The 69,854-nt window shown below is 40.5% G+C and overlaps 5 protein-coding genes across 5 annotated transcripts; 2 read left to right on the forward strand and 3 right to left on the reverse strand.

The window, feature by feature from the left end:
- On the reverse strand, positions 3,024–4,848 carry LOC110434525 (hydroquinone glucosyltransferase-like). The gene has a single exon (XM_021458686.1). The coding sequence runs from the start codon at positions 4,646–4,648 to the stop codon at positions 3,131–3,133; it is 1,518 nt and encodes a 505-aa protein (XP_021314361.1). The 5' UTR covers positions 4,649–4,848; the 3' UTR covers positions 3,024–3,130.
- On the forward strand, positions 11,403–13,358 carry LOC8085582 (peroxisome biogenesis protein 7). Its single transcript, XM_002451809.2, has 2 exons — positions 11,403–12,518; positions 12,821–13,358. Exon 1 carries the CDS (start codon positions 11,526–11,528, stop codon positions 12,489–12,491), a length of 966 nt encoding a protein of 321 aa, XP_002451854.1. The 5' UTR covers positions 11,403–11,525; the 3' UTR covers positions 12,492–12,518; positions 12,821–13,358.
- Positions 26,480–33,317, forward strand: LOC8078313 (phosphoenolpyruvate carboxylase 1). The gene is made up of 10 exons (XM_002451810.2): positions 26,480–26,839; positions 26,945–27,336; positions 27,471–27,555; positions 28,651–28,873; positions 29,159–29,262; positions 29,352–29,439; positions 30,524–30,678; positions 30,760–31,758; positions 32,219–32,605; positions 32,798–33,317. Exons 1-10 carry the CDS (start codon positions 26,684–26,686, stop codon positions 33,089–33,091), a joined length of 2,883 nt encoding a protein of 960 aa, XP_002451855.1. The 5' UTR covers positions 26,480–26,683; the 3' UTR covers positions 33,092–33,317.
- Positions 33,883–38,299, reverse strand: LOC8078314 (meiotic recombination protein DMC1 homolog). Its single transcript, XM_021458607.1, has 15 exons — positions 38,161–38,299; positions 37,916–38,042; positions 37,081–37,172; positions 36,834–36,905; positions 36,689–36,727; positions 36,428–36,485; positions 36,304–36,349; positions 35,634–35,679; positions 35,451–35,512; positions 35,283–35,349; positions 35,091–35,183; positions 34,942–35,010; positions 34,725–34,803; positions 34,468–34,634; positions 33,883–34,279 (listed from the first exon to the last, which is right to left on the reverse strand). Exons 2-15 carry the CDS (start codon positions 38,013–38,015, stop codon positions 34,235–34,237), a joined length of 1,035 nt encoding a protein of 344 aa, XP_021314282.1. The 5' UTR covers positions 38,016–38,042; positions 38,161–38,299; the 3' UTR covers positions 33,883–34,234.
- Positions 40,570–45,003, reverse strand: LOC110434929 (polyadenylate-binding protein-interacting protein 8-like). Its single transcript, XM_021459961.1, has 10 exons — positions 44,223–45,003; positions 43,457–43,567; positions 43,336–43,380; positions 43,070–43,142; positions 42,874–42,986; positions 42,714–42,773; positions 42,322–42,369; positions 42,167–42,235; positions 41,063–41,124; positions 40,570–40,965 (listed from the first exon to the last, which is right to left on the reverse strand). The coding sequence occupies exons 1-10, from the start codon at positions 44,688–44,690 to the stop codon at positions 40,908–40,910; spliced, it is 1,107 nt and encodes a 368-aa protein (XP_021315636.1). The 5' UTR covers positions 44,691–45,003; the 3' UTR covers positions 40,570–40,907.

Genomic DNA, 69,854 nt, shown 5'->3' on the forward strand with positions numbered 1-69,854 from the left:
GCCCGTGCTCGAGCCCTCTCGTTCATGCTCGTGCCTTATCCGCTGCACCCAAGCCCTCTCGTGTCGTGCCCTCCACCTCGATCCAGTAAATGGGATTTCAGAGGTTTGTCGTGTGGAGCAGTAAAACGGCTTCGAATGCGGTTTAAGGAGCGGTACTAAACAAGGACTTAATAAGCATAATATAAGGCCTTGTTTAGTTCGCTAAAACAAACATTTTGAGTGTCACATCGAATATGTCGAAAGAATATTGAGAGTGGTTTTTTGGATACTAATAAAAAAAAACAAATTATACAGCTTGACTGAAAACTACGAGACAAATTTATTAAGCCTAATTAATCCAGCATTAGCACATGGGTTACTATAGTAATTATGGCTAATCATGAACTAATTAGTCTTAAAAGATTAACGCGATTTACAATCAAACTGTGCAATTTTTTTATCTATATTTAATGTTCTATACATGTGTCCAAAAATTCGATGTGATATGTGAAAAGTTTTTAGATGGGGAACTAAATAAAGTTTTTATGTGGAGAATTAAACAGACCTGATGGAATCAGATTCGTGCTTAATATGCACTGCACCTCAAGTAGAATACGCGAACATAAAAGAATCCAAAAGAAAGCCAAATCCTGATTCCTGACATATAAAACTTGGGCGAGATGGAACTATTCTATCAGATATATTATATATTTCCATAAAAGATGCCATGGGCTGATGGGCATCACAGAAAAGCAAATAATTACCCGCAAACAAAACGAAGAAAAGCAAATGGTTCCAGAAATTTAAGCCATTTGCACCATTGAGAATGTTTACAGTTATTAAGCTATAGGGCTCGTGATTTTTAATGCATTTTCCCGCCAAAATTTTGAACTCCAGTATCATGCAAAAAGAAAAGAAAAGAAAAGAAAAGAAAAGGAAAGGAGTAGAACGGAACGGTAAGGAGAGGATGGAGTTCGAGTCATGTTGGTTGGGCCACGTGAGCCCAACATAAATGGGCCAGATCAGGGCCTAGTTTGTGGCCCAGTTGAAAACTGTCAATTCCCGCTTGGGCGGCCCAGATGTCGCCCGTCTCCGGCTGATGGAGACAATCGAGCGCACGAGCGCACCTGCTGAAAATTTTAAATTTCCGTTTGAGGTTGTCAGATTTTGACTTTTTTTTATTTTACAAACGATTTCGAACATGGACATGGTTTATTTTTTAAGTTTTCGTATTATGATAAGTCTATCAGCGGTCCCTAAACTTATTTGGATGTGTCATTCTGCAAAACGACGGTTTAAATAGCTAAACTTGTTCGGTTGTGTCATCTTAGTCTCTAAATTTAAAAATCTCCCATATAGGTTTTCAAATTTGTTCATTTGTGTCATCTCGATCTCTAAACTTGTTTTTAAGTCTCATCTAGGTCAAAACAAGACGAATCTAAAAACTCTATATTGAAAAGTAACTCATAACTCTTTCATATGAACTCAAATGAAGATAAACTTTATATCAAAATTGTAGACAACAACGTGATATACAAATTTGCAGTTGAAAAGTTTTTAAATTGAAATCATTTAGGGTCCTAAATTTTTTTATAAGTTTATAGATTTTGAAATTTAAAATTAAATTTTATAACACTAAATGACTTCAAATAAAAAAACTTTTTAACTACAAAGTTGTAGATTGTGTTGAGGACTATAACTTTGGTACAAAGTTTATCTTCATTCGAGTTCATATGAAAAAGTTATGAATTATTTTTTGATATAGAGTTTTTAGATCACTTTGTTTTTACCCGGATGAGATTCAAAACCAAGTTTAGGGACTGGGATGACACAGCTGAACAAATTTGAGGACCTAAACGGGTGATTTCTAAGTTTAGAGACCGGGATGATATAACTGAACAAGTTTAGGGACCAAAATAACACAGACGAACAAGTTCGAGGACCTAAATGATCGATTTATGAGTTTAGGGACCAGAATAACACGATAGTGCAAGTTTAGAGACCGGTGGTGCACTTTACTTTAAAAAATAAATAAGTTCTCAACGAGATCTAGATCTTTCTGTTTCGAAATGTTTTTATGTAAGATTATGGCCATGTTTAGTTCCTCAATCAAAACATTTCGTTACACTGTAGCTTTTTTCGTTTGTTTGTGGTAATTATTGTCCAACCATGGACTAACTAGGCTCAAAAGATTCCTCTTGTCGATTTCGACTAAACTGTGTAATTAGTCTTTATTTTTATCTATATTTAATACTCTATGCATACGTCTAAAGATTCAATGTGACGGGAAATCTTGAAAAGTTTTGGGTTTTTGGGAGGAAGTAAACAAGGCCTATGTAAAAGCCCAAATATTCCATAAACAATAACATGGCTAAAAAGAAGAAATGTGGGACCCACATGTCACATATGTGGTACATTCAATAAAAAACACCTTCCATTGTGGACTATTTTAGCTAAGTAACGGTGGTAATTTGTCTGGTTTGAAAATTGAGGGTCTATTTAGTGTGAAGGAATAGAAAAATAAAGAAATGGAAAAAATGAAATAAAAGGAGCGCGTAATAAAAAACAGAGGATTGAAAACTACAAACAAATTGGTGGAAAGGGGTGTTTGTAATACATCACAGGAGTAAAAAAAAAACATACAAGTTATAAAAAGACATCAGTGCTTAATAATACACTCCAATCGACATTAAGCACTCAACGTTACCTTCGAATTCATGTTACTCAACTGCAAAGCAGCCAAAGAACTAGGCTTCAGATGCAATGAGAAAGTAGCAAATGGACACAAGAAAGTTTTCTTTTTTCTTTTTTGGAGAATGGCCACAAGAAAGTTTCTCTCGGCTCAAAGCTCATTTTCAGATTCCTCCAAAATTGCAACTTTGAAGCTTCTCCTTTGACAAGTTTTGTATCACTACCTACGTTCGAAACGGTGAGAGAGAAAGCCTTTCCAATGGAATACAATTTCTGTACTTTTTTCTCTTTACTTTTCCTTCAACCCAAACACGGCTGAAGAATGTTAATTATATTATCTAGTTCAATGATACTTTTAGATTCAAGGTTAAAGGGCAAATGGGATTTTGTCCTTTTATTTGTATGTACCATAGAAATTCCAACAACAAACCACGACAACAGACATGAACATCATCACGATTCACGACGACGAAACGACAAACCCAGTTTTGCCAACCGCACCCGCCTTCCACCTGCCGACGACCTCCCCCAACGCCCGGCGCGACGAGCCATCGGGCGCCCACGCCATGTCCGCCGCCTGCTGCAGGTCCCCAGTCCGGCGCCGCATGGCGCGCCCGTGCTCCCCCTCCATGAGCTCCCTCACCGCCGCTGCGATCTCCTCGCGCCCGACCAGCCCGCCGTCGTCCGGGCGGACGCGCAGCCGCAGCGCCACGCCCACGTTCTCCGACAGGACCACGGCGTTCATCCGCTGCTCCGCGTACAGCGGCCACGCCACCATCGGCACGCCGGACGTGACGCTCTCCAGCGCCGAGTTCCACCCGCAGTGGGACACGAAGGCGGCCGTCGCCGGGTGCGACAGCACGCGCACCTGCGGCGCCCACGACGCCACGGCGAGGCCGCGTCCGCGAGTCCTCTCCAAGAACCCATCTGGAAGCCATGCCAGGGGATCGTTCTCGTCGCCACCGCCGCCACGGGATTTCCGGCCCATGTCGTCGGAGTGCTCGCCGTCCAGGCTTGGCATGCGCACGATCCAGAGGAACCTGTGCCCGCTGTCCTCCAGCCCGGCGGCGAGCTCGGCCGTCTGCTCCACGGACAGAGTGCCGGCGCTCCCGAAGGAAACGTACACCACGGATCCCGTCGGCTGCCGATCCAGCCACTCGATGCACGGCGACGACGCGCCGCCTTCATCGGAGCTTGACCGGACGAACGGGCCCACCGGGTAAGCCGGCGGGAACCTGATTTGCTCGGCCGCCTTCTTAAACTCCTCCACGGTCGCCGGATCCATTCCGTGGAAAGTGTTCGCCAAGAAGCCGGCAGCGGCACGGTACCGGCGGCCCTCGCCGACGAGGTGCGCGTAGACCGGTTCCTTGCCGTCCCGGAACCCATCCGGCAAGTCCTCGCGGCGTAGAGACACGCCCCCGGGAAGCTGGAGAGGGTCAGGGAGGTCGCGATACTCGCCGGCGCCGGCGCCGTCGTTGACCTCCACGGCGCTTCGCATGACGGAGAGCACGGTGAGGTTGCTGGGGAAGAAGATGTACCCCGGGACGCCGAGCTCGGAGGCGAGGGGCAGCGCCGCTGTGCAGAAGAAGTCAGGCACCAGCGCGGCCAGCGGCGCGGTGGAGTCAACGTCGCGGAGAAGGGCGCGGAGGTGCGGGATGGAGCGGCCGATCACCTCGAGGAGCACGGTCTCGATGCGCGCGTCGGCGGGGAGGTCGTCGTGCGGGACTGCGGGGAGCGTGGCGGTGGAAACGTTCGCCGCGCGGAGGGAGGAAAGAACGGCGGCGGAGTGCGCGTCAGAGTCCGCGGAGAGGTCGGCGAAGGTGACGAGCGTGGCCGCGACGGCGTGGTGCGCCACGAGGCGCCGCGCCAGCTCGGCCATCGGCATGAGGTGGCCTGCGCCGGGGCTTGACACAAGCACGACGTGCGGCCGGTCGGGGCGTGGACCGGTGGCGGCTGCGCTGGTGGTCACCGACGCCATGGATGGAGATGGATCGCGGCAGGCTTCGGCAGCAGGCTGCAGCGCTGTGACGCCCGTGACGCTGTTGCTGCTTGTATCTGAGAGAGAGAACGGGCAGTCTGTTCACTGCAGACGCTATAGGACAGGATGGTGACGCTGAGTCGGAAATATGTATCGATCGGTTCTCATAGAAATTTCATAAATAATATAATATTGGGAAATAGGCACTTCGGTTGCTTCAAAAACTCGGTACCCAAATTCGGTTTCGGTATTTAGTGAAAAATACTAAATTGATCTCATGAACATGTAATAGCATGTTCAAAAACTAATTTTGATATAATTTAGAAATAATTTTATAGAGAATAGTAGTGTCAAATATATACTCCCTTCGTATAGGATTTAGGAGTTGTTTAGGACAGCGATATGGTCTCTAAAACACAAATTTGACCTCTATTTTTGTAATATTTAGAAAAAAATGATATATATATATATACACTTACTTTTATAAAAGTATTTTTCAAGACAAATCTATGTATATATTTTTCACATTTTCAAATTTAAATGTTACTGGTGATTTATATTCTCAATATTTGACACAAACCTTGTCCAAAACGACTTCTAAATCTTATACGGAGGGAGTACATATACAAGTCCACAAGATTATATGAGTAGAGTACCACATATACAAAATGTAATAAACTAAAGTAGTGCTATTAATAATATAACTACACTCAAATTCAGCATATTTCAATAAATTTAGTGAATTCGGTTCTTCAAGATAAAGTACCGAGGTTCTTGAAAATTAGGAACCGAATAAGGTACTAAAAAATTAGTTTCGGTATTTTCAATTCGGTTCTTGATATTTTTAGTTTACTTTTTTGTTCTTAGTATTTTATCCGCGGGTGTGGCAGCGGAGCTTTAGCAAAATCCTACCACGCCGCGGTGGGACAAGATGCGAAGAAAAAAAGTCAAGTGTTTCCGGCCTCCAAAACACCCGAGTGCCCTGTAGATAGACATTTTACTCTAGAAAATCAGTGATGGGTTAATGGAGTCAAAAATTTTGATATTTCGGGTTATTTAGTATTGAGTAAAATACAGTGACAGTGCCTAAACTTAAGTCAGTATGTCATATATATAGGTATATATAAGTACTAAACTTTCGTTTTAAAATTTCTACTAGGTCCTTAAACTTGTCTTGGGACTTGCTCCCTTTGTCACGTTAAAAGTGACATTTTTTGACTTTTAAGTATCATATTTGACTATTCATTTTATTCAAACAAAAATTAAAAATTATAAAATAGATAGAATCATATAAGTCATACAAAATAGATAATATTTATATAACATTTTTTTAATAAAAAGACCGGTCAAACAAGATGGTATGAAGTTTAAAACGTTACTTTCAACGAGACGAAGGGAGTGGATAACATATCGGCTCAAGTTTAGGGGCCACTAGCTGATCCATTTTTACTCTTAATTATTGTTGTCACAGTACCCACGTTGCATTTTTTACTCTTCGATGGAAACGGGAGGAGACGGTACTGGATTTGGTCATTTGTGGAGCACAGCCAGATGAAACAAAAAGATGGTTGCACTGCTACCGTGCTACGGCGGCTGCCGCTGTATTTCATTGTGAGAATAAAATACTCCCGCGAAAGGTTTATATTAGAAAAACGACAAGGACGTACGGATGCATCGTTTGTGGAGCTAACAATAACTAGAAACTAAATATCACCTCTAAACTTTCATCATAAACTTGAGCTAGTATAGCTATACAATCATCATATATTACATCCTCTTTTATTATTGTTAACTATAACCAAAAATATCCGTCCCAGGTACACAAGTAGCAGCAGCTGTCATCTTTAGTGCGATGGAGAGACATTTGCCTCAACCAGCAAGAAAAAAAGGGACGGTCGATGGAGTGCGATGGGGTTTACGTCATGTTTAGTTTCGAAATTTTTGATAAAATGAGTATCTAGTATTTTTGTTTGTATTTAATAAATATTGTTTAATTATTATAGACTAACTATGTTTAAAAAATTTGTCTCACAAATTATAGATAGACTATGTAACTAGTTATTGTTTTTATCTATATTTAATACTTTATGTATGTACTATAAAATTTGATATAATAGAAAAATCTAAAAAAAAAAATTATAAAATCTTTTAGAACTAAACAAGCCCCTTACTACCTACACTCTACAGTCTACACCCGCCGACCGCGAGGCCGGACAGCGACCGGCGACAGCGCAACACGGACCGCGGTGCGCACCTTGTTAGCAGGCGTCGAGGATGGGTGGGCAGCGTGTTACCAACTCAACCGAACCAACCCACCGATCCATCCCAATCCCAGTCCACGGAAAGATCACTAGACCTCGTTTCCCAAACTTAAAATAAATACAAGTGCGCCAAAAACTTCATTCAACTTCCATCGGATTGAGTCCTTGGTTATAGATTAGATTAAGCTTGGTGATTAGATTAGATTAGATTAGGTTATTAGATCTCTAGATTTCATATATCATCCCACTTTAACACATATCACTGTGAATTCGCAAAGACGGAGCGTTCACTTCACTGCATATTGGGACCATTGTCGTTGATTCTCGAGTGATAACCTATGGTAGAAAGTATTGTTAGCTGATTTATTATGAGAGAAAAATACTAATGAATAACTGATGGATTTAATGATAAACCCAAACAAATAAAACATCCTTAGAGTAGAAGCTTAGTGTTGTTGTTTGCATGTTTCTCGACGTGAACCCACCATAACTTCATGTGTTGGCATCCAGTCCATATGTAATCTGGTGCACGTATGAGTCACTCTGCACGTACGCAACAGTGCTGGCACCGATGTGCCGTGCCACCGCCTTGTTTAGTTCCAAAATATTTTGGAAAATAGGTACAGTAGTATTTTCGTTTGTACATGATAAATATTTTTCAATCATAGACTAAATAGACTCAAAAGATTCGTTTCACAAATTACAGACAAACTGTGTAATTAATTATTTTTTAATCTATATTTAATGTTTCATGTCTGTGTCGCAAGATTCGATGTGACGAGGAATATGAAAAGTTTTGCAAAATTTTCTGGAAAGTTCCTAAAAAGTTTTGCCAAAAATTATAGGTTCTCTGTCACATCCAATCTTACGGCACATGCATGAAGTATTAAATATAGACAAAAACAAAAACTCTATAATTTGCTAGACAAATCTTTTGAGCCTAATTAGTTTATAATTAGACAATATTTGTCAAATATAAATGAAAGTGCTACGGTACCTGAAATTTCAAAATTTTGATAACTGAATAAGACCTTATTTGTTCCTCTTGTTGTCTTTAGCCGCAGCTGCACTACAAGAAAGCCAAGCCAAACCTTGTTTAGTTTTAAAAAAATTTTGCAAAATTTTTTAGATTCGTTGTCACATCGAATCTTATGGCGTATGCATGGAGCATTAAATATAGATAAAAAATAAATAATTACACAGTTTACTTGTAATTTGCAAGACAAATCTTTTGAACCTAATTAGTCCATAATTGGATAATATTTGTCAAATATAAACGAAAGTGCTACAGTACCCAAAATTCCAAAATTTTGGCAACTGAATAAGGCCTTATTCGTTCCTCTTGTTGTCTTTAGCCGCAGCTGCACTACAAGAAAGCCAAGCGTGACCCTGTTTAGTTTTTAAAAAATTTTGCAAAATTTTTCAAATTCTCTGTCATATCGAATCTTATGGCACATGCATGGAGCATTAAATATAGATAAAAAATAACTAATTACACAGTTACCTGTAATTTGCGAGACAAATCTTTTGAGCCTAATTAGTCTATAATTGGACAATATTTGTCAAATACAAACGAAAGTGCTATAGTGTTCATTTTATAATTTTTTTGCAAAATGAGCACAATAGTTGTTTGGTTTGTATTTGATAAATATTGTCCAATTATAGACTAACTAAGCTCAAAAGATTCGTATCGTAAATTACAAACAAATTGTGCAATTAGTTATTTTTTTAATCTATATTTAATGCTCTATGCATGTACCGTAAGATTCGATGTGGATAGAAGACTTTTGCTTTTTTCTAGTTGAGCGTCACTTTGCGTCAGAACCAAGAGTTACTCTCAATGCTAAGAACTACATGTAGTTTCTATATCTATTAATTTATATAGATACCATATATAGAAACTATGGTCCCAATAGATAGTTTCTATAAAATATTTTTTGATCCAATCACATTCATTCTCTCTCCATTCTCAACCAATCATATCACTTTTTGTCTTGGATCTCGTGTAGACATGATTTCTAACTTAGACCCGATTTCTATGATTTTTCTCTCTCTTCAATAACTACATTGCCACATCAGCAAAATGCTTAGATGGCACTATAATTAATATCAATAAAAACTATGATAGTTTGGGAGTGCCCTTAATCCACCATCGCCACCCATCATAAACTTAGCTAATTGATTCATCTAATCACATGTGGATTAATAATCCATCTAAATCTGTCTAAACCTACCAAAGCATAGGCCTAATCGACATCCAAGGTTGTTGTCACCGTTTCGTCCCATTGAAGTTGTACTTGTCACACACTAAATAGCCGGGGAGCTCCAATCGTGAAAACAGGTTTAGCCGGGTTTCAGCGAGGAACGTCACGGAGACCTACTTACGCCTCCCAAAAATGTTCATGGAAGCGAAGGGCCTAGAGCTATTTTAGGATTGACAATACCACTTAGAACGTCCATAAATAACATCAAGATAAGTGCAAGATAACAAGGTATCATGTTGAAAGAGATTAGAGTTTAGTGATGTATATAAAGTACCCCTTTATTCTAAATTAATTATAAATCATTTTGGATTATCTAGATACATAGCTTTTGCAACACATCTAGATACACATTATGTCTAGATAAACAGTGAAAGCTATGTATTTAGAAAAGACAAAATGACTTACAATTTAAAATAAAGAGAGTAGATTAGTTTGCTTTTAATGGTTTTGATACCCTCAATCAATCATACCCCTCCTATTTCTATAGGGTGGGTAGTCTTATCCAATTAGAGCATCCCCAACTATTTTGCATAGTTCGTTTGGCAAATAAGAAACTTTGTCAAGTCCTAAATAAATATAGCAAAGGTAAAAAGAGGCAATCTTCAATGGTTTGGCATTAGCCACTTGGCAAAAAAGAAAATCTGGTGGCAAGAGGAGGGAGTAGTCGCGTGAGCACGCGTGGGGGCGACAGATTTCATGCGAGAGACATGATGCCAAGCGTGGAGGGGTTTGGTATATATGGGAGTCATTCCCCTCTATTTGCCAAATTAACAAAACTGCAAAGCTCAGTTACCAAACCGTTGGATAGGTGTTTTTAGATTTTTTTTGCAAATACATGAATGCAAAGCCTATTTACCAAACGGTTGGGGTGCTCTTAGAAATGTTTACAACTCTAGAATCTACATGTGTTTCCAAAGTTGGACCCGGACTCTGCTAAAACTATCTAGCTAGTTTTCCTATTGTTAGTCCCGATACATTGGAAAACTTAGCTAGCTAGGTTTGGCAGATGGGCCTGACTAATATTGTCATCTTCGACCCAAATTGGTCATCAATATATGCTCTAAGTTTTTAAGGTAAGACTTGTGAATCTAAAAACACATTATAGCCATATTCATTTTGAGGGCGATGATTAACAATAGTAGATTGTTTGTTCTAAAGGCTATGCACAAGAAGGGGCGGAGGTAGCGCACTCGTCGAAATGTAGGGTAGGGCGTCCGGGGTGCACATGCTTTGCCGACAAGCCACATGAGCGCCTAGCCGCCAAGTTGTAGGGCCACCTAAGCATTTTGCGGGGCGGGGCGGACTGAGCCAAAAAAAGCCAGTGACTCGGGCTAAAAAAAGTCTCATTTATGTTGAAATGTAGGGCGGGGCGTCCGAGGTGCACATGCTCTGTCGACAAGCCACATGAGCCCCTAGCCGCCAAGTTGTAGGGCCACCTGAGCATTTTGCGGGGCGGGCTTGGTTCGGACCAGGCCAAAAAAAACTCAATTATTTGGGCTAAGAAAGTCTCATCTATAACCGTCCCACTGGATAGATCAGGCCTAACTTTTCAGGCTGGGCCTATGCTTGGGCAAGCCGCCTACGCATATTATAGTGTAAAATAGCGAGAAATAGCATTTTATGCTAGGTCGGGCCAAGAAAAAAATTCTGGGCAGTGGGTTCTGTGTCTAGGCCATAAGATTTATGGGTGGACTAAAATTTATCGAGCTTAAACCAGGTTTAATTTGCTCATGTATACACGTGGACGAGTTTGTTGACGTGTGTTGCCATTGCGGTAAGGTGGATGGATGAGAGATGGGGAAGTGAGGAGGAAGAAGAGATCGACACAACGAGAAGTGACAAATAGAGAGAAGAAGAAGAATGAGAAAGAAAAGGTAGTACGGATATTTGCTTTTTTCGACAATCTAGACAAATTATTTTAGCAAACATAGTGTAAACAAACTAGAACTTTTTAAAAAGTTATAAATATTTATCTACCAAATCTACAAATTATTCAACAGTTTTTTTCTTTAAAATCTGGGAACAATATTTTTAATCATAGCTTTTCATCCGAGAAACAAGCAAGTACTCTCTTCATTCTAAAAGTTTTTTTTTTGACAAGATCTTCATTCTAAAAGTTGAGTTGATTTTTTTTAAAGTAGGCCAGCAGTGCATCGCAGTGGTACAATTTTTACAGGAAGATTTCACTGTTGATGACGTCATTTAGATCCGGGATCAGGACTGAACTCCCCGCAGAGGCACAGCCATATCCTCACAATCAAAAAAAGAAATTAAAAAGGAAAAAATAAATTAAAATCCAAGTCTTACCCGAGTCCCCTTCCCGATCCGCCGGCCGATCCACCCACCGCCGCCATGCCGGCGTTCAAGGCCCCGGCGCCGGGCTTCGCCGTGCGCTTCAGCCCCTTCCACGAGAACCGCCTCCTCGCCGCCACGTCCCAGCACTTCGGCCTCGTGGGCAACGGCCACCTCATCGTCCTCGACCTCGCCGCCGCCGGGCCCGGGCCCGGGGCCGCCCCGGTGCCGGTCTTCTCCTTCCCGACCTCCGACGCGCTCTTCGACTGCGCGTGGTCCGAGTCCCACGACTCCCTCTGCGCCGCCGCGTCTGGGGACGGCTCCGTGCGCCTCTTCGACGCCGCGCTCCCGCCGGCGCAGAACCCGGTACGCCTCCTCCGCGAGCACGCGCGGGAGGTGCACGGCCTCGACTGGAACCCCGTCCGCCGGGACGCCTTCATCTCCGCCTCATGGGACGACACGCTCAAGCTCTGGTCCCCCGACCGCCCGGCCTCCGTCCGCACCTTCCGGGGCCACGAGTACTGCGTCTACGCCGCCGCCTGGTCCGCGCGCCACCCGGACGTCTTCGCCTCCGCCTCCGGGGACCGGACCGCGCGCGTCTGGGACGTCCGGGACCCCGCGCCCACGCTCATCCTGCCCGCGCACGACCACGAGGTGCTCTCGCTCGACTGGGACAAGTACGACCCCTCCATCCTCGCCACCGCCTCCGTCGACAAGTCCATCCGCGTCTGGGACGTGCGCGCGCCGCGGGCGCCCATCGCGCAGCTCGCTGGACACGGCTACGCCGTCAAGCGGGTCCGCTTCTCGCCGCACCGCCAGGGCATGCTCATGTCCTGCTCCTACGACATGACCGTCTGCATGTGGGACTACCGCGCCGAGGATGCTCTGCTCGCCAGGTACAACCACCACACCGAGTTCGTCGCCGGCATTGACATGAGTGTCCTCGTCGACGGCCTGCTCGCCAGCACCGGATGGGACGAGATGGTCTACGTCTGGCCGTTTGGGACCGATCCAAGAGCCATGTAGCACGCAGAGGCAGATGCAATAGACCAGGTGATTTGTACTATTTGTTGTCATCTTTACATTGAGCGGTGTTGATACAAATACATACTCTACATGTCAATTGCTATCTCCTCGTCAAATGAGTTGAAGAAGAAGGAATAATGTCAGAAAAACAAAAATTGTTGCCAAATTGACATTGCTTCTGCCTTTCTCATTGAGCTCTAGCCTCTCTTATAATAGTAAGAAGGAAATGGTTCACAAGCTCATAACACCTGATGGTAACCATAGGCCACGATAACTTGCCCTTTTAGTCCAATAATAACATAATAATCAGTTCCACTTTACATATGCAGAGAACCTACCAATAACAAGAGGGTTTCTAGCTAATCTTGCAAAAGCTGGTGGAATGCTTCCGTTGGCCATAGGCCATACACCTCTTTTGAAGGATGCCACCTGTTAAGATTTTGTTACAAAACAACAACAGAGCAAAAAGATTGCATTTCTCTTCACTGTTGGTCATCCACATCAAATTTTCCTTCAACTATTATCAGTTCCAGTGATTTGGATACCTTACAGGTTTGTTCACCATTGACAACTGTTCCCATGAATTGAGGTCCGGTGTGTTTTGGTGTAGTTGGACATTCTGTAACAGGGTCCGTAGAAGAATGAAGTTGCCTTACCTGTCTACTATTTTGATCTCGGTTTTGTGCCCAGTGTCAGTGGTATCATCATGTATTGTACTGCTTTATATATCGTCATCCTTTTCCAGCCACTAAACAGTAGACCTATGGCGCTATGACATCAGGGGTTTACCTATGCGCCGTCTGTTCTCCCAGAAAATAATCTTGGTACCATGGCATGGCATAATTTATGTAGGCATATTAAAAAATATATCATTTGTTTTGCCACTGGAGCAGCCACACGCAACTCATTCTTGCTTAGTGATTTGACCAAACAGTCGTAGCGTAACTAGTTACTGTGCTGCTGTTATAATTGTGGGGTGAACATTCATGATGTTAAGGAAGCATTCTCTGTGGTACCAACTTGTTACAAGTTTGAGCTTTACTGGTTTAAACCAAATATAGATTGCTGAAGTTGCCATGAATTCCAGGCCATGCCATGTTGAATACTCCCTCCGTTCCCAAATTATAAGTCGCTTTGACTTTTTTGGTACATTCATTTTGCTATGCATCTAAATAAATATGTTTAGGTAGATAGCAAAATGGATGTACTAGAAAAGTCAAAGCGACTTATAATTTGGAACTGAGGGGGTAAATTAGGAAAAGGGCTAGTAAACTTTGAAAGGCATGAGAAAGGGAAACTGGAGAAGTGCTTTGGGGGAAAGATGATATGGTCGACAGATTGGCGAGAGAAGATGACATGGTGCCTAACAGTTTTCGCCCAACAATATGAAAACCTAGCAGTCATACTTAAGCTTCTTACTTAAGCAGTCCAATCACAGGGAAGTAAGGTTGTGCTTGAAATGCAAAACTTCTCTATATCTGGAGGAATCATGTTTCCTGTGAAATTCTGTAGAGATTAGTATTGTCGAATTCCTGTGTTTCTCAATTCTAAACCAAAACTGGTCACCTATTGAACATACCATGGGGACTGGGGACAGCAAGTGCACAGCTGCAGTGTTTATACACAATACACCTGACAGAGAATTAGCTTTTGTCAAAAATGGTATATAATGTTTTATGGTCCAGTTGTCCAAACATAAGAACTATGTGTCGTGTATTAGCCCTTTTCGACGAAGTAAAACGAGTTGAACATTAGCGTCATTTCTGGGCATGAATCATTAAGGAGATCAGGTCTCTCTTGAATTTTTTTGATTTAGTCCTGCATTGACAGTTTGGCTCGCTCTGGAATGTTATTCTTGTGCTGGTGTCCATCCATCAGTCCGTGCATCGGTGCATGCAAGATAGTCACCTTTTCTGCGCCAGCCAGGTGAATTCCTATTGCTCTGCTTCTGCTCCGGCCGCCGCGGCGGCCAAGATGAAGCGGCATCAGATCTGGCCGACAGTGTCAGCCGATGTATACTGGTGCCTTCGTCGACGCAACAGAGGAAACTTATTTTTTAAGAAGCAACAGAGGAGTGTTGCATACTTTTTTCGTCCCAAAAAAGAATGCAATATTGTTGGATACTCTGTTTGTCTTAAAAAAAATTAAAAAAGACAATCATAGGTATCTGGACAAATGCGAAGGTATTTGCATGGGTTGCTTACCTGAATTTGTAGAAGCACTTCTGTCCTACACTCCTGCTTCAGTGCTACAGAGGATTAATGCCGACTGTCCTAAGTATTGTTCGCTGATTTATTGTAAGTGAAAAACAATGGCAAACGAAAAGCTCGCACTGAGGACACAAAACAGGGTAGAGTTGGACGCCGTCCGGACTTCTGGTTGCACAATGTTTTTTTTAAGAGCGCCCAGAGGTACTGAACTTGTTGACACAATGATGATAGCGCCTAGAGCTACAGAATAAGTTCATCAGTTACATGGGCTCCTTGTCTTTGTGATCTTGTCCTGTCCGGGCTCGTTCTCAAACCTGTATACTGTACATGTCTACAGGCCTGGCGGAAGAGGACTCTAATAAGATTTGTTACACTGTTTTTATCATCTCACTCATGATCATGAGATCTTGAATTGGTTACATAAGTGTCCCTGCCTTTCTGGCGAGTCACACTCGTCAAGTTAAGAACCTCAATTCTACCTGCGTTTACATGTACAACGTACTTGTTTTTAACCGTCTTCCACTATTTTTTTTCTCTTAAAGATTTGGATTGGTTATCAGCATATATTAATAAGCAGAGATTAGACAAGCGCAAGCTTCGCCAACGCTTCCTTTAAGATGCTGTTTGGTTGCTCATTTTGTGGCGTGATCTGATCATACCGCTGAAAAGAAAAAAAAACTACCTATAACATATTATTATTACTTGAAATTACTACCTCTACTTGTGGTGCTATTAGTTTCACCTTCCACTATGACCACTACATATACATATATCGCGAGTATTGATACACACTCATGACATACACATTACAAATCTGACTTAAGTATTTAGACCTCAGATATGGTACATATATTATTAAAGTCTAGATTGATATATAGAATATATATCAACATGTGTTGGGGGTGGATTAGAGTGAAATTTGATACGAATCCGACCACATCCAAATAAGACCTTAATATATGAACCTAGCTGTCCTGTTTTAGGTCTAGTGCTCTACTTATCACTCAGTGTTTGTCACTTGTATCTTCAATCTCTGCCTCTCTGGGCAATGGGCTTTCCCCTTACTGCTCATCCTCGTCAGCTGCGGCAACCTCCTTGTTTGGTGAGGGCCGTTGGGTCACCCCTGCCTCTCTACTTCCGAACATTGCTTATAGCTTATTTACTAGCACTATCTCTATGTATGTCTTCTCGCAGATTGGCATTACAAGAAGACGGAGAAAAGATGTTGCAGTGTTAACTGTCGGTATGGAAATAGAACCTATTATGAAGCTTGTACCAGCTAGTATGTTCACTTGTCTAAAAAATACTGTTCGCTAATTTGTTACGAAAGAACAATACTAATGAGCAAATTCAGCATAAGCTCAACCTGCTTTCGCTCCCTTTTTGCATACTTTTGCCCACGAAAATCCAAAGCGCATTGTGATGGCTTCAGAAAATGCAAAGGCTGTGTGGGACGGCCCAATCAAGCTTTCCATTAGTGGCCCATGGCTGAATCTGATCCCCATCATATCAAGCGGTACTACCACACGCGCTGTGTTTTGTTGGGTACCGGTACCGTTGCGCTTTCAATCATGACGGCATGCAGAATTGCAGACGAAGGGCAGCTTCTTTGTATACAGAAAGCCTGTGCAACAGCCATCACTTTGTTTTCTGAGGAATCCATCCTTTGAACCATCAAACCGGCGGAAAGCAAATTCGGTCATCACAACTCACCACATGCCCTCTGCTGTCCATCCTTTTCTGCATCTTTCATGGACACCGCTTACTAGTGATCTGTTGTAGAGATTTATTTGTGTCCTACCTACGTGTACTGTGCAGTATCAGAGTTTGTTTTATGCCTTCCATCGCACTATTTAAGAATGTTTGCTAACAACTGATGAGAGAGAGAAAGAGAGGATGATTATGGGAGTGTTTAGATCTAAGGGCCTAGTTAGCTGCTAGAATTAGTTCTAGTACATCTAAACAGCCCAATTAACAGCTCGGAATGGATTATTTAGCTAATAAAAAGTTATTAGCTAGTTTTTTTTTCCTAGGTAGCCACTAACATTTAGCTACACAAGGTTCAAATAGGTCAATTATCTCCAACAATGGGAACCTAAAATATAAGATTCATTTCACTTCCCGTTTGGGTAACACTACAGGTAAATGTTTCAATACTAATTTTTTATCTTCTTCAACAATAAAAATCAAAAGAGAACACTTTCTGCAAATGGATCTCCAGAAGAGATGATACTTAGATTTAGGTTGTGTCTCTCTTGGCATCTAAAATAGGTCTAGTACTCTGTTGGAGGCCAATACAGTACTATCGGAGACCCATTTTGTGTTTACATGCCTTTATGGGCCACCTGTTGGAGATAGTCCATACGTAAAAATGCCAATGAGCCAACACTGTAATTGGATCTCTTAGCTACTAATTGTCCGCTAGCTAGCTGATAGGTAATATTAGCTAGCTAACTATTAACCGATTTGACTTAACTAGTGAGATAATTGCCAGTTGATATTTCTCTTCTCTCTCTTTCAAATTGTAAGTTATTTTGGCTTTTCTAGATTCATAAGTTTGATTATGTGTCTAGACACAAGTGTATATCTAGATGCATAGAAAGGCTATGCACCTAGAAAAGGCAAAACGACTTATAATTTGGAATGGAGAAAGTAACAATTAGAACTGTAATTCCATTCCAGTTATTAGTAGTACTCCCTCTATCCCAAAATAAAAAGTCATTTTCGCTTCCCAAGAAGTCAATCTTTTTTAACTTTGACCAATTATATATAAAAGAATATTAATATAATAATACATAATTAGTATCATCATATAGATCATTAAATATTCATTTGAGCTTATCTGCCAAATCTATCAATCATTCAGTACTGTTTTTATCTCACAACAATCAGCGAACAGTGCTTTCACCATGACTTTTTAGCCAAGCGAACATAGCCAAACTTATTTGGAGATATATAAATGTTGCGTGCATTTTCAACAAACCTAGTTAAAGTTAAGAAAGTATGATATGCGCGTATCCTATAATATCTTTTTTTTTTTGGACAGAGGGAGTAGCTAATATGAATTCAAACAGTGCACACTTATGAGAGGGACACTAACTATTCCTCTTCTTTCCCAAATCCATTGTACCTAGAAAAGTGCGATGGAAGGCATATGACGGAGACGATGAGAAGAGAGCTATTTCGAGCAAAGATGGTGATTGGTGGGAGAGGCATATCCATCACCTGTCCTGTTCAGTTAACCACTTGGGCTGCTTTCTTGTGAGGGTGTGACAGGGAAAGCAAGGCCGTGACGCGTACAAGCACGCCTCCTCGCAACTGATGACAGCCGCAATTCCAGCTCACCTCCCCATTTTCCATTTTTCCTCCTAAGCTTTATTTATTTATTTATTTATCTATGCGAGGCCACAGGAAAAGAAAGAAGAACAAGGCTGTCTCCATCTGTGTGCCTGCAAGCATGTCCGTCCGAGCAACCGGGGGGAATTGAAAGTGACGTGTGCATTGCATGTCCTCTCCCCTTCTTCTTTTAGCCTTGTTTAGATCCGAAAAGTGAAAAGTTTTCGGAACTAAACAAGGTCGTTTGGCAATTCTTTTCCTTCTCTTCCCCAAACCGGCTTTGGCAAAAAAGAAATGGTGGTCTCTTCGACGCACGCACTCCCACTACGTGCTTTCAACAATCAACATAGAGAGGGAATTTTGCGGCTCCAAACGAACGGGACCGGAGAACGCAAGGTCAAGGTCTATGCTATGCGCTGATGTTACAATATACTTCGTCTATTCTTAATTATAAGTTATTTTGATTTTTTATATAAATTTTGTCTGCACACATACCAAATTTGACGTAAAAAAAATAAAATCTATACCTATCTATAAAGAGCTAAAATTTCAGTCTGCCTTTTTTTTCTGCCAATCTACAGTCCGTATAGGTTTTTTCTACCCCCGAAAGCCCCACGTCCAATGACTCCCTTTCGAAATCCAATAGAACAAATCGAATACAAATCAGATCAAAACCAAATAGAATACAATACAAAATCAAGACCACAGTTTTTTCTACCCCTGAAAGCCCCACGTCCGATGACTCCCTTCCGAAATCCAATAGAACAAATCGAATACAATTCAGATCAAATTGAGATCAAAACCAAATAGAATACAATACTTATATCTATCCCTAATAATAAAGAGGCAAAATTTCAGCCTCTTTCTTGGTCTGGATTTTTTTTGGTCTGGCTATTTATATTGATGGTGAAGATCGAATAAAAAATTGCTTTGGACGCAACATAGATGAGAAAGAAAACTCTCCAAAATCAGACTTGAACTCACAGCCAACCAATCCAATTCAAGTCCAAATCCAAATCAAATCAAAGGAAAAAGACATCTAACCAAATCGAATCCACCATGGACAACTAGATGGACTTGGCAAATTTTCTAGCTAAATTTTCGTCGGGATCTTTTGATCCTCTTCTTTTTCCCTTTCACGACTCCCTCCGTGATGGACTCAAACATTGCCTTTCCAATCCAAACTCTCCACGGGTCACAAGATAAAAAGTCAGGTACAATATAATAAACCAATTAAAGATGTCATGAAGCAACAAAATAACTTGCAAGGTAGCAAAGATCATAAGAGGAAGGATTCAAGATAAAAGAAAATCAAGATGAAAAAGAACTCTAAAAAGTTCCCCTACAAAGCAGATCACACCCACCCTTACAAGTCCTGAACACGGGTCATCGACGAGGTGGAGGAAGGTTTGTGGACGGCGCCATGCAGATTCGGCACGTAGCAATGTCATGGGGCATGTCGATGCGGCGGCGGAGATCGGCTCGCTCGCAGCTACCCCGTGTGAAGCAGCAAGCCACGCACCTAATGGACGGCACCGCTGGACGCACGCCGCTGCCGTCGCGTGCACTAGGGAAGCTGGCACGCATGCGTTCAGGCAACCGCGCGCAAAGCTTGCACCCTGGCATGAGAGCCATCATGGCCATGCATTTTCTCCCTAGATGCTATGGTGGTGCGTCGCTTTCCTGTGTAGAGTGAGTAGCACGAGAGGCGGCTGGAGCAAGGGAGATAGAAGTGAGACAGTGAGAACCGAGATGGGATTAGGTTTTCATCCCTTTTATATGATCCTCTTTTGGCCTACCAAGATCCTAGCCGTTCATCATGTATCAACGACTGAAATCACTTGGTAGATTTCGCAACTGGGCCTTCAAGTGGACAAAGGCATGGGCTGGACGCAGGCCTGCATGCATGCTGGTAATAAGCTTTTGGCTCTATAAATATTCATTAGCGTTGGCTTAAAATATATTTATTTTATCAAAAAAAATCCCCAGCATCTCAGTTTTCAGATTTAAGTGACCGCTAACTATTTATTTCAATTAAATTTGACAATTTATTTAATTATAAGATATAGTCATTAATTAACAAGACGTCTACAGCAATTTATTTATTTGATTCAAGCCAATATTAACATAAAATTAAAGGATCAGCTATATTTCATGTGTGAGTTTATTTGCTTTAAGCCACACTAGCATGTAGCCACAGACACGACATGGCCACGAGGTCCCTAATATAGATTTAAAGAATCTGCTATATTTCAGGTGTTTGAAATATAGTAATTGTATAGAACTTGGAGAAGGATCATGGAATCACATGTCGCTTGCACAAAAGAAGAATTTCAACATGATCTGAATTGTATTCGATTTGTTCTATTGGATTTCGGAAGGGAGTCATCGGACGTGGGGCTTTCAGGGGTAGAAAAAACCTATACGGACTGTGGTCTTGATTTTGTATTGTATTCTATTTGGTTTTGATCTCAATTTGATCTGAATTGTATTCGATTTGTTCTATTGGATTTCGAAAGGGAGTCATTGGACGTGGGGCTTTCGGGGGTAGAAAAAACCTATACGACTGTAGATTGGCAGAAAAAAAGGGCAGACTGAAATTTTGACTCTTTATAGATAGGTATAGATAGGAAAGGTGTAGAATTAAACACACGATTAATACATGTTCAACTACGATATGGAAAAAATTATACAACTAACTAAAATGTATGATATTGTCGTTAAATCTCTGAGCTAAAAATTACTTTTAGAGCCTGTTTAGATTTGAATTTTTTTCGCCGAAAGAGAAAATTTTTTGTGAAATTGGGGCCTAGGAACTAAAAGGGGCCAAAAAATTTTGGGGGCCAAAATTTTGGGCTGCAACTATGCACGCACTCCCATGGAAGCCTACCAATAACAACTGCAACTGCATACAGCCTAAGTTGTGTCAGAAAAAATTTACCAAACTAAACACCTAAAACTTTTCGTGTGCGTCCGACCACAAAAAAATTTTACCACTTTGACCAAAAAATTTCAAATCTAAACAGGGCCTAATTTAATCGCGCAACATGTACTTCCCGTTGCAACGCACGGGCATGTTTTGCTAGTAACTATAATTTAGAGTGGAGAGAGCTAGTATATATACTACTAATTGTACCTTCATTTTAAAAACACGACAAATAAAAAAAATATATTATTTTCTAAAAAGAATCAAATAATTTTAAGTTTAGCTACATCTATAAAAAAAATAGCGTCATTATTTATATCTTTAAATGTATAATGTTTGTTTTGAAATATACTCCATTCCACTATTGATTGTAGTGGCAATTGTTATGTTTAATAGAATTATGTATGTATTTAAGTTGAATTTGAAATTGTTTTTTTCGAGACGGATGGCGTAATCGGGTTGGCCTAAGTTGACGGGTCAATCAGCTTTTCAGCAATTGCCATCTCTAATACGAAGGCGAAAAGGGATCTTTCCACCTCGCGTTATATACCTTTTATATTAATTATTTATTATGCTATAGTGCTAATGGGTGACACCGATGTAATTTGGCCAATGTTGTCAATTGCCATCTCCTGCCTGATTAAACAATTAGCAGTACTAGACAAAAGCGTCACGATACTGTGGGCCAGATGTCTGATGAGATTGAGACTTGATCGAAACTTTTGTGCAAGTGTAATAGTAAAACTCGATTGAATCTGTGTGCTACGACCATCCAACCTTTGGTTATAACCCTATACAACTCCTAAGGGTACTTGATAGGAGCTTACCGTTTATTTCAACAATTTTGAAGAGTCAAAGTATCTCAAATTTAACCAAAATTATAGATAAAATTATAAAATTTTGTGGCATTAAATAGATATATTATGAAAATATAATAAATGAAGAACCTATTAATACTTAGTTGATATCATAAATTTGTCAAAAAAAAAGTTGACATCGTAAATGTTATTATCCTACCATATAAATTTAATCAAACTTAAGATGTTTTGACTCTCCAAGATTCTTGGAATAATTTATAATGTTGGATGGAGGGAGTACATTAGAGCATCTTCAGTAGTTTTTCAATAATCTTTTCCTAATATACATATATTGGGGTCGCCCAATATTATATTTTAGCAATATTGAGGGAGTTATTTTAGCAATACCTAAATATATCTTTCCCAATACCCATATGGAAGGTGGGTCCCATAGGACTGTAAGAGAAAATTTGATTGAAAAGTGATAATTGGGATGGTCTCCATGGTATTGGAGAGTTGTATATTCTCTTTATTTAAGAGAATATGAGAGAAATATTGGTGTACACAAAAAAAAGAAGAGAGATTGGGCGACTGCTGGAGTAAAAAAAAACACAGTTGTTGTAATATGACTGTTTTATAGGGATATAGAGAGATATTGGGGAACCGCTGGGATGCTCTTAATTATAAAGTTGCGCAAATATTGTTGTTGTTAGGGGCGTGCATTGCACTCAGGCTTCTAATTGGAGTACTACAGACGGATTCACCCAGAGTCCAACAACACCTAGTGGGGGTTAGGGATATTTGGACGCAACAGTTTAAGCCCTGAATGAATCACACGATGAATGCATCAATCTAGTCTAGTATTAATTATAATTAGAAATTTGCCATCTTTGATCATGGTATATTCAGTTCATTCCCAAGTCAAACCTGGCCAATTTGGAAAGGCGTCGATTTCGTACATACTCCTACTTGTGCTGCCTGAATCAAGGCCTTGTTTAGTTCACTCCAAAAACCAAAAAGTTTTCAAGATTCCCCGTCACATCGAATCTTGTGACATATGCATTAAGCTTTATATATAGACGAAAAATAAAAACTAATTACACAGTTTGTCTGTAAATCACGAGACGAATCTTTTGATCCTAGGTATTCCACGATTGGATAATATTTACCATAAACAAATGAAAGTGCTACGGTGTAGAAATCTAAAATCTTTTCGGAACTAAACAAGGCCCCAGTCAAGATGTGTACTCCGTATTTATTTTAATTCGGATCCGGATCCATTCTTCCTTTTTATCGGTTCATGCAATGCATGTGACCCATGTGTCCTGGACCCTCCGAGCTCGCAATAGTTGACCAGTGGCATCGGGCTCGTGTGTGTGTGTGTGAGAGAGAGAGAGGCAGGCACGGCGGCGGCGGCTTCTCGCACCGTGCGGCCTGGGTGGTAGATCCGATCAAGATTCCACCAAGATCCCTTCCAATCCCGCCCATTGGGACTCCGGGCACTTAAGCACGCCACTTTTGCATAAAACCCCTCCGCATTAGTGGATTCTAAAACCTCTTTTTTTTTCATGAAATTCTATCACGGCCTAGTACTAGTAGTCCCCTCCTCTTGAGAATACCGAGAGTATAAGCATTGGTTGGGGTTCAATTTGTTTAGTTCGAATGATTGATGAGAAGCTTTATTTATTTATTTACTGGAGATGACAACCAAATGTTGGGGCAGGATACAGAAAAGAAAAACAACACTCTCTTTGGACGGTGCCAGCTTCAACGGCCGACCAAAATAATACTACTACACTTCTAGTGCGTGCTGACTTTGATGAGGTGTCCCAAATAGAGTACGTAGATGAATAGGAGTATTTGTTTCTTTGGGGGGTTCCTTTTCAGAAAGCCTTTTCTTATTCGTCCATGTCACGGAGACCAAATAAAATTGGGTGGGCGTGACAATTGGCGTCAGCTTGACACGATAGTCCACCAGAGGCGGCAATCAGAGGCCGTGCCAAAAAGAAATTTCATCATCAAGGAAATTCAAGTTTCTCGTTCCACCACATTCCACGCAGTGCAAGACTCCATTAATCCAAACTACTGTAGCTACTAGCTATTCGTCCCATCATCTTTTCTTAGATATTTATTTATTTACTTTTTCTATAAGCAAAGTTTCTTAGACAAAATCAGTCCCAACTTGACTAACGTAGGAATATAATTCGTAAGGTCGGAGCAAAATAATTCTGCTCGATGTAATCATACCTACACGTACATGTGGCGGCAATCGTTGCTTGAGAAAAAACAAATACCTAACTGTTTTGCAATAGCAGCAATCATTTAGGTTCAAAAAGGAAATGATAATACAACGGTTACATTACCCCATAGACAAAATTTTCCTTATAGTTGTTGCAAATTACGATGCGTGAGCCTCTGATTAAAAGGTAAAGTATTGATAACAAATTCATGGGTGGGAGTTAGCGCATACGTACAACACCACTAGTCAAGCACTAATTTGTACTACTAACTCCTCAAATTTTAAAGCAGATAAAACTTATGAAAATCAAGAGAAGTGAAATGAAAATTGACGAATTATAACCCCATGACCATTTTTCTCTACGTCATCATCAAATGACATTTGCATGACTTTATCTTGATTTACGATGTGAACAAACCAGGAAAATGAGAAAGAAGAAATTGACCAAGCATGTCATAATATTCATTTTTTTCTATAATTTTTCAACAGAGTCTGACTTTTGCATGGCTTTCCTTGAAGTTGCATAAAGAGATGATCATGCAAAAGTTGGACTGTTGTTATTGGCCAAGCCTTTTTTTTCCTTTGCTTTGACCATCAAGAATAGATAATCCCTTTCCTATTACCTTTGGTCTACAGTAATGATCCATAACACACTATGAACAAAACACAAGCAAGTACTGATTTTCAAGAAATTGAAAAATGATTAGATGACCTTCCAGAGCCCTATTGAAAAATAAGCAAGTTGGAAAGGGAGTGGGACTGAGAATATTACAATAGCTACATTCTTGGCAGTCTCGATAGACAAGTGTCACATAGCATTTTATTCCAAGACTATGTACAAGTATGTTGTAGAACAAAGGGACTATTGTTTAAGATAGCATATTTCATAAATATTTGTTTTGAATAGAATGTTTTCAAAGATATGATTCATCGAAGTGGCATATTGGAGGTCTTATCTATTTTCTTGTCGATTAATAAGGGTGCATTTAGTAGGGTCCTTTCTATTTTCTTGTTCACTTTACAATAAATCAACCAACAGTAATTTCAACCATGATTTTAGCCAGCAGTGTTTTTCTTCCCATGTGATTAATCAAAACTCCTTTGTAATATCATTTGATTAGTAGACTGAATTTTGGTCCACATGAAGATATATATATATATATATTAAAAGTCATATAAATAAAAATATGCTTAAAAATTATAAACCTTTTGTGGGTGAAGAATAATTTAAATACAACCCATTTTAGTTTGTTGTAATAAAAAAGGATTACAAATGAAAAAAAAATTAAAATTGGTAGCTTGCAAGTGCATCAAAGAATCCAGATCAGTTTTGTGTGGAACGAACGTGTCCTAATTTCTAACTTTGCTGAAGAAAACGCAGAACTGAAACGTTTTGGATCTAGACAGAACGACGTTTAGAGCCATTTTTCTAGTGATTCATGTGAGAAATGAACCTGATTCTCACACATCCAAACGGCCCACAAGTATACTGCTTCGACTTTTTTTTTTCATGAGAATGAGATGCACGACAATGCACACATCACGCCTCACGCGGCACTCTGATGTCCCAACATTCCTAATTAAAGTATTCCGGTGATGCAATGGATGGAAGTAAACTGAAAAACTAGATTGGTGTCTAATAATAATATACTCCTACTAAAGACTAGAGATATATTCATAGATTTAAATCCCTTACTTACAAAGGGTCGCACAACTTGTGTTTAGTTGAAGGAGTTCTCTAAAATTTGTATGGACAATAGGTACACAAATTTTTATTATCTTAGACCTTGTTTAGTTCAAAAAAATTTTCAAGGTTCTCTCACGTCAAATCTTTGGACGCATGCATGAAGCATTAAATACAGATAAAAAATAACTAATTGCATAGTTTATCTCTAATTTGCAAGACAAATCTTTTAGGCTTAATTAGTCTATGGTTGGACAATAATTGTCAATACTCCCTCCGTATAGGATTTAGAATTTGTTTAGGACAGCGACACGGTCTCCAAAATACAACTTTAACCTCTTATTTTTTATAAAAATATTTAGAAAAATGATATATGTATACTTTTATAAAAGTATTTTTCAAGACAAATCTATTCATGTAACTTTTATATTTACAAACTCAATAATTTAAGAGTTATTAATGATTTATATTCCAATATTTGACACAAACTTTGTCCAAAACGACTTCTAAATCCTATACGAAAAGTGTACAATAGTCAAATTTTAAAAAAAATTCAGGAACTAACAAAGCCTCCAAAACTACTAGTACAACTTCAAATAATCCCCAAGTTCACGGGGATCAATCTGCAAAAGTAGGAGTACTTGTACTTGGCATGATGAGTCATGGGCATGAGGGAGACCCACGGTTGAGCAACATAAAATTCTCCAAACGGGCCCCACCACCACACACGATCACCATCACCCCCGGGCTCCCCGTCCCCCCGTACAAATAGGCACGGCACACTCCCAACTCCCCACCCCGCAACCGCATCGCCTCCGCCGCGCACACCCCCCAATCTCCGCCTCCGCCGCCGCCGCCGCCCGCGCTCAGACGAGCCACCACTCTCCTCTTCCCACGCCCGCCCGCCCGCTGCGGGCTCGCGGGAGGGAGGAGATCGTCTGTCCCTCCGGGCGGGAATTTTGATTTTGATTCGTTCGGATTCGCTGCCGCCGCGACCGCGATGCCGGAGCGGCACCAGTCGATCGACGCGCAGCTGCGGCTGCTGGCCCCCGGGAAGGTCTCCGAGGACGACAAGCTCGTCGAGTACGACGCCCTCCTCGTCGACCGCTTCCTTGACATCCTCCAGGACCTGCACGGCCCCCACCTGCGCGAATTCGTAAGCCCCGATCACATCAATACCCGCCCTCCCCCCCAGATCCGCATGTATCGGCGAAGCCGTGCTGATCAGTTGACGTCTCTCTCTCTCTCTTCGCGTGCGCAGGTCCAGGAGTGCTACGAGCTCTCGGCGGAGTACGAGAACGACCGGGATGAGGCTCGGCTCGGCGAGCTCGGGAGCAAGCTCACCAGCCTGCCGCCGGGGGACTCCATCGTCGTCGCCAGTTCCTTCTCGCACATGCTCAACCTCGCCAACCTCGCCGAGGAAGTGCAGGTCGCGCAGCGCCGCCGGATCAAGCTCAAGCGTGGGGACTTCGCCGACGAGGCCTCCGCGCCGACGGAGTCGGACATCGAGGAGACGCTCAAGCGCCTCGTCTCGCAGCTCGGCAAGTCGCGGGAGGAGGTCTTCGACGCGCTCAAGAACCAGACCGTCGACCTCGTCTTCACCGCCCACCCCACGCAGTCCGTCAGGAGGTCTCTTCTCCAGAAGCACGGCAGGTGGGTGAGGACGATCGTAGTCGTAGCGTTACTGTGGTTGATTTGGTTGATGCCCTTTTGTTCCCCTCTTGGCTCATGCGTGTGGAAGCAAATGCTGAATGCTCTTCTCGTGTTGATTTGGTTTTGTTGTTCAGGATCCGTAACTGCCTGAGGCAGCTCTATGCCAAGGACATCACTGCTGACGACAAACAGGAGCTTGACGAGGCACTTCAGAGGGAGGTAAAATATGTCGACTTCACCACTTGAGCTGAAAAAGTTTTGATAAAAAGGTCACTCGTGAGGTTTTAGTGCAGATTAAGCGTCCACCACAACCTTGCAGTTGTCTTTTTTAGTTGGAAAGGACGTGTGGATCCAGAGCATAGGCATCTCCACATTACTGTTATTAGAACTTTGTCCCACACCTGAAAGACAAGTTGCCTTATGTTGCATTTTTTGGCCTCTTTATGTGAGTGGTGTCTGCCAGATTTCGAGACCCTACCAAATCATTTGGCTAGAATGCTTTCTCTGTTGTCTATCTTTTAATAGTAGGATACGTAATATCTTGAACAAGACAGGGTGATAGGAAGAAAGCGGTTAAGTATGTACAAGAAAGAACCAAAAACCCAATGGGAAAAGGGAGATTAGTTGATAATAATAGCACTGACAGAAGGCTAGTTATCTGAGAAAATTTGAAGGTTCTCTCTCTGGGTGTGCAGTGGCACAACAAAGATTTCCTGTGTGTGAAATTATAGTCACTGTTATTTGTCCTACAGACTTCTACCTTAAGGTTATTGTCATCAGAAGTAGCTGTCAAACTTTTGGAAATAACTAACCTTCAGTCAAACTAACTCTTAAGCACACACAAATTATTGTTATCAGTAGTGGGCACCAAACTTTTTGAAATTAGTCTGGTGAAGAACACATTATTTTTTAGTTTTTACTGTAAGTTGTTTTTGAGGTTATATTGTGGATCCCATAGATGTTTCCGACAAAACGTCACCTTGGTTGCACCAACATTTTTATCTCTAAAAATGTTATTTGTACTCTTGTATGCTTGCACATGACAAGCAGACAAGGTGAAAAGACAAAAAACAGTCAAATGTGCACAACAAAGGTAGTTCCTATGCTACAGTTGATTCTATGTTACTGCAGATTTTTTTGTTGATGCTGCAGTTCGATTATCTGATGTTAGTCTTTCTTCACAGAACAACTGAATATAATGCTTTTGAGAGTTCAGTTTGATGACAAAAAAAAATGAGTTATGGTCATGCATTCATTCAGTCAATTGTGGTGAAACATATGTTTTGCTGATTTGTTGTTTGACAATCTTCGCAGATTCAAGCTGCTTTCAGAACTGATGAAATCCGCAGAACCCCTCCCACTCCTCAAGATGAAATGCGTGCTGGAATGAGTTACTTCCATGAAACTATATGGAAGGGTGTACCAAAATTCTTGCGCCGTATTGACACTGCTCTGAAAAATATTGGGATCAATGAACGTCTCCCTTACAATGCTCCTCTCATTCAGTTCTCTTCCTGGATGGGTGGTGATCGTGATGGTAACTTATTGTTTTCATATGCTACTGTATACATAAGTGTTTGTCTGAAAAATACAATACTCTGTTGAAGAGTTTTTATACAAAAAACAGTTTGAGTTGTTTTAAATTGTTCCAGACTCTGGTCGCATGTGTAACAGAAAATTGTTGATATTGGCTATTAAGATTCCTTTTTGCACTCAAAACTATATCTGAGTACCAAATATTTTGGGTTAACCTTTTTTGTTGTTTTGCTGACTAACTGTAGAAAGAAAAGCTAAAACTTTCCATGCTGTATTGTTTTTATAGGAAATCCTAGAGTAACACCAGAGGTTACACGGGATGTATGCTTGTTGGCAAGAATGATGGCTGCTAACCTGTACTTCTCTCAGATCGAAGATCTAATGTTTGAGGTACTGCAATATAAAAAGTACTTCCCTTGCATGTTAAGAGCTGCGACATTTTTTGTTCCTTGGTGCTAAAACACAATATTCTATTCTAGCTCTCTATGTGGCGCTGCAGTGATGAACTTCGGATCCGTGCAGATGAACTACATCGCTCTTCAAAAAGAGCTGCAAAGCACTATATAGGTAACAGAGCTGTAATCTAACAAGGGAATTTTGATTAAACTGCATATCTGTTGATTAGCTTATTATTCTTGCCTTTTTCTGCTTTGGCCATGTGAAGTTTATTCACTTAAATGAGAACCTAACTGTACAAACAATTAACTCTGAAGGATGCCATTACTGTGCCTGTGCGGATAATAACCTTAAAATATGCCATTTTTGTATTTTTATTCTTGTTGTCTATGGTTCACCGTAGGAATGTATAATGGCTAACCACATCTTGGTTCTCTATACCTTTTGAATTTCCAAACACTCTACTTGCACTAAATATGCATTGGTGCATATGCATTACAAAAATTTTGCATACTAATTCGAGAAAAGTGTGCATGCTAATTACACAACCAAGCTTGAATTCATCAGATATTTTAGAAATTTCATATGTAGGTCAAATCAACTAAAATATTGAGTTTGTAGAAAATATTTTCAATTTAATACTACTCCCTCCGTTCGAAGGCTTTTCTAGATACATTGTTTTTACTATGATCTAGACATAGTATACATCTATGTGCATAGCAAAAACTATGTATCTAAAAAAGCCAAAAAGCCTTATAATTTGGAATAGAGGGAGTATGTAGCAAAGCTAGGTGAGAGAAGGTTCAAAAATATGTCCTGGAGGTTGCAAACCTCTTTCATTTTAATCATTAATCTATTGTACTCTAGTTCTTCAATAGACTTGAATATATTTTTTATGTCCTAACTCCTAACATGGATGCATCACTATGTTGACCAGTATAATCTCAATATTTGTGCCCTCAGTTTGGTTACTCCTTTTAGGGTGTGCTTGTGGTGGTTGTGTTATGAGCCTCTGCGCTTGGATCCTAATCTGTGGGATTTTTACTGTTACAGATCCAAATAGATTTTTAAACTAGCGACATCTGAAATTAGAACTAAGTGTCTTATTAGAGCCACCACCACAATACCAAACAGAGCCCTAATCAGCAACTTGGATGCTTCTCATGTAGAGTGAATGATTTATTACATTTTCCATGCAAAGTGGCTTACCGTATTTGTTCAAAGGTTTATAATACTAATTGAGCGTTGCTTGCAGAATTCTGGAAGCAAGTTCCTCCAAATGAACCATATCGTGTCATACTTGGTGATGTCAGGGATAAATTGTACTACACACGTGAACGTTCTCGTCACCTATTGTCATCTGGAATTTCTGAGATTCCAGAGGAGGCAACTTTTACTAATGTTGAACAGGTTTGCTCTTTTTTCTGTGATATATACATATTTGTGACTGCAGCCATCATAGTAATTTAATCACCACCTTCCACGTTGCAGTTTCTGGAACCTCTTGAGCTCTGCTATAGATCATTATGTGCTTGTGGTGACAAACCTATAGCTGACGGAAGTCTTCTTGATTTCTTGCGTCAAGTATCAACTTTTGGGCTTGCCCTTGTGAAGCTTGACATCAGGCAGGAATCTGATCGACACACCGATGTTCTTGATTCAATAACGACACATCTTGGAATTGGCTCCTATGCTGAATGGTCCGAGGAGAAACGCCAGGATTGGCTGTTGTCTGAACTGAGGGGCAAACGTCCATTGTTTGGTTCTGATCTTCCTCAGACTGAAGAGACTGCTGATGTTCTAGGCACGTTTCATGTCCTTGCAGAGCTTCCAGCAGATTGCTTTGGCGCGTATATCATCTCAATGGCAACTGCCCCATCTGATGTTCTCGCGGTCGAGCTTTTGCAGCGGGAGTGCCATGTAAAGCAGCCACTGAGAGTTGTTCCACTCTTTGAGAAACTAGCAGATCTTGAAGCAGCTCCAGCGGCTGTAGCACGACTCTTTTCAATTGACTGGTACATGAATAGGATTAATGGCAAGCAGGAGGTCATGATTGGATATTCAGACTCTGGCAAAGATGCCGGCCGTCTCTCTGCAGCATGGCAAATGTATAAAGCACAAGAAGAGCTCATCAAGGTGGCAAAGCATTATGGAGTGAAGTTGACAATGTTTCATGGAAGAGGTGGAACAGTTGGCAGAGGAGGTGGTCCAACTCATCTGGCCATATTATCTCAGCCACCAGACACGATACATGGGTCGCTTCGTGTAACAGTTCAAGGCGAAGTTATTGAGCACTCCTTTGGAGAGGAGCTCTTGTGCTTTAGAACTTTGCAACGCTACACTGCAGCTACTCTTGAACATGGCATGCATCCTCCAATTTCCCCCAAGCCAGAATGGCGTGCTCTGATGGATGAAATGGCTGTTGTAGCAACTAAAGAATATCGATCAATTGTCTTCCAAGAACCACGCTTCGTTGAATACTTCAGATCGGTAGGTTTCAACTGTATCCATTATTCTTACAAGTATAACAATTTGCAGTTGCACAAGCATGATAGTTTCAAAGCTGCTAAAAGTCCCAAAAGAGTGCACTTAAAGATAGGCTGCCTTTTGTCAACCTATTAATTGGTTCTTTCGAAAATTTGAACATATGTAGTTTTCTGCAAATCCTTTTTAACTGAAACATCCTAGAACACTAAGTGGACATAGACCAATTTGAGAAAAAAACCAAGACAAATGCTCTTGTTTTTCTAGGTAGGATATAATTTTTACCAAGGCATTGGTGGCATACAAGTGAATGCACTGAACTGTATGCATTGACCAATAAGGACTAAAACATTCTTTTTATCTTATTAAGCATGCTGTGTCTCACTGCATGATGATTCAGTGGGGTGCTATTAAACTGGTTCTAGAAGTCCCGTATGCGAACTAACTCGATCTTATATTCTTTCAGGCTACGCCTGAGACTGAATATGGTAGGATGAATATTGGCAGCCGTCCGTCAAAGAGGAAGCCTAGCGGGGGAATAGAATCGCTCCGTGCAATTCCATGGATCTTTGCTTGGACACAAACAAGGTTCCATCTGCCTGTTTGGCTTGGATTTGGTGCAGCGATCAAGCACATCATGCAGAAGGACATCAGGAACATCCATGTACTGAAAGAAATGTACAATGAGTGGCCATTCTTCAGGGTCACCCTTGATTTGCTTGAGATGGTTTTCGCCAAGGGAGACCCGGGAATTGCAGCTGTATATGACAAATTGCTAGTGGCTGAGGATTTGCAATCCTTCGGTGAGCAACTAAGGAAGAACTATGAGGAGACAAAAGAGCTCCTCCTTCAGGTAAAGTGCTTTAATAGCTCACACTACAAAGATTTGGTTTTGCTTGCATTTCATCTATTTTTGTATTTATTTATTTATTTATGTAGCCAATTGGAGGCACTCAAAGTGCCAAGTTTTATGTGTCTGTCTAAAATTCTGAAATTTCATGAGTCTAATTGCATTGTGATTCTAACTGTTGCCATTTCGCTGCAGGTTGCTGGTCACAAGGACGTCCTTGAAGGCGATCCTTACCTGAAGCAGCGTCTGCGGCTGCGTGAGTCCTACATCACCACTCTGAACGTGTGCCAGGCCTACACCCTGAAGCGGATACGTGACCCGAGCTTCCAGGTGAGCCCGCAGCCGCCCCTGTCCAAGGAGTTCACCGACGAGAGCCAGCCGGTGGAGCTGGTGCAGCTGAACCAGCAGAGCGAGTACGCGCCAGGCCTGGAGGACACACTGATCCTGACCATGAAGGGCATCGCTGCCGGCATGCAGAATACCGGCTAGGCCAGATCCTCGGTGTACAAATAACCCGTCTTATCCTATGAGACGGGCCGGCGTCAGTGTGTTCTGGAGGAATTTTTATGTCAGAGCCTTTTTCTTTGTGTGCTTGATGTAGATGCCAAGGGAAGCTTATTGGCTGTTGAAGCTTGATGCAAAATAAATTATGGAACTCTGTTTTTTGTTTATCTAATAATAACTAGCAAATATGCTTCCATTGCATTGAAACTAACAGCCTTTTGTGTTTCCAAGTTTTATTTTGTGACAATGTCATCTATTTCAATTAGTTGTGGAATCGGAAACTTGCAGGTCTAACTTGGAAACTCCAATCCCTCAGGATCCTGGACTTTTTCCTGGTGTAATCCATGCAGATATTATTTTAATCATCATTTTAGTTCTGGAGGTTTTTCCATCTCCGGTTTTGCTCCCCTTTCTTCAAAAAAAAAAAAAAATGCCGTAGGCGCCGCAACGCCCACCTGTTGTTCAAACTCATGGGCACGAGTGGCTCGAAGATTTTATACAACAATTGCTGTAGTTTCACCGTTGCTGGTGAAGAAGCATTTTTTTAAAAAAAATATAGTGGTATTCATTTTAATTAGTTTAGTTGTGCAGCGAGCAAAATTTGGACATGCTCTGCTCGGAATCTGATCGACCTAGACACAGATTAGCAGCAGTAGCTTTGTCATCTGTTCCAAGAGTTGCGATCTGATAGAAGAAAAAAAAACCTTCCCTTCAATGTAAAACCGAAACTAACAAGAAAGAAGCACAGTGCCGTTTAGGCAAGTATGGAGTACGTATTAAGCATGTAGATGGCCATGCATGAACCACTAACAAGAAAGAAGCGCAGTGCCATTCAGGCAAGCATAAGCATGTAGATTGGCATGCATGAACAACTAACAGTAGATGGTCTCTGGTCTGATTAGAAGTTTTTTGGGAAGCCAAGAAAACATGTACAACTGGTTCCATCTCAAATTCCGTGGCAAAAAGAGGCCTAAGCAACATAGAGTTTTGCCTACTTTTTCGATGTCAAAGATAAAACAGTAACACTGCTGTAACTTTCCTCGAGGTATGTATACCCATGTATGCTATGAACTTTACTGAAGAAACATGAACAATCTTTGGACAGAAGCACTCTGGCTGGAAACCGAATCAGTCTTTTGCGTCCATGATTCCACCTGACGTAACCTGGAAAACGTGCTATTGGTCAAGGCAAACAAGTTACATGTATCACACTGATAATTTGTAGTATCATCTAAAACATTCAGTCATGACAGTTAGCAGGTAAGGTTCACTATCACTAGAGTTTGCAAGATGTGAAGGTAAGGCGATCATTAGCGATTTAGTGCAAGCAGAAAACATGGAGCATCAAAGCAAAAGGATATAGCTTCTCCTTCAGGAAGGTTTGGGGCATCGAAGATCTTGCAGACACGTTGTTCGCCTTTGCCTTTCCTCAGCATCAATCTGATGGTGGCAGCATGCGCCAACACATGGCCGCCTGCTGGTTTCTTTGGATCAGTTATGAACATACCACCACCTGGATCGGCAATCACTGGAACACAAAAAGGAGACAGCTTAGAAATTGAAATTCATTCATCGGTAAACTCTTGGAATAGATATAGGGCTAAATAGAAAAGCCCACCTTGGTTGGTGATGTACACTGCAACATTGAACTCCTCAGCAATCTTGGTAAGTCGGGACAGCATCTGTGCTAGCTTTTGCTGCAATTTCACAGCAGATACACATAAACAAGCAGATAAACACAGCACCCTTCAACATTTTTACGAGGTACCAACTGCCATCGAAATACTGATCAAAAAAAAAAAAAAACTGCCATCGAAATGAATTGACGAGAATACCTGACGCTCTGCAAGTTCACCCCTGCCACTGAAATCAACACGAAATAGTGCAATCACAGAATCCACAATCTGTTCCCAGGACGATAGAAATACCACATGAGCACAACTGAGATTATCAAAATCAATGCACTTTACAGTTTCATGCCTACCAGAAGTCTGAAAGGTTCTTCAGCCATCTTGGCAGCAAGGCCCAGGAGCAAGTTGTACTGGTGCTCATAGGTGTATGCACGAGCATATATGATCTAACCAGAAACATACATAAAATTAAACAACCAATTTGGTCTATTGGTAATGAAATGGGTTAATAGAATCGAGAAATGTTAAATGCAAGGAATTCATACATTGTCGAGAACAGCATTGGCATCCATCCCAAATCTCTCAGCAATTGGCACAATGCGTTCAGGTCGGCTGAAAACTTCATTAAGGAAACAATTTGGAGATGATAGGAATAAATATAAACTCTTGGGAGAATAAGCTTGACAAATTACTCATGAAATTCAAAAAGATACAATGTTCCCTCAGTGTCAATGTAGGCAACCTTCCCATTCCCCCCATGCATGTGGATTGGAAGCTGCATTTTCATCAATCAGAAATAAGGGAGTATTCTGTTGCTTCTATGTTTCCTCAAATTCTATTGCTTCGTAGTTCCATGGTCTATGCGCTATCTACAAAATTTGGTACGGGGGATGAACCTGAGTGGAGACACATAGAGTATGAGCCAACTGGGTCTTCCCTGACCTGCAAGACAAACAGATGACATATATTTCAAACTAAAAAAATAGAACTGGACTCAGAAGTATAGTTACAAAAGCGCATCATAAGTCAACATTCACTGCGACTATTCTCAGTAAATACTTAAGAGGTTTCTTTCATTTTGCAAGTAAGAGGTTTGTGCGTGATTGTGTGTAGTATACAATGGCAAACTTCTCCCAGACCAGCAATAGAATACAACAAAGAATTGTTTCATATACTGTTCCCTTTAGGAAAAAAGTGATCCCACCTTAATTTAACATATCACTTCACATCAAGAAAAATGGTGAGAAATTGTATTCATGTGGTTAAGTTAGCAAAGCAAAAGCATGATTAGAAACTACAAGATGCATTGCTAGTGATAGCAATAACTCTGGAAGATGAAACAACAGAAAAAGGTGGTACAAGAGGGCTGGAATTAGCCTGGAAAGGTTGTACCATCAACCTAAATACACTAATATATAACTGAGCTAGGCCTAAATACATTTATTACAAGTGTGGCACCATGCCATAAAGAGATCTCTATCATAAATATCAACTATACATATAATATGGCTCCTGCAGCAGAACTTCAGAGAAAAAGGAACAACAGGAACGAGAACATCAACATACCGGAACTCCCCGAATGCCTCTGTGATGCAAAGTGTTTCAATCCCTCCTTCAAATTTAAAGATGTCCATCTATTAGACTAATGTAATGGCATGACTGATCACACAACAGATTTCAGATATATTACCGCCAAGCAGCTCGTCAAGTGCCTGGCTCCCAGTTGTAATCCGAACAACAGACTTCCGCTTCAAAATATGCCAAAATAAATCAAACAGCCTTAAAGGACAACACATATGAGAAGTAAGAGTGTTCAACCAGTTTCAATAGCTAATCGACTTTTGTCAGTTAGTTTACAATTTACAAGCAGTCGAACATTGATTATCACTCATCAGACACACCAAACTGGTAAACCATTCCCCGATTAGTAGCTTAAATGCAATTTTCTTACCTTAAGAAGGAGATCAGTTCCTGTCATGAAGCCCTGGTTCTGTGACAAACAAACAAACAAACAAGAAGAGAATTTCAAGATACCATATCATACATAACTGATTGCATGGAAGTTTAGTAAGCAAAACCAACTTAAAGGATCAGACCAGAAGTTTTTCAGCTGCCTCGCAGATCTTATCAACTTTTGCTTCAGATAAACCTTTGATTCCTGTAAGGTTCTGCAAGACAATCCATAAATTAGAACAATCGCCAAATGTTCAGAGTATTGAACAAATGAAAGCAGACATGCAACTGCAAGTGCCACAAACAAGATATCAATGTAAATACTGTGCAATAAAAAATTCAGACAGACAGAACAAAGAGTTGGGTACTGTGGGATGCAAAGCTCAGAACCTTCTTAGTATGCATCATTAGGCCATTGCAAGTGTAAATCCCTGCATCCTGCAGCTTCTTCACGTCTCCTGCATTTATCCCCTGAGAAATCACTGTGCCAAACAGATGCATGCAGCACAGATTAGTTGAACGCAGGAGAACTCAAATTAATAGTGTTGGACGACACAAATGGAAAATACAACACAACATGAATCCTGTTTCCCAAAGAAATCTGAGCCCAAGCCTAAAACCCTGAGTGCACCTAAAACACCTTCGTAATAATTGCTAGAAAAAAAAACAAAGAGTATTCACACAAAAGTCCAAGGATAGAACGAGTTAATTTCGAATCCCACTACTGGATTTTGTTCATCGATTTGACGGAATGAGCTCATGATCTCATATTAAGGCAAAATTCAGACAAATCTATGCAGAAGTAACGGTAGCACACACTTTTGAAAACGAACTAGCCGCAGGATTTCGATCAAACGTGGGGAATACTAGAACCCCACGAACTCACGCCACGATACAACACTAGTTGATTCCCAAAACACTCGAGAATTTGGGGGGAATTAGTTAGAAGGAACGCAAAACCCCAACCCACTGGGGTACCCAACAAAAAACAAACAAATGCCGACACCAAAGCACAACTGAACAAATCGCACCAACTCGGACCAAATTAAATTTCCGAACCCAAAAGCGAAACGGCAGAAGGCGGAAGCGATCCGCCGGCCGTGGAAGGCGACTAACTGCATGCTTGCAGCATCGATCAGGGTGGTAGCAGCAAGGCGCGCGCGCACGCGGAACAAGTAATGCGGGGAGGCGAGACGGGACGGGAGGGGTAGAGAGCGCGACGTACGCTTGTCGATGGACTCGAAGCACTCCTCCTCGTCGTCGACCCTGTCGGCGTCCATGAGCTGGAGCTGCCCGCCCTCGTCCGCGTGCCTGGACGGCGCCATGTGTCGATCGCTACCTGCTTCGACTGCCTGCGGTAGCGCGATCGGTCCCGGGAGACGGGAGGATGAGTTAATTAATTAAGCGCGAGTGCCGTATACGCGAAGCGGCGGCGAGAGGAAGGGGGAGGAGAGGAGCGGCGGCGCGTACCTGCGGCAGGAGCAGGAGGAGGAGGAGGAGGAGGAGGAGGAGGCGGTGGCCGCGACCGCGAGCTCGCTCGTGGGGTTGGGGCTTGGAGGAGGGGGCAAGCGGAGGCGAGAGGAGAGACTGTTGGGGCGAGAGAAGTGGCCAGTGGGTGTCTCGTCTCGTGTGCCGCTGTGGGGTACTTGAAGGCTGGCTTGTTGGACCTTCTCGCTCTCGAACGGATCGGGCTCGGCTTGTTGTTGGGCTGGGCTTCGAATGGGTTGATGGATCCGAGTTCGGCCCAGAGAAGTCGCCGTCGGCGTCTGCGACTTTGCGGCCCAGAGGATCCACGCCCAATTGCACTTTCATGTTCTGCTTCTCCCGTTCGCTCACGACCAGCCATGATGCAATACCATAGATTGACATATATCTTTGGGGGCGTGCTAAAGTTTAACCGATATTATATCGGATGTCATGTACAATGGCTTATGGGATTTTCAGATATTAATAAAAAAAATAAATTATAGATTCCGTCGGTACGAATTTATTAAACATAATTAATCTATCATTAACACATGTGTTTACTATAGCAATTAGTGTGTAATCATGGACTAATTAAGTTTTAAAAAATAGTATCACAAATTAGTCTCACGCTATATTTTTAGTTTCGTAAATAGTTTAATCTATTTCATGCATGTGTTTAAACATTCAATGTGAGAGGAAGTAAAATTTAGAGCAACTCTAGTCCAAGTCCCTAAATTAAGCCCTTAAACTTTTATTTACAGGCTATAATAAAAAAATGTAGGGGCTCAAATTAAGACCCAACTCTAATGGAAAAAAACAGACCAAGTCCTTATCTCACATGGGACCCACCTGTCATTGACAAATCCTACGTCAACTCCACCATTTGTAATTCTTGTCTTGATTTATAGGTGGAGAGAGGAAGGTGGGTGGGACCCACTGGATAGGGGTTCTGGATGTGAGGGGCTGAAACTATAATTTGGGAGGGCATGGAAAATGAGAGCCCAAGTAGGGGTGGGTTGGAGTTGATTTTTTTATCAAATCCCTAGATTTAGAATAGAGACTTGTTTAGGAGGTGGGCTGAAGTTGCTCTTAGTTGTAGGAACCAAACAGGCCAAACTTCCTCCATTAAAAAAAAATCTCGCTTGGTTTTGCTTTGTTTTTTCGTCTCACGTTTCTTAGTCTTGCACAGTTTTTATTCAAAGTGAAATTGATAGCACAGATGTTACAACAGAATGTACAATCTATATATCCTATAGCTTGGTTTTGCTTTGTTTTTTCGTCTCACGTTTCTTAGTCTTACACAGTTTTTATTCAAAGTGAAATTGATAGCACAGATGTTACACACAGAATGTACAATCTATATATCCTATAAAGACAAACTCCACTAAACTAATTCTCTTGCACCTCCTTACGCCACATCATCCACTTCTCCTACTATTGCATGCAATTAAGTGTCCACTCACAAATGGTTTCAATAGTGGATGCAGCTGCCTACACATGACCATGCATGCATACTGCTAGCAATTATTGTCTCACATGATCTCCTCTCTTCCTCTTCCGAAACTAACTATTAAAACTATATATAGATGCCTCAATAGACTACAATAATGTCATATTTATATTCTCTCTTTATATCCGCAGCAACGCGCGGGGAATCCTCCTAGTCTAGTCTATTATATGCTTGTGTGGTGTTCGTGCCATCCGATTCATTTAAATGGATTTAGCTCAACCTTACTAAATCAAATAAATTCTAAGTGTTAGTGCAATAAAGGATTTGTCCTGTATGAGAAAATTGACAGGGTGAATGAAAGTGTCATTACTGGTTTGTTGGTCTTTGTTCATTTCATGGCTATTAATGGTTTGTTGGTCTTTGCTCATTTATTACTTTTAATTATTTGTGTTGTACTGGTCATATTATGAGTCATTTTATTTCTTTTCTTTAATATAATGATAACTGTATTCTTTCTGTTTGGAAAAAAAAAAGAATTACAACGCAGGCCGGTAGCCATAAGCAAAAGATGAAACTCTGCCCCAAAAATGAATAGAAGATGAAACAAACACTGCCCCAGGTGGGTGCCGGGTGCCGCCGTCTGCTGGATCCGTCGCCGCCACCGGCCACCATGCAGGAATGCAGGATTGACAATGAAAACACGTCTCCTGCTGTCCTGCATCAAGGAAGGGTCACCAATTCCATACAGGAGTCGTAGGCAATAACACGTGCTCAGTCATGGGAACACATGCCGAAACCCACAATCTTTCGAGCCAAAGCAACAGCAGCACGTTTAACACCAGAAACACATGCCTTATGCATCCACGCAGACTCGCAGAGTGCAGAACAACGAACAGGAGTCACGGGAAATAAACTGCCAAAATGTGAAAGAAAAAAAAAACACCAGCAAGAAATGTAAAATCTCCCACACAGCTAGAACAAATACCAATGTTATTCATTCTTCTTCCAATGCCCGAGAAAGGCAGTTATAGACGAATCCATACATAATTAACATATAAGTGGGGATGAGAAAAAAAACAAGGGAAATGGTGCATGGGTCTGTGAAAGACCGAAGAACATTAGCAGCAGCAAGTTGGTTTCCTATGACTGACTTAGGTACTGGGACACTCTCGGGACGACGGCGACGACGTCACTGATCCACGAAGCAAGGGTTCTAGGGCGCTCATAGCTAGAAGAAGCTCTGCCTGGGATGATTTGCCATTGGTGGCAGCCTCAAGGGTGACGGCGGCTTGAATCGGGCTCAGTTGGACATCACACGAGGAGACCGCGGACGTACTGGTGTCTTGGAAGGGCTCACCCTGCGCAATCAAGGAGATTCCTTACAATAGGTATCACGGTATTTCATGATACTCTTTCATGAATCCACAAATATGGGTTGCTAACAGAATATTTTACCTGATAGGGAGTAAACCAAGGACCACACCACTGAAGTTCAAGGCCATAATTGCACTTTCAGCCTGAAAAGAAAACATGCAAAACGAGAGTACAAATGATGTATAAGTCAGACCAATCATGGCTACAAATGGCTTAAACTATGTACCAATAGGATTGCTTGGGCATACTTACTGAATTAAAAAAAAGAGCACAAAAGGATGGACTAGAAACCTCTCTAATCATGTCTTTACCTAAATGCTTTAAGGACAATAACTTGAAACAAATGTAGTTCTTTCACCTATAAAAATAGGTTCTGGTGGACTACAGAAAAGTCTGATTTTTTAAGTCTTTGCCAATGAAAAATTTACTCTATGGAGGACCATGTTTTTTTAAGAAAATGAACCAAGAACCATCCTGTTTCGACAAGTTAACAATATAATTGGTGTGTATTGTCACAACATCTGGAATCATTACAAGTTCCCCACCTACTAAGACAGAGCAACAATAGCAAGGTTCTAGTTCAGGAACATTAACACAAGTCTTGGTGAATGGACTTTTCCAATCAACATAAACCAAGTCTTGATCAACATTGAGGCAAAGAGAAATATAGTGAAAAATAACTAAAAGGAACACCAACCTGAACTGAACACAAACTAACGAAATTTCGAATAATGCACACAGCAACTATGCGACTTTGGTATAATCAAATATGTCCATTAAGAAAACTAGTCCTTTGCACGCCTTTTCAATTGGTAATGTTTGTGAATCTTAGATGCGAATATATGTAGGGGTCTAATTCTAATTATAACTGTTAGATACATATGCTACAAAACTGTTGGTATGAGTGTCTTTTTAAATCTATATATATGAAAACCACTCAACCCAAGGGGTGAGAGGTGTTCTGCTATTAGAAACCAAGCTACTGCTAGGCCCCATTATTGTGTACCAGTAATACTTGAATATTAACTAAAATCTTAATTGCATCAGAACATATCACTTAATATCTTGTTTCCCTTGATTCACATAACTCTCACTCCTAGGCCCTCTTATTATGTGCGCACTCGAAGATTAACTAAAATCTTAACTCCATTAGAATATATCAGCAAAAGACTTTGTTTTACTTACTTCAGCAAACTCAACAAAAGCAATGCATGTGGAGTGTACATAGTCACCAAGGAGCCTCAGCCGAGAAACCTAAACAAAGTGTTAGATGGCAACCATTTAAGAAAACAATATAAATATTCTAGAAAAGACACACTATAAACAGTTTTATAGCATACCTTTCCGCATGATTGCTGGAAGAAACCCTTTACATCATCCTCTGTAACCTACACGGTAGAGTTCAGAACGCATAAGCTGCAAACTTTTAACTTTTCAAGACATTTTTATCTTCACTATTAATCATATGTATCAAATTTAAGCATTCACCAATCATAACAAATACCAGGAGGGAAAGCTTGTTAATGAAGCAACTAATCTAAAGCAAATCAGGCCTTAATTTGGAACCACTCACTACAATCTAAAAGTACAGCTAGAAGTTGCGCAATTCAATTTTAAAAGATTATAGAGGCACTATTAAATACAATGTTGAATTCTGAATCTAATGACAAGCATCTTATGTGTAATCCAAATTCAAGATTTCAACCACACAACCAACCAAAAAGAGACTTACCTTCTTGTCTATGTTAGTACAATATACAGTCCTCGATACCATTTCTTTCTCGTCTTCAGTCTATAAAAATAACCATTACAAAATTATGAGAACTGCTTCCATACTTCTCTTTCTATAAATGCTATGGATATCAAATAATTGCCATCATCATCAGACTTACTCGAGGAAGAAATTTAGGATTAACAGGTAGAATTGCTGTTTTAGAAGGCAAAACTCTAACAGGATAATAGCCAAGCATGGTTCCTCCAAGTGTTAGTGCTGCTCTTGCACCAGCTGCAGACAAAGGAAAACTTCACCATCACTGTTTTATTGTTACCAATACAGTAAATGAAAAGATAATGTCTCAAGAATGCTACCATCATCAGCAAACTCAATGAACGCAAAGCGCAGGACAGAATGGGGGTCACCACAGATACGACAATCTACCACCTACACGTTAACAGTAGACATAATATTACAAATACGCTATGTTATTACCAAGACAGAGAAGCTAAATCATCTATTTCACTTCACAAGGAAATAAAAGGTGACAAAGGTCACCCAGATGCTGTCATCAGCCATCATATAATTAAAAGGAAATTATATCACCATGTTTTTCCTGCAAAAGAATCACAGAACTTACTTGCCCGCAGTTAGAAAACACTTCAGCGAGCTTCTGCTCAGTCACCTGTAAAGCAACAAGAAGAGATGTAACAGCATTAGAAATGGCAATGCAAAAAGGGCACTGCGTTGAGTTAGCTCACATTCTGATCAATGTCAGAGACATAGACGGTCCGCCGCACACTGTCCTCCCTATCAGCCCGTCGGGGCCGGCCTCCCACCCTCCGCCTCCCCTGGTTGAAGCTGTTCCTTCTCTGAGATATCAATCAGGAGGGCAAAGTCAATTTGTCGTCCTACCACCAGAATCAATAAATGAACACAGAATCAAACCGTTTTGTTCTGAAATTCTAAAAAGGTAAATGGAGGCCCACGAAAATGAATTGTTGACATCAAGCACAGTAGCCCATCACTATCACATCGATCCACGTATCAAGTTCTTGGCAAGGCAATTGTCGTACCACGAGCACCGATCTTTCATCAATACTATCTGGTTAGCAGTTTAGCACCCATCAAATCATTTCTCTTAATAAACGAACAAGATGAAGTTGTCATCTTTAGAAGGGGGGAGGTTCTTTATATCATTTTGCAATATGATGATTCTGCAAATGATTCAGAAGAAAAACTTCTTTAACAGAACAAAATTATAAACCCTCCCTCAGTGCTTAAGACTTGATTTTCAAAAGACAAAACAAGAAGGGAAAGGCGACAGAAATGAAATTATATGAAGAAAGTGATCAACAACATGTCCCGATACCACCATCAATTCAGACGATCGGGATACGCAAGTCAGCAAATCATCCAGCGATCACAGGAATGAAAAGGTCAAACAAATATAACAAAGCCTCCCAAATCGAGACGCGTAGAATTAGAACCGTAATGAAAAAAAACGAAGATTCACAGCTCACCGACCCGGCGATTCAGTGGGTGTCCGGCGCCGCCGCCGTTGCTGGATCCGTCGCTGCTAGAGTCCCTGCCCCCGCCGGCGCCGCCGCCGCTTATCTCCAGGCGCCCGCCGGCAGCGCCGTAGTACTCGGCGGCGGACACGAACACAGGCGCGTCGGCGGAGAGCACCCCTCCTCCTCCCGCCGCCGGCTTTGCTGCCGCTGCCGGCACGGCGACTGGAGCCGTGCGGCGCGACGACGGCACGAACTCCTGCGCGCAAGGGTTGAGCTTGGACATGAGCTCCTCCAGCTTCCTCAAGTCGCTGCTGTACACCGGCTCCTCCTCCGTCTCTCCCGGGGCGGCGGCGGCAACGGCGGCATCGCCCTTCTTCACCTCCTCCACCTCGGCCTCCGCATCCGTCTCCGGCGCCACCGCGACCTTGGCCTCGGCCCGGATCGGCGCCTCCGCCGTCGCCGCAGCCTGCACCGCCACCATTATTGCCTCCTACCGCACTTACCTCGATCGAAGAGAGATCAAAACAGAATCAATTGTTTTCTTTTCTTGTTCTTGGGTTGGTGTGCGTTAGCCTTGTTGTTGGTGGTGTTGGTGACAGTGATACTACAAAAGAGGGAGGGGAGGAGGGTGGTGGAGTGAAGAGGAGGAAGGAGAAGAGAAACGATGGGAAAATAAAAACCGGAGAGTGAAGCCGTTTTGAGAGGGGTAGTTGGCCTTGGCGAGAGAGAATCGGGGAAGGGCAGGAGCTGGGTCAGAGGCCGTGGAGTGGAGGAGAGGCACGTCACGGCACGGCCCGGCTGCCCTCCCTTTTTGTTCCCATCCCCATCGGCGGCCATGCTCACCACCGCTTGGTCTCTTGGCGCACGCAGCAGCAGTCCACGCCTCTCCCGGATCTCCTGTGTCTAAATTTAGCCGGCGATATCCCTTTGATTGATCTCAGGAATTCTGCTGCTTCGGCCGTGCGGCGGCATTTGCATTACAGCGGTTAACAGTCTTTGACTGCTTGCAATGCCTGCCTGCGGCTGCATGCCTGCATCTTCTAGAATCTGCATGCTTCTTCATTGCATCTTGTATAGGAAAAGAAAAACAGGTCTTATAGTTATTCTGGATATTTGTTTTTTCATGGAAAATACTCACTCTGGCATAAATACTCTGGATATTTTGTACACACATCTTACTTTTCGAGAAGTTATTTTTTTTTAAAAAAAAGTATATATATTAAAAATATACTGATATTCATGATGTAAAAATAAATATCATTAGATTAAGCATGGAATGTATCTTTAGAATAAAATTACTTGGAGATATTGATATTGATATTGATGACGTAAAATAAATGTCATTAGATTGAACATGGAATATATCTTTATAATAAAATTCTTTGAAGATGCTAACACTGATACTATTTTCTATGTTAATTAACTTCTTCAAAAACAAAATATGTATTTATTTTGGGACACACATCGATGTCATTTGTTGTGCATGCTCCTCAAGAGGGGGATCTTGATCTTTATATTAATTTTGTTTCCATCTACCCATCATATATTGGACCTACTTACTAGGAATGGAATTCGATGAATTAATTGTAGGTGTGTTGAAACTTTATTCCAACGATGTTAATTTGACAAATTGGATTTATTTTATTTGATTAATGTTCTTGGAAAAATATCAAAAGTTTACCCACATAAGTAAGATACATGTATTCATTTTTAGTCCAGTAAAATACATTGCTTATATATGAAACCGAGTGATAATGAAAAAAAAATATATAAGAAAAGACACCGACCCAAGAGAAACAAGTGTTTTTTTTTCATAGAAGAAACAGACATGAGTTGAAGACAACTCAAAAAAATCCGAGTGATTGGATACATGATGATATGACACCTTCCATCCACTAGTTGGCTTACTTCTTATAAAAATATATATAAGGCTTGTTTAGTTCCAAAAAATTTTGCAAAATAGAAATAGTAGCACTTTCGTTTGTATTTAACAAATATTATTCTAGACTCAAAAGATTCGTCTCGTCAATTCCGACCAAACTGTATAATTTATTTTTATTTTCATCTATATTTAATACTCTATGCATACGTCTAAAGATTCGATGTGACGGGGAATCTGAAAACTTTTGCAAAATTTTTGGGAAACTAAACAAGGCCTAAATTAACTTCGCAGCTAAACGTGTCATATTAAAAATTACAACCAAAAGGTTGGAACATGAGCAGAGCCGACGCAACCGATCCCAGTAGACCGTGCAACAAATTGAATTAGCCTTTAATGAAATTTCACATATGCTCGATTCGGTACACTTGCATCCAAAATATAATAAAAATAATTGACACCTGCAACAACTCTAGAGGTTGAGTACCCCAGCATCTTCAATCGTGGTTGCTAGCAGCATTGTAGAGTTTGAGTATCCCGTATTCCCGTATCGCAACTCGGTGAGTGTACCACAGTGGAGTAGCTTTTAATTTAGTGTGTGAAGAGGCTAAAAAATTATTAAAGTTGATAACAAAAAGTCAATAACTACAAGTCAACTGCCAGAAAGCTTTTAAGCTAATAGGCTAGTATATGTGAACCATTGACTTTATTAACATCTAAACATGACAATCATTCCCGACCCGAGAGAGTTGTGCTACGAGATGTTACAGAGTTTATGGTTGCAGTCAATCCGTGGTTGTCAAATTGAGCACGTGAGTGAAAAAGACAATAACCAGAGTCGTTCACCAGAGTCGTTCATAAAAAGCTCCGGCTTTCATTTTCAGAAGACTGTGGCCTGTTGTGGGACACGAAAACGTGAACAGGGCAGCAGGACCGCAGGAACATACTGGAAACCCGATCTCAGGCTACTAGCTATCACCGGTTTTAAGTCAAGGGTATATTTGGTATTTGGTAGAGCGCTAAATTTTTGTAGAGATATTTTAGATTATTTTTCTGTGTATGGTGAACAACTTAAATACAAACTATTTTAATATGTTGCACTGAAAAAATTAATTGAGAAAAAAATAGAACCCAACGAGATGAGAATCTATGGCCTTGTTTAGTTCAAAAAAATTTGCAAAATTTTTCAGATTCCCCGTCACATCGAATCTTTAGACACATGCATGAAGTATTAAATATAGACAAAAATAAAAACTAATTGCACAGTTTGGTCGAAATTGACGAGATGAATCTTTTGAGCCTAGTTAGTCTATGATTGGACAATATTTGTCAAATACAAACGAAAAAGCTACAGTGTCGATTTTGCAAAATATTTTGGAACTAAACAAGGCCTATGTGAAACTACCCTCGAGCCATTTTGCATGGGAATACAGGGGTGTTTGGCACTACCCCGCTTCTGTTTTTCAGCTATGCTCTACGAACTCCATCATAGAGCAGCTCTATCGTGGAATTTGCGGGGCTGAAAAAATAAGAGTAGAGGAGTCCCAAACACTTCCATAAAAGCAATAAAAGGTTTTGGTTCGAATCAGTTGTTAGAAAAGACTGTTTGTAAGACACATACTATTATATGAACCTGGGTATTTTACTACATGATGTAGAACAGGCATGATCAACGGCAACCGCTGATAAGCAGCGGAATCAGTTAGCTATTCTTGATCCAACAAACGATTAGGAAGCTTCTAATAAAAGAGTTAATTAAGAATGTCCCTTTTGTTATCTCGCATGCTAATAACAAAACAACTTATATGCATGGGAAATTTCAGAGTTGACTGATGATTGAGAAAAAAACCAGTAGCATCATCATCATCAAGAATAATAAAATTACAAACAATTTCCTTTATGGTATTCTACATATATGTCAATAAATTTTAATAGAAAAAATACTTCAGAAATGCCAATATCACTAAAGCAGCGCCATTTATATTCAGGAGGAGGAAAGGAAAGAGAAAAATGGTGTAAAACTAGCTAGCTGTCACATGAGTTATATACACGTGGACAGGAGCTGCTAGCTTAGTTAGCGCAGCCCAATCGACGGTAAACCACGAACGCTGAACTGCTAACTGACACAACGAATCACAAAGCCACGAACGCTAAACTACTAATAGTGAAAAAACTATCAATCATTTATCAATATTTTTCTTTCACGATAAATCAGCGAACAGTATCTTTAATCATGATTTTTCTACAAACAAACGCTGTCGTGTTCGGTGGAGGCGAAGTTATCCTATTCTTGTTCGGGGACGGTAAGGCCTTCTTCAGTTGGCAAAAACTTTTGGTTTCAGCACTTTCGTTTGAATTTGATAAATATTGTTCAATTATGAACTAACTAGGCTTAAAAGATTTATCTCGCAAATTATATGCAAATTGTGTAATTAATTTTTATTTTCGTCTATATTTAATGCTTCATGCATATGCCGTAAGATTTTTGATGTGACAGAAAATCTTGAAAATTTTTGGACACTTTTTTGGCAACTAAACAAGGCCTTCACGAGAACGAGAGCCAGTGGAGAATCTTTGGCAGAGAGATCGATGCTGAACTACGTGCTCAAGCAGGAGGAGTGTAGTGGGAAAAGAGGATTGATTAGCACTTGGGCCGGCCTGGCATGGGAATAGATTATATTCTTCCAAACACCCAGCACCTTTATTGCAACCCAATGGTACGGTTCCATATGCATGCATGGAAACGATTCGTGCATACTAGCTACTCCTACCACACTTGCTTGCTTCGCTGCCGTATAATTCTCCAGCGATCACCTCTAGCTAGATGTTGACGTAAAAATTGATCACACAGCATAAGTACCTTGAATGTTCAGGTCGCAAACGGATCAAAGAACGCAACGGATAACTAATACGTTTTTATGGTGAAGAACAGAAATGTTTACAAGCGAATTAGCAAAGAATAGCTACCGTGCTTACTGCAGGATGAATAATACATGCCTAGTTTTTGGGCAAATTAGCAAACAAGACGTCAAAGTTTACGTCCGAGAGAGACATTTTCGGAGCAAGAAGGTCAGCGAGTTTCTCTAGGTCAGCCAACAAGCCTAGAGCGTCATCCCTTGGTTATCATGATAAAGCGATGAAGAGCGACATGGAGGTTTAATGGACAGCTCATCTCCTGCTTGGTTTGTTAAAAGAAATGATACTAATTAAGGAGGTAAGCTATAAGTGTGTATGGGTTAGCCATTTCTTGGCAGCAACTAATCTTTTCGGATGATGAAAATAAACATTCAGTCGCAAGAAGATTAATACAGAATATATACACTGTCAAACTGTACTTGTTCGGGGACGGTAACTTCACAAGAACCTTAATTAAATTCTCAGAAAACTTCACAAGAACCTAGTAGCTGAATCTGTGCAATATAATGACGAACCGACATGACACAACAAGCAGTGATCGGGTCGGTACTCCAGTGTGAAGGCAGTTACGTGTCACGCAGGGCAGCGAGATGACACAATTGGACAAGGCTATTATTAGGTTTGGGTGAGGGACGTGGCTAATCGTGAGAGAGCAGCCGCTGCCACACAATGTGACTCTGGAACCGATCTTGCATTTGGGTTGGCTAGCTACTGGAAAGAGATTGGCCACGGGCAAAACTAGCAGCTACTGCTTCATGATGATGACCTGTCCAGATGGACGACGTGCGCGTCAAATTCATTCATCCCTGTGCCCATGCATAAGGGGGAAAATGTTTGTGCAAAATTGATCTATCCTCTTTTTTTTTTTTGCGATTACATGGAAGGACGGCGTCCAAATCATATAAAAAATTCCACGCCCACACGTCAAGTACAGATACTTGGAGATTTTTTTTGGGGGGAAATCAAAAGGGATTTTGTTGAAACACAAGTTCTTCCTCTTGGTTTTCACCTAAACATGTTGAGAAAGATAGGGTTGGAATAATGTCAACCGTAAATGCACTAGAGAATGTTGAGTACGGTTGAGACCAAAATGTATAAACTTATTCAAATTAACCACTTACAAGATTCATTGTCAAAGACTTTTAATATAATTTAAAATGAGTTATCAATGTCATTGGTATTTGGTTTGTTATAAGGAAATAGATTTTCATGGTTACTTTTTGGGGATTAACAATGGTAGAACTAGGTGATTTAGAAAAAAAAATATAATGTAGTATTTCTATGGTCATGTAATAATAGCTTATAATGGTAATTCAGATGTTGATTTCAGGGATACTTTAGTTTATTTTTATAATGACAATACAGATGCAAACTTAGAGATTGTTTTAAAATCTTTCATATGATAGAGGTACATAATTTAAATGTACATTCAGGAGGTAACTATGTTTTTCTTCATAATGACAAAGTGTGGATGATTTGTGTCATGTAATAATAGCTTAGAATGGTAATTTAGATGTTGATTTAAGGGATAATTTAGTTTATTTTTATAATGACAATACAGATGCAAACTTAGAGATTGTTTTAAAATCTTTCATATGACAGAGGTACATAATTTAAATGTACATTTAGGAGGTAACTATGTTTTTCTTCATAATGACAAAGTGTGGATGATTTGTTAAGAAAATAAAATAGATCAAGTTGTTATTGTTCTCTAATCTCTATGACAATTAGAGGCAACCAAATTAATAGCTAGATGTTTCTAATTATTAAGAGGTTGCAGAATCTATCTTTTTGTTTTCTTGCCATCCTACTAGGATTAATGTGGAGGCTTCATTGAGGATCCCTAGTTAGTAATATTAAGGTATGTGTTGTTAACCTTTGTATTGTATCTTGGTAGGTCTTTAATATGTACTTAGTTAGAACCTAAGCCAAAGTTATATAATGATACCATGAATGCATATTTTCACTTTCAACTTTTGATATTTTAGTCATTGTGATATTTTATTCAAATGTGAAGTTCAAACTCTAATGCTTATTTATGTTTTGTTTAATAATTTTCCTTCTATATTTTATCCAAAAATAGATTTTGGATCCACAAACAAAACCAATCATTTGAGCTTGCATCATGACACTGAAGATGCTAAATTTCCTATATCAAATAATTATATATTAACCTACCCATATTGATATGCCATAATATTTTATTATAAATCTATAAATCTATCTAAAGTAACAACTTACAAAATTTATTGTCATAGAGCGTCGTCAGCATTATTGGTATATGGTAAGGGAACATGTCTCACAGTTGATGCTTGCTTTTAAATTAAAATACTACTTTATATTATCTTTCACAATGAAAAGGGGTAATTCAAAAGCTCTCTGTAAGTAATTTTACCTTTTCCGGTAAAATGCATTTTCAGTTATAGCCTCACAGCTCCGATATAGGTCCACCAATATATCCAAATTGAGTAGTAGTAATGATATAATAAATTACTTACAGAGGCAAGAACTTTATGGCCATAATAACGGACTACAAAAGTGGGAGAGAAAGGAGCCGAAAGCGAGCCGCATTTTGCTGCAGCCATTCATCTATATTTCTCTGGCAGAGCATATATTCCGGATCCGGAATCGCTTCCATTCCATGAATGCTCCATACTGGATGGAGTAGTAGAAACTTCAACTCTATGATGCTGCAGATGCTCTTCCTCCTCTCAGAATTGTCCACAGCAAAGGCATCTGTAGGCAAAGTACTGGTCCACCATGGTACTGTAGGGTGGTCTCATCTCTCATGAGTCATGAGGCTATTTGAGCCGATGAATGAAATATATCATCATAATAAAAAAGACTAGTATATATATTCTCTCTCTGTCCTATAATTTAAGAGAACGTCCAAATAACGTATGTATCTATAGATTATTTTTCCTTAAATTATGGTTTCCTTTTTAATAAACTTTGCTAAATCTAAATATAATTGTTGTGTAGAATGTATTATATTTTAGTATAAATTTTAGAATCATAATGTATTATATTTCAGGACGAATGAAGTATGTATCAGATACCTATATAAAGACATGATGTGGCGCGTAATCCACACGTAGGCTGGGCCAGCGGTATGTACATATGACGCCAACCCATTAGATGTGGGACTTGTGCCTCTGCCGTATTCTATCGCGCTTACTATACTCGGCTAGCCGCTATTCTGATAAGCCCTCCAGCTAGCAAAATATGTCCAACAATTCTATGGCACATCGTGATATCGTCGTGCAGTGCTAGCTGACGCACAAGCCTCATAAAATGTCATTAATAATACTCCACACAATTCAAATGTGCATCTATACAATATATATATTGGCTTCTAGGTAAGTCAATTTGTCCCATGGGCAGTTCCGTACTTTTGCATGGCTGAGTTTAGCAGGATTTTCTTTTTTTTTAGAAAAAACAAGGAGGTAAACATGTATAATGGTATTGAAATCAAGATGCACACAACTTTTGGCTTGTGATTTTACAAAGTTAATATTTTAAATGGCAAATTTGCAAAGCCTACTCTTTGGCATGCTGGCAAATAGTCAATTTTCTCATAAATTATATCTTAAATATAATTAACATTATACTAATTGATACCAAATAAGTAGATTATCAAAATATATTTTATAATCTATCTAGTAATACTAATTTGATGACATTAATATTAATGTTTTTTTATAAATTTAGTTACATTTAAAGAAACTAAAATTAGTGCAAGAAATTAATTTATTTTGGGAGTTAAGGAGCACCAGCAGAAGGGGAAAACATTATAGGAGGATAATGGCTAAAATCAATTAATTAGCCTACATAGCCGTACTTATTGCAGAAGGCCGCGTGCCTCGTGCCGCCAACTCTACTGAAATCCAAGTTTTTTTTAAAAAAAAAAACAAACTCTACTGAAATCCACGTCATGTCACGGCCATCCACCCTATAGCTTAGTGTTGATTTATTTATTTTTATATCGTTAAATATAATAGACAGTGTTGCCAAAGCATAAGGTGTCTTCTTGTAGTGGTTGCGACTAGGCGGCACGAAGTTGGGCTCCTAGGAACTACGAAGGATGGTTATCGTATATCATCACCTAATGATCACCAATAACTAAATTACATATAGAGTTTGTTTGGATTTACCAACTAAATTTTAGCGGGCCTAAAATTAACTATTAGGGATCCAAACAGTCCATAGCTAAGGCCTTGTTTAGTTCACCCCAAAAACCAAAAAGTTTTCAAGATTCACCGTCACATCGAATCTTTCGGCACATGCATTAAGCATTAAATATAGACGAAAATAAAAACTAATTGCACAGTTTACCTATAAATCGTGAGACGAATCTTTTGATCCTAGTTAGTCTATAATTGAACAATATTTGCCACAAACAAACGAAAGTGCTACTGTAGCGAAATCTAAAATCTTTTCGCATCTAAATAAGACCTAAAAGACCACCTATAGTTTAGCTAAGTTTAGTTGTTTCAATATAGCTAAAATCACCTAAATTTTAGCTAAGTCTATTAGCTGGAGGATCAAACACCCCACTAAATTATAGCTAGAAAAAATTTTAGCTAGCTAAAGTTTAGTTTTAAAATTTTTAGTAGCTAAATTTAGTTGGGTGGATTTAAACAAGCTCATATTATACACCTATGGTTCCTTAAATAAAGTAGTACTCCCTCCGTCCACAAATAAATACGCATCTTGTCTCTTGAGGAGTTAAATCTTTTTAAGTTTGACCAAATATATATAAAAACATACTAATATTTATCATATATAATATGTATCATTAGATCGAGCATGAAATATACTTTGATAATATACTTATTCGCGTATACAACTGTTGATATTATTTGATATATTTTTAGTCAAACTTAAAATGGTTTAACTTCTCGAAAAAACGAGATGTGTATTTATTTGTGGATGGAGGCAGTAGCTAATAATAATACTCCCTCCGTCCACGAAAGAGTCAATTTCTAGAGTTGTCCTAAGTCAAACTTTTTAAACTTTGACCAAATTTCTAGAAAAAAATGCTAGGATTTATAGTATCAAATTAGTATTATTAGATTCATCATAGAATATATTTTCATATAATGTGTATTTTATATTATAGATGTTATTACTCTTTTCTATAAAGTTAGTCAAACTTTAAAAAGTTTGACTGGCACGGATCCTAGGAATTGATTCTTTCAGGGACGGAGGGAGTATAACCATACCGGTTGCTGAATACCAAGGCAACAAACAAAAGACAGGAAATTAATCTGCAACCAATACACAGGATAAGTGACAATGAACGCCTTCCTAAACAGTGCTTTCTGAGTAGTATTCTTCCCCACAAACCGCTACAGCAATAAAAATCTCCTAAAAGACAGCATTTTTTCCCACTATTATATGTTGAGTCTGTTCGCTTTTCAGAAAAGCCATGTAAATTATTGTTTGCTGATTTGTTACGAGAAAAATATATTGTTGAATGATTGATAGATTCGATAGGTCCAAATGGCTAGAGGGGGGTGAATAGCCTATTTAAAATTTCTACAAACTTCATAAAGCAAATGAGTTAGTAAAACAAATGGCGAAGCAAAACTAGCACTAGCTCAACTAAGCTATGCAAGCCACCTATACAAACTAGCACAAGGCTAAACACTAAAGCACAACCACAAGAGAAGGCTAGTTACACTCCTAAAACTAAACTAAACAAGCTAAACAACTAGCAAGGTAAACAAGTATGTAAGGAGTGGAGAGTGATTGTTATATCAACGTTGTGGAGTAGAGATATATCCAACCAATCACTCACAATCACAAGAGAATCCTCATCAAGAGATGACACAAGATTTTTTACCGAGGTTCACTTGCTTCCCGGCAAGCTAGTCCTCGTTATGGCGATACACCCACTTGATGGATCACGAGCTAATTGGCAATCCAAAGCCAAACCCTCAGCGGGTGCCGTACATCCACTCAAAAGATGGGGATCCTCCAAGCCACGAGCAATCCACTAGAGTAACCAATTGCGATCTCCCGCGGAGAAGGCTCAAGAACCCCTCACAAATCACTTGGTGAGGCTCGAAACAATCTCCAATCACGAGCTCAACACCACCGCTGCTCCAAGCCATCTAGGGCGTCGGGAAACACCCAAGAGTAACAAGAAATCCGCAGCAAACTCAAGAAACAAGTGCCAGTAAATGCAACTCTCAAAGCAATGCACTTGAATCTCACTCAATCTCACTAGGATTAGCAATCAAGCAAGGAGATGAGTGGAGGGAGTGTTCTCTAGATCAATGTATGTCTCAAGTAATCAAATGTGCAAGAGGTAAGCTCCCAAAGCCGGTCATCCTCTATTTATAAGCCCCCTCAAAGAAACTAGCCGTTGGCTGTTTTCACTGGGCTGAAAACGGGGGCACCGAACGCTACCAAGTGATCACCGGACGCTCGACCCCCAGCGTCCGGTGCTCAGGGGTTGGCCACGTGTCCTTCTTGAATCTCGCTTGTCAGTCTCTAACGGCTACCTGCAAAGCACCGGACGCTCTGCAAGTCCACACCGGACGCGTCCGGTGAAAGCCCTAGTTTGGTTTTTGGATAATTGATGAAACCCTAGTACTAACCTCTATGCTAAGTGTGTGTAGACTTAATGAGGTTGGTACATGCCAAGTGATGGAGCAAGTGATGATCATGGTGATGATGGTGATGACCACAAGATGATAAAGTGCTCAACTTGGAAAAGAAGAAAGAGAAAAACAAAACCCTATGGAGATCAAGGCAAAGGTATTGCTTAGGGTTTGGGTTTTGGTGAACAAGACACCATAGAGGGTGTGATCACATTTAGGATAGATAGCCGTACTATAAAGAGGGGAATTATTTGGCTAAGCGGTTATCGAGTGCCACTAGGTGTCTTTGTTCTTGTGCATGCATTTAGAACCTAGTGAGCTAACTTAACTCCTTCGAAGAAAATGATTGTGAAAATGCTAACACACGTGCACTTGTTGGTACACACTTTGTGGTGTTGGCACACTTTGAAAAGGAGGTGGAGTTTGAAGAGTATAAAGAGGATGGGTTCCTCTGGATTCGGCGCTTTTTGAGAAAATGAAGTGCATATTTTCTATTGCGCCGGTGGAAAATTTGGAGAAGTCGCGGGAGTGTTTCTCACTGAGAAAACACTCACCGGACGCTGGCTCAGAGGCACCGGACGCTGTGTCTGAGCGTCCGGTGTGCAGGCTGCCTGGCCCAGCTAGGGTAAGGCACCGGACGACAGGCACCAGACGCAAGCCTATGCGTCCGGTGGTTAGTGTCCGGTGTGTGGGCGTTTTGCAACCCTCTCTGGGTGTGAGTCCGGTGAGCACCGGACGGTCTGGTGGCTCGCGTCCGGTGACCCTGCGAGTTTGCGGAGCTCTCTGCGCACGGGTCCGGTGTGCACCGGACGCGTCCGGTGCCAACCTGCTCAGCGTCCGGTGCTCTGCAGGTTACCGTTAGACTCTGACATGCGGCTGACGTTGGAGCACCGGACGCTGGTGTTGAGCATACGGTGCCCCTTTAAGAGCGTCCGGTGACCCCGTATTTCGCCCAATGAAAGAGCCAACGACTCTATTTGTTTGATGGGCTATAAATACGTGTTTGGCCGGCTTGGGGCTCACACTCTTGGCATTCTTGACTACTAGACATCCTTGTGAGCCTAAGCAAACACCTCCCACTCATCTCCTTCATAGATTAAACATCTTTGTGAGATTGGGAGTGACTCCAAGTGCATTTGCTTGAGTGATTGCATCTAGTGGCACTTGGGGATCCATTTGGCTGCGGTTTTCTTGTTACTCTTGGTGGTTGCCGCCACCTAGACGGCTTGGAGCAGCGGAGGAGGATTGGCACGAGTTGGTGATTGTTCATGGCCATCTCCCGGTGATTGTGAAAGGTTTGTGCCTACCTCGGCGGAGAGCCAAAGGCAACATTAGTGGATTGCTCGTGTCATTGAGCTACCTCACTTGTGGGTGGGTTCTTGTGGTGTCCTAGTGAGGACGAGGTTCGTGCTACACCTCTTAGCCACCGAACCACCAAGTGTTGGTCGACACAACGGGGACGTAGCGTGCCGGCAAGCACGTGAACCTCGGGAGAAAAATCTTGTGTCTCCATTGTGTTTGTTGATTGGATTTCTCCCGGTGATTGGACTTCATAATATTGTGATTGGTTCATCCCCTCTACGTGGTGGTATAAAGATCAAACTCTCTCTCTTACTTTCTTGCAAACTAGAGTAGCTTACTTCTTGTATAGAAACTTTAGGTAGCTCTCTAGTATAAGTAGAGACTCAGTTATTGTGTGCATAGTGATCATAGCAATTAGAATTGTTGGGTAGGTGGCTTGCAAACACCCCATTAGAGCTAGAGCAAAAAAAGCTTCGCTTTGTTATTTACTAACCTCTTGCTCTAGTGTTTTTGTAGAATTTTTAAATAGGCTATTCACCCCCCTCTAGCCATATTAGAACCTTTCATCCGGTGCACACCGGACTCATGCGCAGAGAGTTCCGCAAACCCGTAGGGTCACCGGACGTGAGCCACCGGACGCACCCTGAGCGTCCGGTGCTCACCGGACTTAAACACAGGGAGGGTTGCAAAACGCCCTCACACCGGACGCTAACCACCGGACGCTCTCAGAGCACGTCCGGTGCTCAACCCTAGCAGGGTTAAGCACACCGGACTCTGAGGCAAGCGTCCGGTGCCTCTGCACTCAGCGTCCGGTGAGTGTTTCTCAGTGAGAAAACACTCCCGTGACTTCTCCAAATTTCCCATCGGCGCAATAGAAAATATGCACTTAATTTTCTCAAAAGAGAGGAACCTACACCCCTCTCAACCCTAGGAACTTCACCTCCTTTGTAAATGTGCTAACACCAACAAGTGTCCACCACCAAAGTGCAAGTCTGTTAGCTTTTCACAAACATTTTTATCCAAAGGAGTTAAGTTAGCACTTTACTAGATCCTAATGCATTGCTCAAGATGTAGACATAGTAGCACTTGATTCGAGAGATGACCGTGATTTCCCCTCTTGATAGTCGGCTATCGATCTTAAACCCGGTCAATCACTTCTCTACTCATCTTAGACAGGCAAAAGTAAAACCCTATGTTTATACCTTTGCATTGATAACTTTGCTCCTCGTCTATCATCATGATCTCCACATCAAGCTTCATCTCTTTGTAGTCATGTGGTCACCTTTCCATGCCATCATGCACCTTCATCACATGTGTTGCTATGCCTAACTCAAATCACTTAAACACAAGACATTAGCAACTTGGTGTCATTAATACCAAAACCAAACTTGGGCTTTCAATGGTCGGATTTAACATATGGACTTATGACTTAAATCGGATGTATATTTTGATACATTGTATAGATTGTGGTATTCGTGTAATCACATTACTTTTAATTTTTTTGAACGAACAGGTATGAGACGGTGCCCACTTTTTTTATGAATAGAGAAGAGGTACAACCACTAAGGGTACGGGAAAACAAAAACTATTTATTAATAACAAAGGACCAGCCATAAGAGACAAAATCTTGGATAGTTTCTTTGCCCACGCTAGTTCCAGCTTCCACCTTGAGTTTTCTGGGCGAAAGAGCAAAATAGCGGATGGCTGTTTGTGCTACAGCACTCTTTGTAATCACCGCTGGTCCTAGACAAACTATTGGTGATATGGTAAAACCAGTAGTGATGATCAAAACTCGATCAGGAATGGCTAGTAGATAGCTTTTTTTCATGCAGATCGAGAAAACCTCTAAACTTCTACTTCACCCATATACAGTGGCATCGTAGCTCTGTGAGATGAGCATGCCACAAACATGTGCTTTGGATGTAGGGCAGATGAGGGAGTTTCCCCCTTGTCACTGCAACCGAACCCACAAATAAAGAGTGACCACTTCAGGAAGAGGTAATGAGCTTGCAACGACCACTCGATCAGCTAGGCCGTTCCCTGGTAGACGGTAGTGATGATCAAGACGTTACCGTCGGATAAAATGCCGCACTGGTGGTGATGATCAAGACATGTCACCGCCGGATCAAACGCCGCACCGACTGTGGCAGCGGTGATAATTATTGCTTCATCACCATCAGATCAAACATCACCTGAGGTGATGAGCTCTTATCACTGGTGGATTGTATGCTAGAACAACGGTTATGTCCACTTCATCACCACCGCCGCGTACCAGTGGTGATGGCCACTTCATCACCGCCCGCCGGATTGAATGTCGTACCAGCGGTGATGGCCACTTCATCACCTCTGGATCGCATGCCCTCATTGGCTCTATTTGGCAATTTTTCTGCCATCTCGAACATAAAGTCTTCTTGTGGCTAATCCTCAAGGACATAATAAGAACTAGGGACTCTTAATAAGAAGAAACATGCATCTCAATTGTTACAATTGTGTTCTTTGTCAATTGGCTATAGAGGAAACCTTAGATCATGTCACACCCAATTTCAAGGATGAAATTGAATGTATAAACTCATGTGTGCCCAGGGATCAATCACACACATAAGTCACAAATTACATATCATCATTGCAGTGTTTAGAACAAACGTAGTCATAACATCACATAGTTTGGTACAACAACGGAATAAAAATAAGATAACTCTCTCGGGACTTCACACAGGGAAGGTTGACTGGTGAAGCACAAGCCTAAAAGTCCTCCGGTTAGTCCTCATAGCTACCTTCATCGGCTACCCATCCGAGATTTCTATCCAAAAAGGAATATAAACAAGCGTGAGTATATCTCGTACTCCACAAGCATAGCATGAGGATTCATGAAGCTCAAAAGACTAGACTAGGTTTACTGCCTCAACATTTTAGTGGGTCAGTATTTTAACATTAATTAATATTAAGTTATGCTTAAGCTCCCAAATAACTCATATGATCAGTTGTCGGAACCCTAGTGAATCATTAAGTCACATTATAACATAATTATGAATCATCAAGTACAACATCATTATCGGTAACCAGTTATTCTGAGAGAGGGAGCAGCTGCGGGAGGAGGGAGATGACAGGTGGGCCCCGCCTATCATCGAGCAAGGAGGGAGGGGGAAGAGCGTGGCTTGCTGTTCACCCGAGTTTGCCGGCCCAAGAGGAGGGAGGGGAGAGGGAGTGGGCTGCGGAGGAAAGGATGGGCCCGCATGCCGAAAGGAGGGGGAAAAGGATTTCCTTTTTATTTTTTTCCAAACCGATTTTCAAACTCATTTTCAAATTGAATTTGAATAAATTTTATTTTGCATAAATTCACACATCACAGAAATAAATGTTGCAGCATGAATGCATCAACATATTTCTAAACTTATAGTAAATTTTAATTTCCCAAAATTTATTTATTTTTCCTATATTTTAATGCTCACAAATTGACCTAATAAATCAAATTCAACTATTTTAAAAGAAGAAAATTTTAGGGTTCTTGAACTGCGCTTTTGTGGAACAGTGCTAGAACATGTTAAACATCAAACCTATCTCCAAAATATTCTGTTTGGGATGCTGACTGTCAAACCTATCTCCACTTCATCACCGCGGTAATTGTTTTTTTTTGTGGGTGGGGGGGGGGGAGGGAGGGGGGTTCTCTTGAAGACCTGTTAACGTTCTGATTCTAAAATAAAATCAGTATAGTCGCCAGCCCCACCTGAAAAAAAAAAAAATCCTACCTTCCTATCTGAGTTACCCAACTTGGATGCATCGCGGTGCCTAAAATATCATAGAGGCAAGTCACCACAGTATTATAAAAAAAATCAATATATTATACTTCAGCATTCTGATGAGCCTCGCCAAAGTAAAATATACTTTTATAAAAATTAGCTTTTATTAGACCGGAAAGTTATTAGTCAAATATAATTTTATAATGTCTATTAGTTAAAGTGTCATATTCGAATGTCTCAGAGAATGCGTGTAAGTCCTAACGTACATTTCCGGTCAGTGGAAGTACAAAAGAAAACGTTTCCGGCCAGTGGAGGTACAAAAGAAAACAAAATTGCTGAGCATCAACAATCTTCTCTACTCATAATATAATTATAAGTAAAAGTAAGACATGTTAAAGCTAGAGATGAATGAAAATAACCAACGTTTTCTGCGAACAGCACAAGTGGCAAATAAGGGCATTTTTTAGAAAGAACGTTCAGTATTTAACTTTTGAAAAGGTCGTTCACTAGTCACATTATCGTCTCTTTTTATTATTGTTAGCAAAAATATCCGTGCGGTACGTTAAAATAGAAGATCCAACTTATTGTGTGGTTAACTGAATCATTTGCAGTTCGGAGACATATTCCCCACGTCATGCACTGAATTTGTATAGGAACTGAACTCTATTCTATATTTGGACGGGTGCTGCTCTAACTCTTTGGTACGAGAGATTTAATAATGATTCAAATGATCGCGTCATGCGTTTCGGTTTATTTTGAAATTGAACTTGGCACCTCGTCTAAACACTATGTTCTAACTTAATTTTATCGGCACGGGAGAAATTGCAGTATGTTCGTTTGTCCGAGAAACTATAGCTAAAAATATTGTTCGTTAATTTATTGTGGAAGAAAAATACTGCTGAAAATACTGGTTTTCTCCGAGGTTGAACTTTTGACATGTGTTACTAACAGCAGAAGAAGCCAAAGAAAAAGATATGCCTTTATCAGATACTATTATTATGGTCAGCCTTTCAAGACGGGACCATGAAACAAACAACACAAAAGACAATCTGTCTGTTATCAAAACAACACAAAAGACAATCCAGCGTACTCCCTCCGTCCCAAAAAAAGTGTCGTTTTAAAATTTCAGACATCTTATTTGACCATTCGTCTTATTCAAATTTTTTACATAAATATTATATATTTTGTTAAGACTTATTTTATCATTAGAGATACTTTGCTCATGATTAATTTATTTTGTAATTTACATAAAATTTTTGAATAAGATGAACGGTCAAACACGATGTCTCAAAATAAAAAACGTCACTCTTTTTGGAACGGAGGGAGTACAGACATTGAGCAAAGACTAGAAAGAAGGCACCCTCATGTCTTGGCGCCACGTCAGCAGACACGTGCCACTTGTCTAGTATTGCGTAAAGCTGAGAGCCTGACTGAAACATCAGGTATCAAAATCAGCAAGACGCCATCGCTCATGTCACTGCGAGATTTTTTCACCGTCGGGTTCTTCAGACGACGCATGCATGCAGTGGCGGAGGGAAGGGGGGTCTGAGGGGGGCCTGGCACCCCCCAACCTTCCCATAACTCCCTTTAACACACCCCATAAATTAGATGCTGAATTGTCTAATTAACTAATTAATAATATTATCTGTATTAAGATTTTTATTCTTATTTCATATTAATCTCTAATAGTTTCTTATACAAATAAAATCTAGATCTTTCTAATATTTTCTTCATATCTTTTATTTTTATTATTGCCTATCAAACATTAGTTTGTCCCCTACTACATACTCTAATTAGCTAGTTAATTAAAAATCAGCGTTTTTCTTGTTTAATCCTTCTGAATTGATCCCAAACAATGGGATCTATATTATTTAGCATTAGTCTTCCTATTATCTTTCTTATCTCCTAAGTTTTTGTCATTATTTGTCTAAATTCTAAACGGTTATTTAGCTCGTGTACTCAACTTTTAAACACTAACAGTGGTATGGTGTTTCTGTTTAACCTTCTATTTAAATGACCATTTTACCCATTTAAGTGATCGTCTTAGCTGAGGCTAAACGACATGCAACTGATTGTTTGTCATTCAATGTTAGGATCTAGTGCTGATTAATTTTGCCCTCGTTTAACTACTTGTTTTATTGTGATTCTTTTCCTGGCCAAAGAAATAGATTTGATTAGGTGAAGGTTAGAGGCCTGAGACTAATTAATTTATCTTTATTTTTTAGTTTTTCTTCTTCTTTTTTGTATCGTAACACAAACGTTTATTTTGCTGCTATGTACACCTTTGTCATGTAATATTTTGATACACATGACTGTTCTTGGTTTGCACGGCCCCCTCTATGTTTAAATTCTAGCTCCGCCCCTGCATGCATGCAGCGCTGAAACATGTTTTACATCACCACCGAGTTTGTTCATTTCTGCAAAGACTTCCTTTCAATTCAATACCAGCTAGTCAAACCTCCATCATTTCATACACGACCGTCTTATTCGTTTAGCGGATAAATCGTGGCAGAAAGTACTATTGGCTAATTTGTTGTGAGAGAAAAATATTTCTGAATGGCTGATAAGCTCAAGCGATCCTGATCGTTCTTGTTCAAAATAAATTAGTGCCGGCACTGTCAAGGAGTACTAACATCCTCTTTAATTAATCGCCTTGGAATTCTTTGGTCTCTGTTCTCTCTCCCCATGTAAGAATGGGCATGGCATGTTTCTAGGGCTGCAAAGATGGGTTTTGGTCAATCTTGTTGACAAAATAATAACCGGTCGAGTTTCGTACCATGATCTGAGTCTAGTTTAGTTTTGTCAAGCTTTCTTCAGTCACCAGTCCTGTTTTCCACGGGAAAGTCTAAAGTGCGTGCCCAACACAAATCTCTGAACGTTCTGAGAACCCGGGGACATGAATCGGCCATATGCATCTTTTTGATAACCAAAACAAACGCATGCCATCTTCCATGGTCTTTTTAAGACGGAGAAGCAGCCAGGGTGACGAGAAAATTGTCGCTGGAGGAGGACCGGAGGACACAGGACAGCATCAGCTGTGAGTATTCAGTCATATATATGCTATAAGCTCCAAACGTGATTCAGTTACTTAAATATTCAGTCACAACCCCACTTGGTCTTGGAAACCACTTGTGCCGTCAGTCACAAAACTGTGGTCGCAACAGGCATGGCACATGAAAGTGCATGCATATTTTATCACAGTGTCATCAGGTGACAAAGACAAGAAGATCTCATATATTTAGATGCAAAATTTTTCAGATTTCCTGCTATATTGAATCTTGTGGCACATATATGTAGCATTGAATATAGATAAAAAATAACTAATTGCATAGTTACCTGTAATCTGTAGGACTAATCTTTTGAGCATAGTTACTCCATGATTAGACAATATTTGTCAAATATAAACGAAAGTGCTACAGTGTCTATTTTACAAAGAATTTTGAAACTAAACGAGACTTAGTTACATCATCAATATATAAAGTACGATCAAGCAGGTGTTGTGTGTGAGCAATCTTCTAGTAATAATAAGTACACAAGTTGGTGGCAAGATGTGTGGAGGTGGATCCTGCCACGCTCCATCATCTCACGTTCACGTGCACTTCCCGTGCAGCCTCGTGTAGCGCGAGTATCTTTTTTGCTGTAACGTTTTATTCTTTTTGATTTATTAGCTAAATTTATCAATCATTTAACAGTTTTTTTTACAATAAATCAGACAATAATACTTCTATCATGACTTATCAGCTGTGCTGTTACCCCTCCTCACCTTATTTTTTTTCCGACACTTGAAATTTTAGATGGGGTTCGTGCCAACTCAAACCCATGAGCTGAAATGTGGCTAGCGTTTTTTTTTTTTTTTTGACAAGGATGTGGCTAGCGTTGGTGTAGGCTTACTAGAAAGGTATGAAGTGTATTTTGCAATGGAAGTTCAATTTTCAAACTTGAACTATCAAATCGGGTACTGAACATCTTTCAATTGTCTGACATTGGATAAAATTGGTCTTTCGGCTAGTTTTAAAGGTGGTTTTTTATTTTCTAAAACAGTAAAAAACTGTTTTATTCTCTAAAAACTCATAACTTATTTATTTTAAATGAAACTAAGGCTTGTTATTTTTATTTTTATTTTTATTTTTTGCTCATGTTTCTAGTAAACCATACCACAAGCAATAAAACGGTAGGAACAGAAATAAATAAGTTTGAAATAACTGTAAATAGATCACCAACTGTTAAAAATAACCTTTTTAGGAAAAAAATGATATTAGTTTCATACTTTTGTGATTCAAAATATATTTTTTATGAATTTTTAGAGGCTAAACTAATTTTTTTATTTTGATGAAGTAGAAAAACCAGCTAATAAAAGACTAAATTTTTCCAGTTTCAATACTTTACCCTAATTTTTCCACTTTCAATACTTTACCCTTATTACCCTTATTAGCTAATAAAAGACTAATTCAGCAGTGTTTACTTGTCTTATAAGTCTATTTTTTCTGCCAGTCAGCAGTGTTTTTCTCTCACAATTATTAAGAGTGATTGTAAATGAACTGTGTAATCTTTCATTGATCTATTGTAAAGATATATATATACAAGTGAGGGGGTGTCTCCAAGAGACACGATAGTTTATGAAAGGACAGGCCCTTTCATGACATGATTAACTGCTAATACTAACTTCTCTATCTAATGGATGAGATCATCTCTGGAATGGTGTCCGTTGGAAGCGACGGTTGGCATATGCCCCTTCGGTGGGCAAGTGCAGACACCGGTTCACAACACTCTCCCTTGATCGAATCTTCGTTTACAGATCCATGCAGCTATCAGTTGAGATTCCTCGAAAAACCCTGTGGGAAAAATCTAAGGAATATATAGATTGATATGCTATAAAACTCCTTCAAACCTTTTAGGAAAATAAGGAGAAACTAGCATATATTTGGATGATTTAAATAAATCATCATGTCATTGGTATCCCAATTAAAAACCCCAGTGGGGAAAAATATTGGGGATACGACATTGAGATAACTCCCCCTAAAAACCATTTAGGAAAATTTGGGGAGTAATATAGTGATATGTCGCTAAAACTCCTATAAAACCCGGTGGGAAAACTAGGAGAAAATGTGACGACATATAGTTGGAATTGCCTCTAGAATAACTTCACATGAAAAACCTTTCTAGGGAAAAACCATGGATAAGTTGTGAGGGCAATACGTGCCTTTGATATTTTCTAAAAAATCCCGATGGGGAAAATAGAAAATATGACACATGCTTATGTTAATATTACCTCATTAAAAACTTTCACAAGAAACCTTGAGAGTAAATCTTGTGGAAGAAAAGAGTGTAATATGATGCTGGAACAGGTGAGCATCTAGGAGATGTCTCCCCCTGATTCTTGCAAATTTCGAAGTCGCCGCATACCAATGTCATGTACAAACTTTTGGAACATGGATGTTGGTAAGGACTTAGTAAATAGGTCAGCGAGGTTATCGCATGACTTGATTTGAAAGATGTTTATCTCCCCACTTTCTTGTAGTTCATGAGGATAAAACAATTTAGGAATAATGTGCTTAGTCACATTACTCTTTATGTAACCTGTTTGCATCTGTGTAACACAAGCAGAATTATCTTCATAGATAATTGTAGGTGATTCCATAGAACCAATACAACATGACTGTTGTATGTGTTTAATCACTCTGTGAAGACATACACATTCACGTGATGCCTCATATAGTGCAATTATTTTAGAGTGATTTGTGGAGGTCGCTGTTAGTGTCTGTTTAGAAGACTTCCATGAGATAGCAGTGCCTCCATGCAGGAATACAAATCCTATTTGGGATTTGCCTTTATGGGGATCAGATAAGTAACCAGCATCAGTGTATCCTATCAATTCGGGATCATGATTTTTCTTATAGAATAAACCAAGATCCTTTGTGCCATTAAGATATCTGAGGATATGCTTAGCTCCCGTCCAATGACATGAAGTTGGATTTGCACTATGTCTAGCTAGTAAGTTCACTGCAAATGCTATATCAGGCCTGGTGCAATTTGCAAGATACATAAGTGCTCCAATGACACTAAGATATGGAACCTCGGGTCCCAGTATCTCTTCATCAACATCTCGTGGTCTAAATGGATCTTTCTCCATTTCTAGAGAACGAACAACCATCGGTGTTTTTGAAGGATAGGATTTATCCATATTGAATTTCTCCAATATTTTCTGGATATATGCTGATTGATGCACTAAAATTCCTGAGGGAAGGTGCTCCAGCTATAAGCCTAAGCAATATTTGGTTTTACCCAAATCCTTCATTTCGAATTCCGTCTTTAGGTGATTGTGTGCTTCTTCTATATCCTTTGAGTTGCCAATGATATTTAAATCATCAACATACACGGATATAATACAGAATCTCGTTGGGGACTTCTTAATGAAAACACATGGGCAATCATCGTTGTTTGTGTATCCCTTCTTTAGAAGAAACTCACTCAGTCGGTTGTACCACATTCGTCCCGACTGCTTTAAGCCATATAATGACTTTTGAAGCTTTACACAATACATGTTGCGATTTGCGGTTGGATTCGGAATTTGGATTCCATCGGGAACCTTCATGTATATGTCCGAATCAAGTGACCCATAAAGATATGCAGTCACTACATCCATCAACTGCATAGATAGATGATTTTGAACTGCCAATGATATTAAGTATCGGAGAGTAATTCCACTCATTACTGGAGAATATGTTTCATTGTAATCAATGTCGGGTCTCTGTGTGAACCCTTGTGCTACGAGCCTTGCTTTATATCTCACCACCCCGTTGTTCTCATTCCGTTTTCGGACCAAAACACATTTAAATCCCACAGGGAAGATTTTAGGAGGTGTAGGTATTGCAGAAATGAATACCCCTCTTTTAGTGAGCGAGGCTATCTCAGCTTGAATTGCATCTTTCCACTGGGTCCAGTCCAAGCGCTTTTTGCACTCTCCTATGGTCTTGGGATCTGGATCATTTAGAAAGATTTCTGCAATTGCTGCGGAGAAGTACATGTCGACAATCGTAGTCTTACGATCATATGATTCTCCAGAATCAATGTAATTGATGGAAATTTCTTTCACCCCATTTTGTGACTCAACATTTCCCAAAACTATGGAGTCAGGGTGTTCCGATGTCCCAGGATCAGTATTTGGGTGCACCGTTGATCCGGGTTGTGGATTAGGTCGTGGTGTTGGACTTTCATCCACTATTGGGTGTCTACCAACTTGAGGTTGGCTTGGATTTAGGATCTAGTCCTCGGTATCCTCGGACGCTTGCTTTGAGCATTATCCTTCGGTGTAGCCGTACTTCTCCCCCTTTTCTTTAGAAGTGGGGGTTGAATGGTTTTTATTGGTACCTCCACTCTTTCAGGCGCATTTCGTGTAGGATAAGAGGATTTAGTGACACCCTTATAATCAGTAAATGCTTCAGGCAGATTATTTGCAATGTGTTGCAAGTTTATGATTTTCTGAACTTGTTGTTCAGTCTCTTGAGTATGTGGATCTGAGGGGGAAGTGCCTTGGGCATTCCAATTGATTTCCTGGTATTCACTATGGTACTTGTAATCTCCCCCTAATGCCGGGAAATGGTCCTCACTGAATATGCAATCAGCGTACCGGGTCGTGAATAGGTCCCCTCTAAGGGGCTCGAGGTATTTTAGAATCGACGGAGATAGATACCCCACATAGATCCCAAGTTTCCTGTGTGGGCCCATAGAGGTACGCTTAGGTAGTGAGATCAGTACATATACAGCGCAACCGAATTTTCGCAGATGGGAAATATTAGGCATATTCCCACGTACAAATTGCATAGGGGAGACATCGTGATATGCAGTTGGTCGCAGTTGAATTAAGTCAGCAGCGTGTAAGACTGCATGACCCCAACACGAAGTTAGTAGGTTGCAATTTTGCAGTAAGGGTCTTGCAATGAGCTTAATTCTCTTAATCAGAGATTCTGCTAGACCATTTTGTGTATGGACATAAGGGACAGAGTGTTGAACTTGAATACCTAAAGCCATACAATAATCATTGAAAGCCTTTGAGGAAAATTCAGCAGCATTGTCCATTCGAATAGATCGAATTTGATGTTCAGGGTGATTTGCTCTAAGTTTGATAACTTGAGCAATAATCTTAGCAAAAGCATGGTTACGTGTGGACAAAAGGCACATATGAGACCATCTAGTAGATGCATCTATAAGAACCATGAAATACCTGAACGGTCCAGACAATGGTTGAATGGGGCCACATATGTCGCCTTGAATGCGTTCAAGGAACTTGAGTGGCTCATTTTGGATCTTAACAGGCGATGGTCGTATGATCAATTTCCTTGTAGCGCATGAACTGCACATAAAATCTGAAGATTTCGGGAATTTAGCAGTATTCAAAGCATGACCATTAGAATTGCTGATAATTTTTCGCATCATCCCTATACCGGGATGACCAAGATGATCATGCCAAGTTTTGAATGCATCGACATTCTGAAAAATTACCTTATATGCAACATGTGGTATGGGTTTGATGTATGTGTAGTACAATCCTGAAGGAAAAGAGGGAATTGTCTCAACAATTTCTTTGCCATATCCGCTATCTTTAGTAACAAGGAGAATCTCCTCGTTATTGTCATCACGGGTTTCAATATGGAAACCATTTTGACGGATATCTCTATAACTTAGTAGGGTACGCTTTGAATCGGGATACAATAGAGCATCCTCAATTGTGATTTGGGTACCCATAGGGAGTACGATAGTGGCACGACCAGAACCAATAATCGTAGCATCGCGCTCAGCGATTGTCAAAACATTTCCTTGTCTCTTAGTAAGAGTTTGGAAATATTTTGTTTCCCTAAGAATAGAATTAGTGGTACCGTTGTCCACTAGGCATAGTTCCTCCTCCATGGGATAACGTATTAAGAGTGATTGTAAATGAACCGTGTAATCTTTCATTGATCTATTGTAAAGATATATATATATACAAGTGAGGGGGTATCTCCAAGAGACACGACAGTTTATGAAAGGACAGGCCCTTTCATGACATGATTAACTGCTAATACTAACTTCTCTATCTAATGGATGAGATCATCTCTGGAATGGTGTCCATTGGAAGCGACGGTTGGCATATGCCCCTTCGGTGGGCAAGTGCAGACACCGGTTCACAACAACAATAAATCAATAGAACTTTCAGCGATGGCTTT

This window comes from Sorghum bicolor, chromosome 4, assembly GCF_000003195.3.
Source record: "Sorghum bicolor cultivar BTx623 chromosome 4, Sorghum_bicolor_NCBIv3, whole genome shotgun sequence".
Classification (NCBI taxonomy): Eukaryota; Viridiplantae; Streptophyta; class Magnoliopsida; order Poales; family Poaceae; genus Sorghum; species Sorghum bicolor.

Excerpts from the sequence above, each read along its gene's own strand:
- LOC110434525 (XM_021458686.1), bottom strand. The coding sequence starts at position 4,648 with ATGGCGTCGGTGACCACCAGCGCAGCCGCCACCGGTCCACGCCCCGAC.
- LOC8085582 (XM_002451809.2), top strand. The coding sequence starts at position 11,526 with ATGCCGGCGTTCAAGGCCCCGGCGCCGGGCTTCGCCGTGCGCTTCAGC.
- LOC8078313 (XM_002451810.2), top strand. The coding sequence starts at position 26,684 with ATGCCGGAGCGGCACCAGTCGATCGACGCGCAGCTGCGGCTGCTGGCC. Across the intron at positions 27,556-28,650 it reads ACGAGGCACTTCAGAGGGAG|ATTCAAGCTGCTTTCAGAAC; the intron begins GTAAAATATGTC and ends CAATCTTCGCAG. Across the intron at positions 28,874-29,158 it reads GATGGGTGGTGATCGTGATG|GAAATCCTAGAGTAACACCA; the intron begins GTAACTTATTGT and ends TTGTTTTTATAG.
- LOC8078314 (XM_021458607.1), bottom strand. The coding sequence starts at position 38,015 with ATGGCGCCGTCCAGGCACGCGGACGAGGGCGGGCAGCTCCAGCTCATG. Across the intron at positions 36,486-36,688 it reads GAACTGATCTCCTTCTTAAG|CGGAAGTCTGTTGTTCGGAT; the intron begins GTAAGAAAATTG and ends CATATTTTGAAG. Across the intron at positions 35,513-35,633 it reads CTCTATGTGTCTCCACTCAG|CTTCCAATCCACATGCATGG; the intron begins GTTCATCCCCCG and ends ATGAAAATGCAG.
- LOC110434929 (XM_021459961.1), bottom strand. The coding sequence starts at position 44,690 with ATGGTGGCGGTGCAGGCTGCGGCGACGGCGGAGGCGCCGATCCGGGCC. Across the intron at positions 43,381-43,456 it reads TCTCTGACATTGATCAGAAT|GTGACTGAGCAGAAGCTCGC; the intron begins GTGAGCTAACTC and ends GTTGCTTTACAG. Across the intron at positions 40,966-41,062 it reads CTTGGTTTACTCCCTATCAG|GGTGAGCCCTTCCAAGACAC; the intron begins GTAAAATATTCT and ends TTGATTGCGCAG.